This window comes from Spinacia oleracea, chromosome 5, assembly GCF_020520425.1.
Source record: "Spinacia oleracea cultivar Varoflay chromosome 5, BTI_SOV_V1, whole genome shotgun sequence".
In the NCBI taxonomy this organism is placed as follows: domain Eukaryota; kingdom Viridiplantae; phylum Streptophyta; class Magnoliopsida; order Caryophyllales; family Amaranthaceae; genus Spinacia; species Spinacia oleracea.
Genome location: NC_079491.1, coordinates 1,549,258 through 1,620,027, shown reverse-complemented (window position 1 = coordinate 1,620,027; position 70,770 = coordinate 1,549,258). Strand labels below are relative to the sequence as shown.

The 70,770-nt window shown below is 35.4% G+C and overlaps 7 protein-coding genes across 15 annotated transcripts; 1 reads left to right on the top strand and 6 right to left on the bottom strand.

The window, feature by feature from the left end:
* Nucleotides 1-1,237: 1,237 nt before the first annotated feature.
* LOC110794314 (U-box domain-containing protein 3) lies at nt 1,238-7,740 on the bottom strand. 5 transcript variants are annotated; one of them, XM_021999269.2, is made up of 6 exons: nt 7,654-7,740; nt 7,470-7,526; nt 5,383-5,663; nt 4,156-4,290; nt 2,312-4,066; nt 1,238-1,639 (listed from the first exon to the last, which is right to left on the bottom strand). In XM_021999269.2, exons 3-6 carry the CDS (start codon nt 5,656-5,658, stop codon nt 1,577-1,579), a joined length of 2,229 nt encoding a protein of 742 aa, XP_021854961.2. In that variant the 5' UTR covers nt 5,659-5,663; nt 7,470-7,526; nt 7,654-7,740; the 3' UTR covers nt 1,238-1,576. The 5 variants fall into 5 exon arrangements, with proteins under 5 accessions (XP_021854961.2, XP_021854960.2, XP_056684134.1 ...); XM_021999268.2 differs by having other exon boundaries at nt 7,470-7,715; XM_056828156.1 differs by lacking the exons at nt 7,470-7,526; nt 7,654-7,740 and adding an exon at nt 7,187-7,442.
* Nucleotides 7,741-16,005: 8,265 nt separating this feature from the next.
* On the top strand, nt 16,006-19,165 carry LOC110794315 (60S ribosomal protein L6). Its single transcript, XM_021999271.2, has 4 exons — nt 16,006-16,342; nt 16,461-16,567; nt 17,998-18,179; nt 18,812-19,165. The coding sequence occupies exons 1-4, from the start codon at nt 16,095-16,097 to the stop codon at nt 18,965-18,967; spliced, it is 693 nt and encodes a 230-aa protein (XP_021854963.1). The 5' UTR covers nt 16,006-16,094; the 3' UTR covers nt 18,968-19,165.
* A 496-nt stretch (nt 19,166-19,661) lies between these two features.
* LOC110794336 (putative E3 ubiquitin-protein ligase XBAT35) lies at nt 19,662-24,016 on the bottom strand. 3 transcript variants are annotated; one of them, XM_056828493.1, is made up of 9 exons: nt 23,660-24,016; nt 23,340-23,454; nt 22,924-23,004; nt 21,953-22,019; nt 21,742-21,834; nt 21,253-21,334; nt 20,699-20,801; nt 20,513-20,598; nt 19,662-20,280 (listed from the first exon to the last, which is right to left on the bottom strand). In XM_056828493.1, the coding sequence occupies exons 1-9, from the start codon at nt 23,759-23,761 to the stop codon at nt 19,813-19,815; spliced, it is 1,197 nt and encodes a 398-aa protein (XP_056684471.1). In that variant the 5' UTR covers nt 23,762-24,016; the 3' UTR covers nt 19,662-19,812. The 3 variants fall into 3 exon arrangements, with proteins under 3 accessions (XP_056684471.1, XP_056684472.1, XP_021854989.2); XM_056828494.1 differs by having other exon boundaries at nt 21,953-22,041; nt 23,660-24,012; XM_021999297.2 differs by having other exon boundaries at nt 21,737-21,834; nt 21,953-22,041; nt 23,660-24,009.
* A 6,502-nt stretch (nt 24,017-30,518) lies between these two features.
* On the bottom strand, nt 30,519-38,956 carry LOC110794313 (putative E3 ubiquitin-protein ligase XBAT35). Its single transcript, XM_021999267.2, has 9 exons — nt 38,504-38,956; nt 38,160-38,274; nt 36,977-37,057; nt 36,782-36,870; nt 36,597-36,697; nt 36,366-36,453; nt 35,012-35,114; nt 34,380-34,465; nt 30,519-31,354 (listed from the first exon to the last, which is right to left on the bottom strand). Exons 1-9 carry the CDS (start codon nt 38,603-38,605, stop codon nt 30,695-30,697), a joined length of 1,425 nt encoding a protein of 474 aa, XP_021854959.2. The 5' UTR covers nt 38,606-38,956; the 3' UTR covers nt 30,519-30,694.
* Nucleotides 38,957-40,188: 1,232 nt separating this feature from the next.
* Nucleotides 40,189-50,454, bottom strand: LOC110794312 (transcription initiation factor TFIID subunit 4b). 2 transcript variants are annotated; one of them, XM_021999265.2, is made up of 15 exons: nt 50,321-50,454; nt 49,013-49,067; nt 48,807-48,912; nt 47,805-48,352; nt 47,589-47,684; nt 46,612-47,502; nt 43,178-43,290; nt 42,994-43,081; nt 42,750-42,885; nt 42,604-42,659; nt 42,472-42,528; nt 42,243-42,383; nt 41,680-41,748; nt 41,320-41,587; nt 40,189-40,672 (listed from the first exon to the last, which is right to left on the bottom strand). In XM_021999265.2, the coding sequence occupies exons 2-15, from the start codon at nt 49,049-49,051 to the stop codon at nt 40,497-40,499; spliced, it is 2,784 nt and encodes a 927-aa protein (XP_021854957.2). In that variant the 5' UTR covers nt 49,052-49,067; nt 50,321-50,454; the 3' UTR covers nt 40,189-40,496. The 2 variants fall into 2 exon arrangements, with proteins under 2 accessions (XP_021854957.2, XP_021854958.2); XM_021999266.2 differs by having other exon boundaries at nt 41,680-41,745.
* An 818-nt stretch (nt 50,455-51,272) lies between these two features.
* Nucleotides 51,273-54,549, bottom strand: LOC110794311 (rho-N domain-containing protein 1, chloroplastic). Its single transcript, XM_021999264.2, has 2 exons — nt 54,343-54,549; nt 51,273-52,656 (listed from the first exon to the last, which is right to left on the bottom strand). Exons 1-2 carry the CDS (start codon nt 54,380-54,382, stop codon nt 51,479-51,481), a joined length of 1,218 nt encoding a protein of 405 aa, XP_021854956.1. The 5' UTR covers nt 54,383-54,549; the 3' UTR covers nt 51,273-51,478.
* Nucleotides 54,550-55,202: 653 nt separating this feature from the next.
* On the bottom strand, nt 55,203-62,257 carry LOC110794309 (mitochondrial inner membrane protease subunit 2). Of its 2 annotated transcripts, none has more exons than XM_021999259.2 (5): nt 62,001-62,257; nt 60,432-60,604; nt 57,334-57,517; nt 56,165-56,274; nt 55,203-55,736 (listed from the first exon to the last, which is right to left on the bottom strand). In XM_021999259.2, exons 1-5 carry the CDS (start codon nt 62,070-62,072, stop codon nt 55,655-55,657), a joined length of 621 nt encoding a protein of 206 aa, XP_021854951.1. In that variant the 5' UTR covers nt 62,073-62,257; the 3' UTR covers nt 55,203-55,654. The 2 variants fall into 2 exon arrangements, with proteins under 2 accessions (XP_021854951.1, XP_021854954.1); XM_021999262.2 differs by having other exon boundaries at nt 56,165-56,271.
* Nucleotides 62,258-70,770: the final 8,513 nt, after the last annotated feature.

Here is a 70,770-nt window from a genome sequence, read left to right as displayed (position 1 = left end):
CCGCAAAGTACCCGGTACTGGTTCTTCATCTTCCAGAGGTATCCGTGCTTCATAGACAACATATCATTGTGTAAATCTAGTCTGAAATGCCATTGAAGCTCCAACTTCTCACGCTGTAAAGCGCCAAGCAATCTTTAAGGGGCGGAGGGGAGTAGATATTCGACTGACAATAAATGACTAACTCCACATTATTCAATGACCAAACTCGAGTCTAGCCTAAAGATGGCTGTGGGCCGGGCCGGTCCAAGCACCAAAAAAGGTTGGCCCGTACTAAAAAAAATCCCTACCCGACCAGGCCCACAGCCATATTTAGTCTAGCCTACTGCAGAGCCTACATTATGCCACCCTTTTTCAATCTATGACAATCAAAGGGACCATACAAAGGACCATTCCATGACCAAAACTCAAGTGCAACCGGCCTCTGTAAAAGCTCGTGCATATCGAGAGACGGCATATCGTGCTCCCAAGAACACATGCTCGTGCAGGAGAATGCATTACTGTCTAGTACTAGACCTGATCAGCGGGCCAGGCACGGGCTAGGCCGGGCCAAAGCCTATTTAGCCCAGTTCAGCCCCATCCTTATTGATAAAAATAACGAAACTTCATACATATATCTTTATATTTCATTTTTTTTTACTGGCAATGCTACTTCATAATTAGCAGAATAACAGCTACTCTTTTCCCAGAATCTAATGGTCTCAACAACAAAAAGAACCTCAAAACAATTCCAACTTGACAGTGTCTACCAATGCACGTCACTTGTTAGGTGCCTCTCAAACTTGGAAGTCAGCTCAATAGGATTAGAAAGTAACAAAAGTAAAGAGGAAGTGCATAATGCATCAACAACACAATGTTTTGTAAAAAAAAACTCATTTCACTCTTCAAAACCTTCCACAGACCTTGTCCTAAATAGCAGGAGCCTTGCGAACTGGGTAAGACCTTTACCTTTTTACTCTTGACAACTAATTCATCACTAAGGCTCCGTTCTATTCGACTTATTTTGACTGAACTTATATTATCTGGACTTATCTGAATTCTGAACTTAACTTGTCTGAAATAAGTCAAAATAAGTCGAACAGAAGAGAACCGAACCTAAATTCACAGCTAATCAATCACCTAAGGAAACCATTTTGTGATATGGATGTATGCAAGATTTAGCTCGATTATTACTGGAAATCTGCTCTCCACAAGCCACAAGAATGCCTAAAGGGAGTAAAGGCCATTGTATTCTCGAGCATAGTTAATTGTTGCAACAAATTTTGAAGCAAAGATAATTATGATTTGCAAACATCAAGATCTTATATTACACATATATATACACACAAAATTTAAGTAATCCTTGATCAAGAACAAGCTCATCACAACAGCTAATGAAATATTCAGCAAACAATGATTACTGACGAACCTCACTACGTACCTGCCTAGTAACTAATACTTAGTATGTACTACTCAAACAAAAATTAAATGATGGCATGATTGGAAAGATTTACGGCAAAAGAATACCTGATCTAACGCAAATGACCTAGCTTTTGAAAAAAAAAAGGGATGAATAATAACAGCAACAAATTTTGTCTCACTACTTTTTCTTTCCTGAAGCGCCTTCACGCTGAGTACGGAAATGACTCAAAAGCTGTTGTGCCTGCAAATCCACGAAATGAAACCTTGTGTTATTCCTTAAAAAAGTCTATCTCAAATTCTCAATGATATCTAGAATTACTTGTAAGCACTTCAAATCTTCAAATAGAGATTACTTTAGAATATTGAAACAGATAATTTTTTGTTTATAGAAGTTGGATCCTGACTGTTAGAGCTCTTCATTTTGTTTCGCATACTTTTGTCCGAAACTTGACACCTCAACAAGGGTACATAATCCTTATTTAACTTTAATTTCATCCATACACCTCAAATATCTTGTACCGCATATTCACAGAAACAATGTAACAAGGAGTGTAAGGTTTTGTTCTGTTCACCTTATTTCTACTTATTTCAGGAAAATTAAGTTCAGTTAAGTTCAGATAAGATAAGTTCAGGAAAAATAAGGGTTGGTCAAGTAAAATTTTTAACTAAAATAAGTTTTGATAAGTTCACATAAGTTTAGTTCAAAAAAAATAAGTGAAAATCGGGTGAATAGAAAGCACCCTAAGAGAAGAAAACTATAAAATCTATGTTCGGAAATGAGCTTTTATATCATAACTTTCAAAAGAACTCGAGTAGCAAACAAGTCAAACCTAAAATGTGTGTATAATGATACCCGACCAAAGTAGCTAATATATGAGAAAGAAACAGCAGAAGAGGAAAGAGTATCACATACCTTCTCCTTAGCTCTAGGGGTTCCCGATTGAGATAGAGCAACAAGTGGTGGAACGGCACCTTCTTGAAGAACCAAGTTGCAAAACTTAGTATTATTAAGACACAATTGCAACAACACGGAAGCAGCGTTTTCCTTTCCTCTTTGTGATCCCGAGTCAACAATCTCAACAATCAATGGTATTCCACCTTCCTTAGCAATCGCCAAACGCCCTTCCGAAATTGTGGATAGATTCGCAAGAAGGGCAACCGATTTATCAACCATTCCTGTATTAGGTTCTAAAAGCTGAACAAGATACTTCACTGCACCAGCTTGAACAATTCGAGCTTTATTTTCATGGCAGATTGAGAGATTAAACAAGGCAGTTGCAGCATCTTTTTTCCCTCTAACAGTCCCCCGAGCAAGAAGATCAACCAACACTTTACTTGCTCCTGAACGCCCGATCTTTAACTTGTAATCTTCAAGAAGAGAGAGACTGAAAAGAGCTGCAGCTGAGTTTTCTTTAGCTGTATCAGTTCCTGTTTTAAGTACATGTATCAATGGTTCAATAACTCCTGATTCTGCAACTCTTGCTTTGATTTCTTCATTTAGTGAAAGGTTCAGAAGTGCAGTCACGGCATGTTCTTGTGTTATCATCACATCAGAGTGTAAAAGTGTAATCAAAGGTATAATGGCCCCACATTTCCCAATAATGATCCGATTCTCCATGTTGTGTTTAGCAAGAAGCCGTATCTCAGCTGCAGCCGCAGTTTGCAACGCGTTATTGGATGACCGTTTAAGATTTCCAACAATTTCATCAACATGGGACGACGTAGTTGTTTCATCATGTCCCAAATCCGAGAGTGAAAGTGAGTGAACTCTGGAATAGTTACTGCTCCCATTCTCTGATCTTGTTTTCGCACTCTGAGATCCTCTTCCTGATAAAGAGTTACTATTTATAGGAGAATACTCCGACATAATCTCACCTACTTTTTCAGATATCCTTGATATTTCAGTTGTTGATGAGGGCATGTAATCACAGCTCGAAACAGCAGAGTGGGTCCTACTGTGTGCATAAGTGTGTTCAGAAACTGCATCTGCAACCTCTAAGGAAGACCTGGACATAGACATAGAGTCACTGCTATGAACCGAGCACCGGAAACTATCAGTACGGATTATATCAGGAGCAGATAAGTCATCAACAACAACAGCATTTCTGGTGTCAGAGTTACTTGGAGGTGGTTTTAGGTTATTTTCCTGAAACCAGTTTGATATCAGTGCCTTGACAGTGTAATTTGTTATGATATTGGTGTGGGAAAGATGTTGACGGGTTTTGGGACAAATTTTTAGCCCGTTATCAAGCCATTTCTGGATAGAAGACCTCTCATAAGTTTGGCCCGAAGCTACAATAACCGGGTCTAACATGAAATCTAATGACAAAGGGCAACGGAAGTATGACGGGACAGCAACGCCGTTCATTGTTCCAAAACATCCGTTTTTTAGCATATAAGTACGAATAAGAGCCAAAAGATCCACGATTTGGTTTATTTGATCCACTTCTTCGTTGCTCTTGTTTGCATGAATTTTCACCCATTCCTTCTCAACAGCAATACTTTCTTTAAGTAATTCCTGATTTGATACTAGGTTTAGTGACTCCACAATTTCTGCCAAGTGTTCATCGCTAGAAAGCAGATTATCATCATTTTTACTTCTCATAGCTTGTTCGATGTGTCCTGAAATTCGCTCTGGTTGCCAGCTTTGAAGCTCCTGTACACAATGCTGAAATGTCTTGCAAATTAGACAGGAGACCAAAAGAGGTTGAAAGTAAATATGTTAATTGATAAGATAAGGAGTTTATCTTAAGCTACCATTATCTCTGTACATACTTGTACACCGGCAAAACCAGAAGAAGATGTTGATGTTCGCAATAACCTACACAATATGCCACAAATCTCGAGGGAAGAACTCCTGATTATTTTCATCAATTGTTCACTTTGTAAAACCTGAAAGTTAAAAGCATAAAATATACTCAGAAATGAAAAACTCTCAAGATGTACATAAATGCACCCCAGAGATATTAAACATAATGCTCAAACAGCTAGAACAACTTAAAGGCTGAGTGCACCCAGAATAGGCTACTTCGGGTGCGTTCTATTCACCTGATTTTCACTTATTTTTCGTGAACTTATCTTATCTGAACTTAACTGAATTTATTAAAACTTATTTTAGTTATACATTGTACTTGGTCAATCCTTATTTTTACTTATTTTTCCTGAACTTATCTGAAATTATTTTTCCTGAAACAAGTGAAAATAAGGTGAACAGAACAGAGCCTTAGTTCTTTACTAAAAGAAAACGTAAAGCAGGAAGAAAAGAAAAGGGGAACACACAGAATGAAGACTAACAGATTGATAATTAGAGTAGATCACGAACAACAGAATTGGCTGTTTTTGAATTAATACACAAGAACAAGCAACAAAACCTGAATTCGGGAGGAAAAGAGCTAAAACGGGAAGTAATTACAGCCTAAAACATTGCAATTCAGAACACCTTTAAACGCCTGTGACAAACTGAGGAGCCCCTTTAGCATAACCTAACTATGATGCATTGAAACTCTCGTGAAGGTCACATTTGATGGAAACCTGGAAATCGGAAACTTGAAGAAGCTCAAGGGATACCTCTTCTTTTACAGATCAGCGATTTAAAGTCCAAATTTAGCTTTTATTTATGATCACATCAAACAAACACAAACTAACTCTAATGTTTTAATTACTAAAAGGACTGTTCATTGAACACAAAACAACTTTATATTTGTAACAATGTAAAATTGATTGATTTGTGGTTAATGTTTTCATGATTCAACATTACCTAGTTAGCTAGTTTTATAATTTTATTTTTTGTAAAGGAAACATTTCCTAGTTTTCATCGAACATTACGTCTTCATGTTTCCCTATTTCTATATTTTCGCCCATTTCAGTTTCGTTACCACATAAACCTTAAACATTGCCTTAACTTTCTGATGTAATTCAACACTGAGCAGGAATGTGTAACTAACTGGAAGAGAGGTTGGGGGAAGAAGGGATTCATCAACTCACAGATAGAATCCTGCTCATTTTAGGTGACCATCGTTCCATATATTCTCGTGCTGAATTGATATACGCATCCAGGTCTTCACACTCCTTCCATAAATTTGTTTCCGAAGCTATTTTTTCATCATCAATCTCATCAAGGACAGGTTTCAAATGTTTCAGCATAATAGCCATACCCTCAAACTCATTTTGAGTAGGCATACCCTTTGATGTCTGACATGACATCAAATGAATGAACCGAGAAATGCTGTTGTTCAGACATCTCATATATGGAGTCTCCATTTCACCTGCATCAATGCAAAAAAAAAATGACACGGTTAGAGCACTATATCGATAATCAAAAGTACCTATGACTAAATCCTAATGAACATATATCTAATTCTCGTCCTTACAAGAAACCTGAATATATTAGATTTCTAGACATACTGATATGCAATCATTGTAAGCCAAAGACATCTTATCAGGGTAAATTATTTCATTTTTCCTAACATTAAAAATAATTTGACTCGCCCTAACCTAAAGTCAATCAGGAAAGCATTATATATGGTGAATAGAGATATAAGCTCAAAAAGTACATACAAAAGCAAGGCTCAATATCATATATAATGACCTTCTTATCAAAATATAGAAACATGCATTCAGATGGAAGTATGGAATTGTCATGCCCAAAAGAATGAGAAACCCAAAAAAGCAGGAAAAGAGGAAAAGAAGAAGAAAAAAAAAAAGCAACAAAAAATCTAACTCCAAATCTCTTTTAACTATTAAGTTCAGGTTTCAGTCTGCAAAGAAATCAAGTAACACTTGTATATGACAACTTTTCCTGTAGGCCCTGCTTATATTTCTTGAGCTAGTGTGTGGTACAAGTTGAAAAGATAAGAACGAGTGCTTTGGAAGAAGTATATGACCTTACACTAAAAAGTTACACAAGTATTATGTTCTACACCTTTATGTATAGAAAGCTTAAAATATTTCTGTATGAATTCACAAGCGGAAGTCCAAGAACAATTCTTATTTTCTTGTTCATGGAGATGTGAACCATGCCACTTGGAAAATTCATCCCAACCCAATATTTCCATATGCCCTTTAAACACTTCAAATAGACCAGAACTGATACAAATCCCAGAAGTAGCTCAATCCACTTCTGTAACTGCACATTGTTCCCGATTCAGAATAGTATAGACTAAGTATATTTTACAAATTGAAATACCCATCGAGAGGTGTAGAAATAATGAAGGTTCAACAACCAAGATCAACACAGTACAATGACATTAGGCAATTTAGGCCTTAGATAGATATTAACATAACATTTTTCCCATTAAAAGATTTAGAAAGAAGGCAATAAGACAAATTGTTGGTCAAATAATTCAGCATTTTCACTAAACATGATATTCTAGGAACCTATAACCAGCAACTCATCCATCAAGGATCAAACATTTATACAATATATGCCTATACAGAGTACAACTTAGACCAAATTCCACATTCTACTTTGTTTGTGTAACAATCAACACGGTTCGCTTACTTTCTAAAGACAAGCCCTTTCCCAGAAAATAAACAACTGCTCCAAACTACAGGTACAGTTTCATTCAAAACTCCTGTTGAGTAGCCTCTCGTTCTTCCTTCATTTTTCAATAGGAAGAAAATGAAGAAGAACCAGAACGGAGATCACCAAAAAGAGCTCTCTTAGGATAACAATTCAGATGATTTTAAGAGCATTTCCCTTCAGAAAAAAAAAACTCCTAAAATACCTCTATACAACACAAAAAAATCGCATAATTGTGAAAAAATTGACACCAAACAGATGCATCACCTCTTTTCATAGCACACAAACATCATCAAGCTTCAATCTTTTTTATTATCCCAGATGAAAAACACAAAGAACAACAAACCCCAATTGAATTCTAACCTAAATAATCCCCAGAAAACAAAATATTCAACATTCTTAAAAACCCAAATCATATCAATACAAAATACCCATTAATTCTAATAATTTTGCAATCCTAAAATCAAGGAAATCATTAATAAAAATCTGAGCAATACATAAAAACCCAGAAGAGAAAAAACGCAAGGTCAAATGGAAGAAATGGTTGTACCTGACGCAGGGGAAGCTTAGTAGGTGAAGGCATTAACAGACCCAGAAATGGTAAGTTCTGTTAGCATAAAATAGCAAAATTTGTTGAGACTGAAATTATTTGTATATGAAAAATAAAAAATAAATTAAATTCAGCAATTTCCCCTTAAAAGTTTTCCTATTTCTGGAAAACCCTCTCTATGTACCTTGTTTACAACGGTTTCATGGAAATTATAAATTCCCAAAATTGTTAGAGGGAGGAGTGTAATTTTGGTGTTTTTGATTAAGGGCCATTTTATTTTATTTTCTTGTTTTAGGGCAAAAAGTAGAGAGGGGCCCACTTTGTCTTGGACATAAGTGTGTAATTTTTTTATTATTTAATTTTGATTCAATTTTATTTTTGTTGTTCTTGGTCTCTTTGGATATTTTAGTCGACTAGGGAGTACTAATTTTGGCCATATTTATTTATCAATAGGCAACTATTAACGTCAATATTTAATTGTGTGATGTGTTCCGTTAATTTTAGTGTATATTTTCAAATTATAATTGTTTTGAATATAATTTATACAAATATAAGTAGAGATATTTCGTATAGATCAGTATCACAGTAATTAGTAATTCCTCTCGTAAAGAAAGTTTTGTATTTTTTCCTTTTTCTTTTACCTTTGTAAAAAAAAGTATAAGATTAGTAATGCTGAGTATGCACGACGTGTTTCCTTAAAACCTAGAAGGGCTAAGAGAGTCAACCATAATTTTTTTCGTTCACTAACCAACTACTATTAGATCATATTATTCTATGATCATATGGTACTAGGTGTAACTATTATTCGATTATTCTATCATTTTATGTATAAATAGGCCATGGTGTATTAATTATTCGAACATTCTATAATTAAGTTATTTTAGATGCATTATAATTTATTTTCAATATTTATTTATACATCATTTGGCCTATTATACAACTAACTCAAAGATAGTATGAAAATTATTGTAATTTCCCTAACAATAAAACATGAGATATATGTAGTTCAAACTTCAAAGTATGTTTATTTCAATGGATTAATCAAGCATGGTGTGCCTAATTCTAAAAAAAAAAAATTAAGTAAATCCAAAAAGTGGTACAAATATATTTTTTAGCAATGATTAGGCTTTATCAGCAACTGATCTAATCCACAAAATTGGCACATTACAGTTGTCTTCCTTCTATTTAGTCAAAACCATAACAATTTTGTTATCTTCTCCCCTCATTTTACAGATAATTCGGATTAAGACTAGGCTTCTTTTGACATAATCACTATGTCACCCTTTTGGCTAAAAAAATGTCATTAAGATACTACTATTCTGTTTTATTCGCCTTATTTACACCAATTTTTAGAATTAGTAATTGTAACCAATGGCTGATCTTAGTTAGCATTGGGTGGGGCCCGACCCCCCGGTCGGAAAATTTTATAGTGTAATTTTAGTTACGACCCCCCTAAAATTTGTGTGTAGTTGTATAATATATACTCCCTCCGTCTCTTTTTGTTTTTTACGTTTGGTATTTTGCACGCATTTTAACGACTAATTAATATGCATTGAGATTCTTCTTAGTTTTTATGTAAACGAGAAAAATTACGTTTATTTATAATGTTTTCACTCTTATCGAAATTCTGATATTGGGAAAATGAGAAAAGGTTAATGTCATAATGGAAAAGTGTGAGAGATTAAATGACTCAATGAATTTAATTGGTTAAAATAATAATTGGACACAAATTTTGATAGAATATTAAATCATTTATGTGATAATATAAAAGGAAATGTAAAAAACATTTTGAAATACCCAAAAAGGAAAACGTAAAAAACAAAAAGAGACGGAGGGAGTAGTATTTTGCTTAATATTTTTCTACCGGCCCCCTCGTAAAACTGTTCAAGATCCGCCACTGATTTTAGCAATTGCAAATTAAAAGTTTCTTTTATTAATTCTACACTCCTGTAATTAAGAATTTGTCGATCATTGGCATGTACTTTATAATAACTAGTTAGACAATATAAATGAGCAAGTTAAATGAGGTTGTACCTTTATTTTTATTTTTTGTGACATAGACCTTTATATTCTTGTGACAGGCTTGCAATAAATTTTGGCTTCGAAATGTATTTAGGATACCATTTCATATACTCCAATAATTAAAGTGGATATAAGGTTGGATCTCGAATTCCTAGAACCATGCATGCATTTAGCCATGTAGGACTCTAAGGTCCAAAATATTTTCACTTTTGCAAAAAAAAAAAAATGGTAAATTTAGCGATGGATCTTTAGTATGATTTGGGATCTGATTTATCGGGCTGAAAATTTAAAAGTGTGTTTTTAGTTTCAACCTCCTCTAAAATTTGAGTATAATTCATATTATATTACTTAATTTTCTACTGATTTTTTAATTTTCTATTGATTTTTCTAAATCGATCAAGAACGGTTAGTGTTAGTATATTACTACGTAGTTATGTTTAATGAAAATTGCACCAAACAAAGATATTAATCATTCTATTTGTAATCATTATTCATTATTGTTTTTTAAGTACAATGAAATGATTGAAATCCACTACTAACCAAACCCTTAGAAAAAAGTAAGTAGTAGCTACTATCGCTATTTTTAAACAATATAATTAGCTTACAATTTCAATTAATCAACAAGATTAGTTGAGTTCGTTGTGGCTTTGACCTCCTATATATTACAAATTAGTAGAGCAATAAGTTATTGGATAATATCATAGTAGTAAAGCGCACAAATTTGTCCATAACACATGTATGAAAAATATATATATATATATAAAAATATTGTTCCTAATCATATACTTGTACGAAGTAATAACAATCGATTTCACAAAATAAACAATGTACTTTATGTTGATTGGTGATCGAGAAGAGGGTTTATTGACTGCACAGGTGGTATATAAATACACCTTTCGGTTTATAGAATATCGATATATTATAAGCCAATTATTTAAGGAAATTTTATTCAGGCCACTTACCTTTACTTTGTACGTACTATTTTAAAATTTGTCATGTATGTTTATTTAAAATTCGAAACATGCATTGTTAAAAATAACCTTTTCTTCATGTCAAATAAAATAAAATAACATATCCTTGAATGTTTTTTTCGTAGGAATAGTAAGGATATACTACCTATGTCCCTTTTTGTTTGCCTTTACAGTCAAATTTCGTTTTATTAAGAATTGGGTATATGAGTTGATAAAATAATCCTATTAGGAAAAAAAAAAAAAAACAATTGGGAAAAAAATTCCAACTTAAGATACTAAGTATGTGTCAATCTAAAAGCTTCTAATAAAATAACATTACAAGAATTTGTATTTTTAACGACAATCTAATTACGATGGGTTAAAAATTCGCCGCAAAAGGCTTTTGCGACGGGGCTAATAATCAAACAAAGACGGAAACAACCGTCGCAAATGTCTTTTACGACGGGATAACGACGGGATTTTCCATTAACGACGACCCCCTTTTATGACGGGTTTGCGACAAAAATCCCGTCATTAATCAACGGTTATTGGCCTTTCGGAACGGAATTTTCCGTCGTTAATAGCACAATTTCTTGTAGGGTTAAATTGGGGAAAATAAAAGGGAACCGACGAAGTACTATAGAATTGATAAAAGTTACTACCCTACATTTTCATCTTTGTAAGAATGATGGGATGTTTCCCCCACTCCTAGACCTAGACCTAAGTCAAATTACTATCTTAAGTCCTAATTAGTACTAACTAGTATTGAAGCCCGTGCGATGCACGGTTTGTCAATTTTCGTACATATTTGTCTTATTATATCATCGTATACAAATAGTTGTTTTTATAAAGTATACGTACAATAGTAAGTTAAAATATGTCCCATTTCAAGTTGGAGTATAAATGTGTTCTTAATATTTAAAATGTTTATGAATAAGACATTTATAGGAAAATTGAGTTATGAAATGGTTAGTTCAATAATGGTAAAACTCGAGTTAGTTATTCATGTGTTCTCTACAAAATTATTACATATACTTTGTATAAGTATAGACTCACTTTGTCCTTATTTTTTTCGCCCCATATTTTGTTTAGTCAATTCCTTAGAGATTGCTTCATTTTTGTATGATGTATTAAATTTACCCTATAAACGCCATTTACTTTGCATTCAGTTTCCTTCAATATAACGTCAAAAAAAATATGGGAAAAGTAAAAGTAGGATAAATTTATGTTGAAATCTACTATCCTTTTCTTTGTTATCATCTTTTTAAATATTTATCTTATCACTATGGGTAATATATTATAGAGTATAAAACATGAAAATATAGAATATTAAACAATGCAAGTAGAATTCTGTTATAATATAAATTAATCCAAATATCAAAGGTTTAATAAAATAAAACTCTACTATATATTTCAGTAAAAATTTGCAAAAAAGAATAAAATAAATTAGAATAGTGTTTGACTATTTGGTACGGAGTATAACAATCTCAATGATCTTTTTGTGTACGTATTGATATTTTCCATCATTCCATGTTATTTTGTAGCAATTAAAACCATGGCCCTTAATCCTTATCGCATAATGAAAATGATATGTACAAAATATGGGAAAAATAAAAGTAGGATAAATTTACGTTGAAATCTACTATCCTTTTGTTCGTTATCATCTTTTTAAATATTTATCTTAATATGGGAAAAGTAAAAGTAGGATAAATTTACGTTGAAATCTACTATCCTTTTGTTCGTTATCATCTTTTTAAATATTTATCTTATCATTATGGGTAATATACACAGATAAATTTACGTTGAAATCTACTATCCTTTTCTTCGTTATCATCTTTTTTTTAGTATTGCGGCCTAATAAAAGGTCGTAGCTGATCATACAAAGTAATCTTAATATTCATCAAAATGACACTAAAGATTTACTTAATACTTAAATTAGGATGATGAGTTCGATTGGACAATTGAATATTTTCATATGTTAATCATATTATCATATCTTTCAAACTCTAAAGAATTGAGAATAGGTTAGTACTTAATTTGCATTTAGATGGTCTTCGATTTCTTGAGAGATTAGAGTTTGTCTAGTTGGATTTCGTTGCTGACTGTGTTTGTTGGTGGGGGTTGAATATTAAAAGAGAATAAAAAGGGAATGTAATCGTTATTATTAAGGTAATTGAAATTACAATCACCACTAATTTTTTTTAATAACATCTAACTTTCAAAATTCTTGATGCAGGGCGATCTTGCGAGGTTGGTGTAATTTTCACACCTATATTGTGGTTTGTTGTGCCGGATATAAGACAACCTACTGGCACAAAATCGTTTTAAAATCGAACAAATACAAATCGATTCCATAATAGACCTGAATTGAAATTGCCCGATCGAATTAAAACTGACTCGAACCTAAAATGAAAAATGATCAGATTTGACCCGAATTAAAAAGTGATATGAACATAAATAATGGCCCGACATTAACCATTCTCAACATGAACTGACCTGTCCATAATCGATCTGAACCCAAGCCAATGGCTCAATTTAACAACCCTACATATAATTAAGGTTACAATGTGTTATCAATCTGAAATCTCAATTTAACAGATAGTCAACTGTTGCCACTCCAGTTTTGATCCCCAAGCTAAGATAAAGGCGTGCAAAAAACATAAATACTCCACTTGAATCGTTAAGAAGTACTCCGTACAAATTTCCAACAACCAATTCGATCTCGATCCTCATCCCACCTGTTAGATTACAAAACTCCCGCAAGTAAACATTTAATAAACAAATTTGTTTGATAAGTGATGGAAACATATTGGAAATAAATATAAAAATTCTAAAGTTAAGCACTTATTCCGGAATTAATGTTGGTGAGTTACTCAATTACGAAAGGTTATGATGCTTTAAGCTATACACCATATTTTTATCCGATAAGAAACGCAAGCAAATTATAGTACTCCGTACATGCTAACAACAACGACATATTAGAGTAATATAAAAAATTCGAAGACTACCTATCACACCGGAATTATTCTATTTTGTTTCGTGAAGTTTATATGTATATACATATACAAAAGGGTAGAATAAGTTTGTGGAATCTATGTTTATCATATTAAGTAGTCAATTATGTCAAGACTCTAATATATTTATCTAATATTATTTATTTAATTAATTAATAATTTAATTATATGCGATAATGTGGAAATCCTACGTGAACGCTCCGAAATCTCTCCAAAAAACTCCCCTTTATATATATATATTAGATTATAAAATTAATAAAGATTAAGGGGGTCAAAGATGGCCCCATAATAAATATTGACTGCCGTTTACGCCATCCTGCCTCCAAAAGGGAAACTCCAATAAATGAAAGGGTGCACCTCCCATGTGGAGTTACATACTTGGTGTAAACAATCTGTCCCACTCTTTATTTTCATCTACAATTACAGATTTACAGTAGATCATGTGTACAGAATATAGTACTTCATAAAGTATAGTTTATCCAACTTATGGTAGTTTAACTTATTGAATTTAACTAAAATTATTTGAAATTGTGTTATGTGTGTTTAAAGTTGTGTTAAAAAATAGGTAATCTTCCCAAAACTTGTTATAAAATTAACTTAATGCATTTTCATTTTGAGATTAGAAATATCATTGTTTTTAAAAGACCAAATGTGCCAAATGCAAACTGAAAAAAATAGTTTGTCATTTAATCGAACCTTTCAGATTATAAGAGATCCAATCACGTCAGTTATGAGTATGGATGGCAATGGGTCGGATCTGGATCGGGTCCGGCAAGATCCAGACCCAGACCCGCTTTTTTAGAGGTGGATCCAGATCCGACCCAGATCCGACCCAGATCCGCTGGGTCCAAAAAAATCAGATCCAGACCCAGATCCACTAGGTCTAATAGGTCTAGGGTCGGATCTGGGTCCTAAATGGGTCTAAGCGTATTTCTTTTCCAAAAAAATTTGTCCCTCATTTTTCTTATCTTACGTAAATTTTTCGCCAATTTTTTGTATTTAAACTAATCTTGCTTTAATAAAACCACTAGAAACATAATATTCGTTACTTTTGTTTAGGAAAAAAATCATATTAGCCTTGTAATATAATAAATATTTAAAGTTTGTAATATTATTATTTATATGTCACGTCAAACAAATTTTAAATAGTTTAGTATCATAAGAACTGAATATAGTTTAGCATGTAAAGATTGAATTATATTTACATTTTAATAAACAAAAATTAAAGATTATATATATGGGTATGTGGGTCGAATCTGGACCGGATCTGGGTCTTTAATTCTTGGACCCAGACCCAAACCCGCACCATTGAACAAAGACCCAGATCCACCCCAGATACACAGGGTCTAATTTTTTGGACCCAGACCCTTAAAAATAGACCGAGTCCAATCGGATCTGGATCGGGTCTTGAACCCATCTCTAGTTATGAGAATGAAAGAGATAGAAATCCAAATTTAAAAGTTAACACTGAGGTACTATAGCAATTTCTGAATAAGTGGAATGTTATCTTCAATATAGGTTGTGCATCTAAGACATATATGATCAAAGTTAGGCACTTTGAAGGATAGAGTGCTAGCTACCCGAAGAATAGAATGACATGCATTCCAAATAAGCATCCTTTTTTTCTTCCTTATTGTTTCTAATGATATGAGACACCCTATAATGGGTCTAGCTTGGGATCTGGGATGATAATGTTCGTGATTAGGGTTTATTTCCGACCCAATGATGATACCACATGGAAGTATCTTCCTCATTTTCGATGTTCACAATAATCATTTTCCTATTAATATCCCGACCCTTTAGAATATATTTCCATAAAGGAGAAGAAGAAGGCGAGACAATAAAATTCGAGTATTTTAGGTGAGGAAGTTAAAATTCGAGCCCAAAGTTCATTAGGTTGAGTAAGATTTTTCCACCCCAACTTCTCCATAAAAGCTAGATTCCAATGCTTAAGGTTTCGAATCCCTAGGCCCTCCAAGCTTATTGGATCACACATCCTAATCCCAATTAGTCCCACGAATATATCTAGACCGATAAACCTTATTCCAATGAAAATGTTTACATTTACTCTCTAATTTATATTCTTGGGTAATTGTGGCCGATAGACACCATTTTGCATAACAAAAAGAGAGTAAGTATTTAAAACCAACTTAACCATATTTAATAGTTTAGCTTGCCAACCCCTAATTTTACTCGTAGTTTTGTCTAAGAGGCTAAAAAAAGTCATTTTTTTTAATCGAGTAGGAGCAATAATGTTACACTGATAACTGATTTAATACTTCGTATATGATTCCAGGGATAGCTTTACAATCCATCAATAAGGCCTTGTTCTTCTCACCTGATTTGGTCCGATTTTTTTAGTTTTTGGTCTGGTCTGATTTGGTTTGATTGAAATGTTTTTGGTAAGTGCCTCTTCTGACCTGGTATGATTTTTTAAGGAACGAGACCACACATGAGATTACAAAAATGCCCCATCATTAAACACACGGAATGTCCAAACTACCCATGAGTTTGTAATAAAGGACAAGCAATGTTCATCATTTAGAAAACCTCTTTTCATTTTCTAGGGTTTATCAGTTCGTCCCTCTCCTCTCATTTCTCTGTAAAGTCATCACCCACACAATCAAGCCGCCGCAACAATGGTGAAACCAAGGACCACAAGCAGAAACCCAGACCTGGTCAAAGGTATCGGAAAATTCAGCCGATCAAAAATGTACCACAAGAGAGGTTTATGGGCTATCAAGGCCAAAAACGGCGGCGTTTTCCCTACTCATGCACCCAAGGCTGCTGCACCGGCGACGGCGGAGAAGACGGCCAAGTTTTACCCTGCCGACGATGTTAAGAAGCCCTTGATCAACAAGCGCAAGCCCAAACCCGCTAAGCTCAGGTTCGAGTTTATCAAAATTGTTGATTTTTGTTGTTTTTTTAATTAATTTCATAAAAAATGTTGATTTGTATTGTAGTTTGTTGGTAATAATTTGGGGGTTTTTTGATTAATTGAATAGGGCGAGTATTACACCTGGGACAGTGTTGATTGTGTTAGCTGGGAGGTTTAAGGGGAAAAGAGTTGTGTTCTTGAAACAACTTTCATCCGGCTTACTTCTCATTACTGGTAAATTTTCTTATTTTAGTTTTGTATTTTTTGTTTGATTTCTTAAATCAGGATTTGGATTTGTTATTCTTATCTTGTTTGATTACTTAAATCAGGATTTGGGTTTGTTATTCTAATCTTACTGTTGATTTATTTCTGCGTTTTGTGTTTGATTTCTTAAATCAGGATTTGGATTTGGTATTTTATTTAGGTTGTATCTATATATGTATGCGGTGTCCTCAAACTGCTGTTTTATACCTCACCTTGATATTAGCTTGATTTGAATTCTGTTCATGGTTGGCCTATTGTTACTGGGGTTATGATTTATGGGATTTTTTTTTTTTCAATGGTATCCTATGCAATGTTTATGAATGATATCTTATGTTATTGGGTTGGAAGTGAAATGCGAAGTGATGATATCGTACTTCTTTTCCATGTTCAACTAATTGGGAACAAGTGTAGTTGGTTTTGCCAAAATTCTGATATCCATCATATCACTCTTGTTTCTTCGCGATAACATTGCTAATTTGCGCATGTCTCCTGCTTATACACCTTTGTATTAGCGATGAAGGAGTAATCAATGTTTATTGTGCATGTTCATGGATTATGTGTTGTTGTGGGGTGCAGTGGGTTTGATATTGTTGCATAATAGTTTGGGGTGGTTTTGTGGCCGATTTAAGGTGGTAGACGGTGGTAGCTAGGTTGGGCAGCAGTGCTAGGTCGGGCTGCAGTGGTAGGATGGAACTGTGATGGGCAGTGCAGCGGGTGACAGTGAGGTATTCATGGTGGGTGTGGTAGTGCGATGGTGATTTAGGGAAAGGGAATGGAAATACCATGTGGGGTTGGGGGAGAGTAGAGGACTTTGGGGGTTTAGAGAGGGTAAAGAGAATGATTAAAATTGCATTACAAACAACAACAAAGGGAATCACCCGTATTCAATCTCTTTCCCTTTCCTGAATACCTCAAACCAAACGCCCCCTTACTTCTTTTCCATGTTCAACTAATTGGGAACAAGTTTAGTTGTTTGCCAAAAATCTGATATCATCATATCACTCTTGTTTCTTTGCGATAACATTGCTAATGTGTCCTGCTCATACACCTTTGTATTAATTAGTGATGAATGAGTAATCAATGATTATTGAACATGTTCATGGACTGTGCGTTGTTGAGGGTTTCATTGGTTTTGATATTGTTGCATAATACTTCAATACAATAGCAAATTAGCAATATCTAAGCCTTTCCCAATGATGAGTCGGTTACATGAACCAAGATTTTATCTCCCATGTTGTCCTTGCATAGTACGTTACTTCATATGCCTTTGTTGAATGGAAAAGCTGAGGGCCGTATTATCAATTCATAGAAGTATAGTACTATCACGGCCTTGTGAAATTGCCGTTATTGACTATTTTTTATCAAACTCTATATCAAGTGTTCTCTGCTGTTTTCTGTAGGTCCCTTTAAGATCAATGGGGTCCCACTAAGGCGATGCAACCAAGCTTATGTCATTGCTACTTCTACTAAAGTTGATATTTCCGGAGTGGATGTTTCCAACATTGACGACAAATACTTTGCAAAGCAAGGTGAGCAGAAGAAAAAGAAGGGAGAAGGAGAATTTTTCGAGGCAGAGAAAGAGGTGAGTTCGAGTTTTTCCATTTTGTTGTATCTGTTAGGTTAATAGCAATAAAAACTTCAATGAGGTTTGTTTTCATGCCACATTATCATTTTACAAACCTTGATTGTGATAAACCTTCTACCAACAATAGATTAACTTACACAAAGGTTCATATGTGGGATCCGTTATCATTCATCTCATCTAAATTACAAAACAAAATAAAAAAAAGAAAATCAATATGTTTTGCATACATGGCAAAAACAAAACACTTACTGTACTCTTTAATAACCTTTGATTTTGTTACTTTTCCCAACAATAGTAACCTTAGATTGTGATGAACCTTCTACCAAAAATAGATAAACATGTACGGAGTAAAAAAGTTCATATGTGGGACCCATTATCATTCCTCTGATCTAAATTACAAAGCAAAACAAAAAAGAAAATTAATATGTTTTACGTACATAGTAAAAACAAACCACTCACTGTGCTCTTTAGTAACCTTTGATTTTGTTACTTTTCCCAACAATAGCGAGGTTTGTTTGCAAACCTCTAAAATTCAATATAAACCTCTTATTGCTATTGCCCTTAGAAGTTCAGTCCTTCGTGCACTGGTTTAGTAGTTGAATTGAATTGAATTGCATACTTAATTTCAGGAGAAGAATGTTCTTCCAGCAGAGAAGAAAGAGTCACAAAAGGCAGTTGATGCTCCATTAACCAAGAACATTGAAGCCGTACCTGAGTTGAAGGCCTATTTGGCAGCAAGGTTTTCATTGAAGTCGGGCATGAAACCTCACGAGCTTATCTTTTAATGGAGTAGCCTCTAAATTTTGTTAGTTAAGACAACTTTTTTTAAATGCTTAAATTTTGATTTCTATGATCATGTATTACGGTTTAGTCACCTTGTTTGTTATCTTGGATTGGTGTTGTTTATGCTTCAGTAGGAATCTGTGTTTGTTTTCATGATGAGAATCCTCTGTTCTTAAATTATGTTTTTGGTGGTTTCCTCACATTCTAGCTGCTGTATGGTATTCTTATTTTCAAATACTTGAGCAAAACCAATTTATCCCTGGTGATTGTAGCGTTTTTATAGGAGTTGTATCTAAAGATGGCTGTGCGCGAAAAAGCCACCCGGCCTGGCCCGGGCATGAAAAACATGTCAAATTTAGTAAAATTACGTTTTGGCGCGACAAGCCACGGGCCTAGCTTGGGCTTGGGCTATGCTTTGAACTTTTTGGCTTGGCCCAGAGTGGGTTTGACGTGGGCCTGGCCTGTTTTTAGGCACACGGCCTGTGGGCTCAGTCCGAAGCCTGGCCTGTCCAATGGCCATCTTTAGTTATAGCTCTCCATTTGAAAGTTGCAGAAACGTGGAACTCAATGTTAATATGGTGAAATTTTTTCGGCAGGCAAAAAATCACTAAGGACTCACCAGAATGTGACACGTGTCAATATTGCTAAATATGTACTTAAATTAAGCTGGTTTTTCACATTCAGAACAAGTATATCTAGGACCAAACATATCTTGGTAACTGTCTTATTGCATGAGTTAAGATAAAATGAATGATCACCAAAAGACGAACCCCAGAATTTCAGAAAAAAATAACAAATGATCCACTCAGTCTTATGTACAAAATACTTCAACCCTGTCTCATTTATTTTAAATACCATAGAGTTTTACAACCTGATCAATCTCACCTCTACAAACAGGGCAAACCCCATTATTATCCTTAATCTTCTTCAAACAAGACATACACGTAGACACGTGCCCACACGGGATGCACGCTCCTTCAACCGGAGCTTCCCAGCAAACTACACACACAGTAAAATCTGCAGATTCATCAGAAACTGGTGTATTAATGCTGGTAGTATTGATTGGGGGAGCTGAGGGAACAGGGGAAGAAACCGCTGCTGCTGCTGTAGGCGATCTATTAGGTGCAGAATTCAGTTTCGATCGTGGTGATTCGTGTACCCAGATGTTGTTGTTGTTGTTGTTGTTGGGTGTCATGGGAGGGGAGAAAATTCTGGGTGTTGTCCATGCAGGACTAGTTATATGGGATGATGTTGTATGAAGTGGTGAAGAGTTTATAGTTTCTGGAATCATCATCTGTGCTGAGGCTGGCATAACCTGCATATGTCATACAGAAAACCAAACTTAAAGATCAGAAATTGAAGCTTATGGTCAGAAAATGAAGCAGATAACACAAATCATGTCATACAAGAAAACCAAACTTATGATCAGCTTATGATCAGAAAATGAAGCAGATAACACAAATCATGTCATACAAGAAAACCAAACTTATGATCAGAAAATGAAGCAGATAACACAAAATCACAAATCATGTGAGTCCAAGTGATACCTGAGAGATCCCTTTACAAGCATTGTACAATCGTCGAAGTTGCTGCTTGTCATCATAGGTAATTGATGAGAATTTATATCGATTTTCTGAACACGAAAACAAACATCAGTATGTAGAAGTTGGAGATAAACTTTAAGTCTAAACAGAACAGTATAACAGGGTTTATGAAAGCAGTTATCAACTCACTGGTCTGCTTGTCGAAAATTGTCAGAGCAGGACTTGGTTGATCGAATCTTGGCGCCTTGATTTTAGACCGTCTAAGAGAAATAATTTTTCGAGGTTCAGCATCCTGCACAAGAAGTGTTATAACTTATAACGGATGCAAAAAAAGATTAAATAACGTAATTAAAGAACGCAGAGATTTAACGTGGTTCACTAACAATGTGTTAGCTACGTCCACAGGCAGAGGGGAGGAAAGTTTTATTGATCTTGAGGAATACAGATTACAGAATACGGCTAGGTTATCACCTAAAGAGTTTATATAGTACTCTCTAGACAGATGCGGAAAAGCCCAGAAAATAGGCCCAAAACAGATAACTCGTGTCCAAAATTACAGATACCCTAAAGTTCGGGGGCGTTGCAATAAGGGGCTTGACCGATTCAAGGCATTATTTAACCAGAAGATTGGATGCAAATATGTTAAAGCTACATTACAATAACTAGTAATCGATTTTGAGTTAGATATGCTAGAATGAAGAGATTGAGTTCTAAATCTCAGTTGTAGAAAAGAAAAATCATACTTGAGCAGTTGAGTAAATAACAAGTTCTAATTTTTGTGGTCTTGGAGGATTGTGAGGACTTCGAGGTACTACAACAACCCAACTGCACAAGAGCAAGAACACAAAATCTCAGTTGAACTAAAAATCATACCGAAAATCATACTTAACAAAAATAAAATAAAATACGAAGTACTCCCTCTCTCCCAAATTACTTGCACCATTTCGATTTTTTACACTGTTCACACAATACACTTTGATTATATTTTATTTTTAGTATATGAAAATAAATGTTAGCATGTACAATAATATATTGTTTGTTTCATCTTCATAGGAAGTATATATTTATTTTCAAAATATTAACATTTTATAAGTTTTTCTAATATGTAATTAAAGATATTAGTGGTCAAAGTTGTACATTGGAAAGAGTGTACAGTCAAACTAGGGTAAGTAATTTGGGACAGAGTGAGTAGTACATAAACAATCAGGCTTAAGTAAAAGTACAGACATTACTGCTGATGTTGATGATGATTGTGGAGCTGATACATCAGACAATCCTGGTCCAAATTTTTCGCGTATTGGACCAGCAAAGTAGCAAATACGGCTCTGAAAAAATGCAAGGAAAATGATCAAGATATATTAAAAATTCATGATTAAAAGTTCTAAGATAGTTAACTATGATTGTATTGTAACAGAAACAACAGGAAATAGAGGAAATTCTAACCTCAATCTGTCGAACAACATGATTATGGCCATTTTTCCTAGCAACATCAAGTGGAGTTTGATTCTCCCTGTTCTTGACAAAGGCATTGGCTGGGAATTCATAGTTACTCTCAGACTAATGATGATTAGTACTAGCTAATAGACTGTCAGAAACTGACCCGACTCAAAATCAACTGTGATGAACTTCATTAATCTAAACAGAATATCATAACTGATCTGAGACTCCTGATGATTAGTTAGACATGATCATCACAAGCCCGACCCGCAATTTGGTGGGGTTTGGGCAGAATTTTAGGCCTATTTTTCGGCCTGAACCGGCCCGTTTTTAAAATTTTTTGGGTGGGTTTTGGGCAACTCAAAATTGCAATTATAGTTATATATTTGGCCCGTAAAGGGCTCTAAAATTGTTGCTCGAATTAGCGGGTTTTGGGCAGGAAATTTTGCCCTGGAGTTTGGCCCGGCCCTGCACAGACATAATGGGCAGAATTTTTAAGACATGGCCCGACCCGCCCCTAAAAATGGTGAGAATTTTAATTAGGCACGTTTTCCAGGCCTGACCCGGCCCGATAGAAAACTTTTTGGGGTGGGTTTTGGGCAACTCAAAATTGCAATTATAGTTATAAATTTGGCTCGAAAAGGCCGTTATTTTTGGATCGAATTAGCGGGTTTTGGGCAGGAAATTTTACCCTGAAGTATGGCCCGGCCATGCCCAACATATTGGGCAGAATTTTTAAGACATGGCCCAACCCGAACCCGACCCGACCCACAATTTGACCAGGTCTATGATTAGTACTGGCTAACAAACTGTCAGAAACTGACTCGACTCAAAATCGACTTCTAATAAACTTCATTATTCTAAACAGAACATTATAACTGATCTTATGCTTCTGATGATTAGTACGGAGTACTAGCTAACAGACTGTCAGAAACTGACCCGATTGAAAATGAAGTACATTATATAAAAAGAAATACCTCCATGTAAAAGAAGTAAAGCGACTGTATTATCAAGTCCTTCCTTTGCAGCATAATGTAGAGGTGTTCCTCCTTGACGACCTATCATGAAATTCATTCCATACATTCAGCAATTTCCATGATTTCACTTCTTTGTAATTTGGTTTAAAACTTTTTTTTTTTATCATGTTGAAAAACCCATTAATTCTAATGTTATTTTTGGTGTGTTCATGACTAAGAACATTTTCTAATTCATTACTCCTTCCGTCTCATTTTACTTGCTCCGTTTAACCAATTTTGTGAGAGTTTTTTGGTCAGAATAAAGTAAGTAAAATGAGACAGAGGGGTACAAAATTAGACACCGATATTAATATTTGATTACAATTGTTTCATTTATTTAACGCATAAAATGAAATAATAAAAATAAAAATATGTACCTTTACAAAAAGCATTGACATTAGCACCCAATTCAATTAGAGTTCTAGCCATATCATAGAGTCCAGGATCCTTGGCTGCCACAATCAGGGGAGTTTTCCCTTCTTTATCTTTCCACTATAATCAAAATCATAATTTGTTTCTTTAACAAATAAAATTTATGTTACATGTACACATATAATTTATATAAATTTATATCTACAACACGAGTAACTTTGGCATTAGTACACTTGATATTTACAAATAATCGAACAAAAACAATATATATACGGCGTACAAATTAAAATGGTTAATTGACGTGTACATAAATTACGTTACGTACCTCTAGACCAGTGCCTTGTTTGGAGAGAAATTCAATACCACCAACATCACCATTAATAACATAATGATACAACAATTTTTCTTTTGATTGTTTTTGCCCCATTTCTCTGATAGAGTTATGAGAAAGCTCAAACAAATCAAAATTGATTCGAGTAAAATAATTTAAGAACAAAATAAGAAAAAAGGGAAATTCAAAAGAAAAACCCTTTGTTGTTAGTTAAGAAAAACCCTTTGTTGTAAGATGAGAAAAACATGCAGGTTGAGACAGAGTGATTGTATGAAGAAAGAAAAAGTCTAAGATTTTTTTTTTGAGAGATAAAGAGGTTAATTAGTTGTTGTATGTTGTTTTTTTTGTTCAAACCCTTTGACAATATAAAAGGTTGACAATTCAAGCTTCTTCCTTTTGTTAATAATTTTTGCCATGAAAAAATGGCTTTGAAATTTGACTACTTCATTTGCATGGAATTACATATCTCTTATAATAAATTTATACTCCGTAATTTTGTTGGTCTGAAAGCCAAAATGACGGCAACTGAAAAATAAGCCCTGAAATTGAAATTAAGCAAAAAAAAATAACAGCATCTTATACTTGTAAGTTGTAACTAGGGTGTTCATCAGTCCAAAACCGGACCGGACCGAAGACCGAAAATTTGATAATTCAAGACCCGAAGACCGGACCGATTATATTTGGACCGAACCGGAAAAATCGATCTAAAATCCGGACAGGACCGGTTTGGACCAGTTGTAGACCTATTTCTATATACTTTTTTATATTTTCTAAAAATTATGGTAAAAAAGATAAAATATATATTTAAAAACCAATTGTTTAAGGCCTTTTCCGAAAGCTAAAATAAAATATATCACAATATAGTAATATTTACAACATATTAAAGAAAGAATTAAATTTTTAAATAGTTATATTATATTTTATGAAGGAAAAATCGATCCGGTCCAAAATCGGGGTTCGGACCGGCCGGACCGGACTGGACCGAAGACCGAAAATTGATATTTTTGACCCGGCAATTGGTCCGGTCTGGGTCGGTCCGGTCCATTTTTTCGATCTGGACCAATTTTTACACACCCCCACTTGTAATGAACTTAACTATTTTCTAAAATGCATTTGATTTTCCAATCACTTGAAATAATATTATGCTTACTCTAAAGTCTTTTCCCTTCCCTCTTAGGTGTAAAAACTCGACGTCTAAACATGATGTCGTCCAAAGTTTCATACCAAACACATCGTTTTGAAAAACATTCCACTTATTAATTAAAAAAATAAAGAACATCCCACTAATACAAACAAACTGATAATGACTCAAAGATATTTGTATTTTTTTAAATTTTTCATAGAATTAATGTGTTCGAAGTTTGTATCCTAAGTCGAGGAACTTTCGTTTTTAAAAGGTCAAATTGTAAACCAAAAATTGTGTAGAATGATATTACGTAAAGTAAACCAGTTGTTTATGTGTGATTGTGTGAACTTGGTTGATGTATGCATATGAAGTTTGCAAGCATAACTTAAATAAAATATTCAAGGAACCTTCGTTTATGTGAAAACGCAAAATTCCACACGTTGAAATAACTTGGCAAAGACATATTTAGTCAATGTATTACGAAGTATGTGTAATTCATCCTTTCGTTTTTACTCGTAACGTTGGTTACTCTCATGCATGTTAATGCACAACTTTTTAATTAATTAATATCCTTAATTCACTACAAGAATTTGTATCTTTAACGACAACCTAATTACGACGGGTTAAAAATCCCGTCGCAAAAGCCTTTTGCGACGGGGCTAACAACCAAACAATGACAGGAATAACCGTCGCAAATGTCTTTTACGACGGGTTTACGACGGGATTTCTATTAACGACGGCCCCCTTTTATGACGGGTTCGCGACAGGAAATCCCGTCGTTAATCAACGATTATTGGCCTTTCGCGACGGGATTTCCCGTCGTTAATAGTACAATTTCTTGTAGTGATTCTTTTTAAAATTTCAAGTAAAAATTATATTAAAAATACACACTGAGCAGATCTATCAGAATTCCGCATAACTATGTTTATCTTACGTATATATCACCAACAATAACCAGAGTAGAATAAGTATAGTGTAAAAAGTCATAACATTTTAGGATAGAACAAATACGGAGTATATTATTAAGGGAAAATACCCTAATAAAGTCTCACATCAAAATTGACAACTATGGTGTCCTTAACTTTGCCCTTTTACAAGTTTACTATTTGCACGGACTCTAATGCAATATTTAACCACATAGAGCATCTCCAATGAGGTTGAAATTTATAAAAGTTTCAAACTAATAGCTAGACCATTGGAGTGAAGATAATAACTAGCTCCCAAATTTGCCAAATAAATAATTGACAAATGGAACAAGTAGGACCAATTTAAATAACAAGCTATTTGCTAGCCATTGGAGCATAAATTAGCTAGACAATAAAATAGCTTGAAATCTTATATGGCATAACAAGCTAATTGTCAAACTAGCTTACCATTATAAATGCTCTTATTATTCAATTTCGTATGTGAAAAAATTATTTAAAAAGTTGATATTCTGAAAAAAAAAAACATAACAAGACCAATATAACAAGATCTTATATGATTACTTTTTTTTTTTTTTTTTTGTTGTTGTACGTATAGAACAATGTGAATTTACGGTCAAAATTTTATATTAATTGAAAAGCGGTGCGAGTATTTCGAGACTGAGTGAGTATCAGACAACAATTCATATATTAATATGCTCCGTATTACAATTAGCATGCACTACGTTCTCCAAAATGAGTAGTGAGATATAAAAATTAAGAAACACGTGACATATTTAAATAAATATAGTCGACTGAATCAATAAACAGATAACTAAAAATCTCAAATATATTGATTATGGAGTAATCATCTCTACTTGTATTATAATTGCAAACAAAGAAAGAACACTTAATTAATATAAATCCTATACAAATTGGATTGAGAATATATAACTTGATCGATCTATACTACTAATTGAATACTTAAAAATTAAAAAAACATAATAATGTATTATTCATATTAATCAATCTTAATTTCTCCCTAACAACATATATATAACATAACTAGTGAATTTACGACTGACCATAAAGTTAATGCGTGGTTTAATTAGGGCTTAGTATAATTAGAATCAAAACATAGGAGCTCTGCACGGAATTCGATGAACTCCTTTCCTACTTCTCTTCCTCAAACTATTGTTTATCTGATCCATCTCTGTAACCAATTCTTCTTCAATTTTTTCTTCAATTTTTCCATCGTTAACATTTGATACATTCTGCTTCTTATTCTTCGTATAATTCTCTCTCACTAATTTCCTCTTCTTATGATGAATCTTATACTTAGAACTGCTTCTTTTTCCTTTTCCCTCAAGACTAACAACTTTCTCTCCAATTATATTCTCCTTCTTTCTCTTCTTCTTGTTCTTCGTCTTGTTCTTGCTATTTTTCTTGCGCTTCTTCGTCGAAAAAGACCGCAACCCTAGTTGAGTATTCTTGTTCGTCGAAAAAGACTGCAACCCTAGTTGAGTGTTCGTCGAAAAAGACTGCAACCCTAGTTGAGTGTTCTTGTTCGTCGAAAAAGAAGAATGCAACCCTAGTTTAGTGTTCTTGTTCGTCGAAAAAGAAGAATGCAACCCTAGTTGAGTATTCTTGTTCGTCGAAATAGAAGACTGCAACCCTAGTTGAGTATTCTTGTTCGTCGAAAAAGAAGAATGCAACCCTAGATGAGTATTCTTGTTCGTCGAAAAAGAAGACTGCAACCCTAGATGAGTATTCTTGTTCGTCGAAAAAGAAGACTGCAACCCTAGTTGAGTATTCTTATTCGTCGAAAAAGAAGACTGCAACCCTAGTTGAGTACTCTTGTTCGTCGGAAAAGAAGACTGCAACCCTAGTTGAGTATTCTTGTTCGTCGAAAAAGACTGCAACCCTAGTTGAGTATTCTTCTTCATCTTGTTCTTGCTATTGTTGTTGCGGTTCTTCGTCGAGAAAGACTGCAACCCTAGTTGATTATTCTGATATTGTTGCAGTCGTCGATCATTCGAACAACCAACTTGATTATTCTGATAATGTTGAAGTTGATCATTCGAACAAAGAAGCTTACACATAATCGAACAAAACACAAATCCTTTCTCATCCCCAATCTTCAAACAATCCATACAATAAGCACAACCCTTATTAGGGTTATTATAACTAGGTTTGTTTGTTGTTCTCCTTTTTGGATAGCAAATATAATTCTGGTTAATTGAATACCTACAAACCCCATTTATGTCAACTACATCATTAATCAAATCCAATTCTTTTACCTGAAAACCATACACTTTTGAACACTTCATTGCCCTTAAAACACGATGTTGTTTCGGTTTACAAGTTTCTTTGATTTCTAACTCGCTCAAACTTCTTCCTTTACAATCTACACAAAAATAGGGATGATCATCTTTTGATCCAGCACCCCATGTCGAATCGAAATTCGCATTGATCATGTCTTGTAACACTTGTGGAAGATCTTTGAGTTTCTTTTCACCATCTTCCATTATTGATTTTTCTGGGTTTGTTTCCATCATAAATTGTTTGTTTGTGTTTATGAATGATTTCTTTTTTTCCTAGTATGTGATTACTCTTTGGATTATTTTCTAGTATGTGATTACTCTTTGAATTAAGCCGAGTAATGTGAGTATTTATTTATAAAAAGATAAGTAAACCTTTTAACAAATAACAAGTAAACAAACGGTAACTAGTAGAGTTTAGGAAGGTTTAGGGCTTTAGAAGTATTTATGTTTCTATAAAACTATCCTTAATTTTCTCTCGTAAAAAAAAAAAAAAAAAAACTATCCTTTTCTCCTGTTAAAAAAAAAAAAACACTCTCCCTTCTCTTTGTTTTTTACGTTTTTATTTTTGAGTGTTTTAAAATGTTTTTTACATTTCCTTTTATATTAATAAATGCTTTAATATTCTATCAAAATTCTAATGAGACATTAATTTTTTTTCATTTTTCAAATATCAGATTTTTGATAAAAGTGTAAACATTATAAATAAAAGCAAATTTTCTTGTTTAAATAAAAAAACAGAGAAATCTTAATATACAGTAATTAGACGTTAATAAAGGCCAAACGTAAAGAACAAAAAGAAACGGAGGGAGTGTCATGATTTCTTTTGATAGTACGTGATTACAAAGAAATTTATATTTAAGCAAAGCAATTTGAGTATATTTATAAAAAGATAAGTATACATTTTCACAAGTAAACAAACGGTACCTGGTAGAGTTTAGGAAGGTTTAGGGCTTTAGAAGTTTAGAAGTATTATTGTTTCTATAAAACTATCTTTAATTTCCTTCGTAAAAAAAAAAAAACTATCCTTTTCTGCTGTCAAAAGAAACTATTCTTTTCTCAATTATTATTACTCTAGTACGTACAAACATTAAATATCGAACCACATTATTATTACTATATTTTGGGATGGAGGGAGTATTATTTATTTTTTTAATTTTTTTGAGAGGATAATATATAATGATTTTCTATTAGATTATCTTAGGAAATTAAAGTTTGTTTTAAGGGCAATTAAGCCGAGTAGTACGTACTCCCTTCGTCCCAAAATATCGGGCGTCCCAAAATTATAGTCATGTTTCTATTTTTGACTATTAAGGTTTCTAATTTCTCATATACTATATTAATTAAAAAATATATTGAAACACAACAAAACAAAAATAAGTATTATATTCCACTTCCCCTTTGTACTATTTCCTCAGTTCTCTTTTTTAAATGACACAATTATTTAGGCACGTTTGCCAATGCACGATTTCAAACATTAATATCTTTCATTATAGATAAGAAAAAATTATAAAAATTTGATATTATTTAAAAATTATTTATTGAGACGAATCTAATAAGACCCACACGACTATGTTTTTTCTTAAGCATAAATCACAAAAGAAAGTTAAAGGAGCATGTGTGAATGAGAACAGAGGAAATATATTTCAAAGGTAAACCTTTTCACAAGTAAACCTTTTCACAAGTAAACAAACGGTAACTGGTAGAGTTTAGGAAGGTTTAGGGCTTTAAAAGTATAAAGTATTAGTGTTTCTATAAAACTATCCTTAATTTTCTTTGGTAAAAAAATAAAAAACTATCCTTTATCTGCTGTCAAAAGAAATTTATTTAATTTTTTTGAGAGGATAATAGTGATTTTCCATTAGATTCTGTTAGGAATTGAAATTAAATTTTGTTTTAGGGTAATTAAGCCGAGTAGTACGTAGATAGGTGTAAAATTAAATCACGTGCCCACAAAGGGATGCACGCTCCTTTAACTGGAGCTTCGGAGCTTCCCAGCAGACTACACACACCGTAGAATCGGCAGATTGAGGTTGTTGGCCTGCAGATTAAAGATGGCTATGGACCGAGCTGGCCCGATACTCGACCCGGCATGGAAAAAGCCCTGCCCGGCACATGCACGAAAAAAGCTCGGCCCGACACGAGCATGAAGTCGTGGGCAGGGCCTGGGCCGATTTTTTTGGAAAAAGCACGCTAAATTTAGTAAAATTAGGCTTAGGCACGAGCCCCGACCCGGTCTGGTAGCTAATAGACCTAGTCCGGGCCCGGGTTTTTAACTTTTCATCCCAACCCGACCCAACACGATCTAGAGTGGGCCTGACTGGGCTCAGCCCGTTTAGATTTGTATTTGGATTTGTTATTCTAATCTCACTGTTGATTTATTATTGTATTATTTATTCTAATCTCACTGTTGATTTATTATTGTATTATTTATTCTAATCTCACTGTTGATTTATTATTGTATTTTGTCTTTGATTTCTTAAATCAGGATTTGGATATGGTAGTTTATTTAGTTTGTAAATCCTCAAATTGCTGTTGACAACTACGAAGTCCAGCTTCGATAAGGAAGCATGACTTAAAATATATTTACAGCATTCTTTTCCGAAACATTATGATTACTGACTATACAATAAGATTCAATTGTACAAAGTGGCAAAAAATTATTTAGTCAAGCCCCCTTTCAAACAGCATACAATCTGATAACCTGGTCAATCTTGGCCCGACAAACCGGGCAAACCCCTTTCTTGGATTTGATCTCTGATAAACAAGACATACATCCAGCCATATGACCACAAGGAATGCAAGCCCCCTCTACCGGGCCATCCCAACATATCACACAACAAGACTCGTCGTTTTTACCTGTTGCTTTGGTACCGGTGACAGACACGTCAACGGGCCCCACATCGACAGCTGGATAATGGATAGGCCCGTCAACCACGGTGTCCACGGGTAAGGGAGGAGCTGATGGAGCTGAAGAGACGGGTTCTGAGGCAACAATTGTAGTAGGACCGTCTGCGGGCCGCATGGATGGGCCTGGATCAGCAGCACTAGCCCATCCGTTTAATTCTTGTGCTGTGGGTTCATCGGCCCATCCGTTTAATTCTTGTGCTGCGGGTTCATTGGCCCATCCGTTTAGTTCTTGTGCTGCGGGTTCATCGGCCCATCCGTTGCAGCTTGCTTTACCGGGAGGCGGGCCACTAGATGGACCACACTCAGTGTGAGTAGCATTACTGTCAAGATCACCCCAACCATTTGTAGCAGAACTTGACTGAGAATCCGGGCCTGCTGAAAATTCTGGCTGGTTGCCTGTGTTAGCTTCTGGTTGTGAAGAAGGCATAACCTAGATCAATAATTTCAGAGGGGATCAAAGTCTGAACAAGTATAACATTGACATTTTCAGAAAATCCTGTGACTTGATTTGCAGAAAATCTGATAAACAAGTAAAAAGAAAAATATGCAGTTCACTTTATAACTGTTTTTATCTGAAAACTCCTTTCACCATTCTTACATGTCTCCCAACTCTATACTATACTAAGGCACTGTTTTTTTGGCTTAATTTCAGTTTCAGGGCTTATTTTTCAGTTCAACTTATTATTGTTATTATTTTTATTATTATTATTATTATTATTATTATTATTATTATTTATCATTTATTAATATTATTTAGTAATTATTATTAATAATTACTATTTATTACCCTCAAAAAAAATAATTACTATTTATCATTTGTCATTTATTATTTATTTCAATTCTGTAATATTCAGTTAAGTTAAGCTCTAGCTCAGCTCAGCTCAAAAGAAAAGAACAGGCTCAAAAGAAAAGAACAGGGCTAAAGCGGCTCCCGCCAACACAAAATCTTTCTCCTAAAATTCTGAAACTTCCTTCCTAAACATATTCTCCATATTTGTCTTTAATGTCAAAACATTTAGTTAATGCTGCAATATTACTTGTCAAGTTTCTTAACAATTGACTACGTAGAAATTGGAGATTAGTTAATCAGCTAGATTTTCCAATATTTTTTCATAGATATACTAAAGAACGAGCATGGCTGGGGTACTACTACTACTACTACCTACAAACAAAAAGTCAATGCCTAAAGTAATATCAGCACAGATAGTCATATAATATAATTAGCTCAAACCTCCTTGTTGCATTGGTTTGAAAACTAACTCCCATGCTAAAGGGAGGTTGCAAATATTTGCTACGGAAAAAAAATATTCATATTGTGAAGGAGAAGCTCAAAAGCTAATAAGGAAAAGACAACCAAGTACATTGCAGGCAAAGACCAGTGATCATGTGCCAAAAGAGAGACTAGAAATAACATTTTCCACCAAAAACAAATTTGACTAGACTCCTGATTCTAGCTACCTTCGAAGCCATTAGCAATTGGCTCTAGGTTTTAAGGCCAAGGAGCACTGCTAATTGCACAAAAAATTTGGTCTGGGGGATGCAGGAACAGTGTTACCTAATTCTCTAATCACCCCACGAACTGCGTACCGAAAAGGCGAATTATAATATGAAAATGGTCCAATTTTGGTCTACTTTAGCAAATTAAGTAGCGAATTGCGTACCCGTACCAAGTCTCATACTAGGGAATCAGGTAACATTGAACTACAGCTAGGATAACCTGTAAACTAAAAGGCATTCAGTTCTAGGCTTCTAGCTACAATGAGGATGGCATCATAAAAATGATTTATGTGAGGTTCAGGACTGTAACCACTAATGAGCTATTGCCAAAAGCTTTGACTGAGCAAAGTATTTACATACCAGAAGTTATAGACGTGAACTAAAGGAGGCTTTACTGCTTTAGTAATCTCATAACCCAACCTACAGTGGATATAGGCTTCAGCTTCAGTAGTTTCAGAATACTCTTCCGTTCCTAAATAAGTGTTTTGTTTCTATTTATAGCGTTCTCTAATAAGTATCCACTTTCCATATTTGGACATACACTTAAATCATGATTGTTTTTTCTTACACATTCTACACTTTTCCCACTTTGCGATCCCCACATCCACTTTTATTTGTACTTTATCAATAAACAATTATCTACTCTATCCTTTCCCCAAAAAAACACTCTCAATCATTGTTTTTCTTACACACTTCTCATTTTTATTAATCCCGTGCATTCTTCCAAATAGGACAATTATTTAGGAACGGAGGGAGTAATATTCATGCATAACTATGTATTACTGGGAGGCATGAAAAGTTGGGAGCCATAACTTACTAGTAGCTAGAGTTTGGTTTTCGGTACTACTACAAACTGTCCGTAAAGAGTCATGGCCTTCCAGAAACATCGAATTACCTACCATGTAGCCTTGTTCGGGACTGAGCACTATTGGTTATAGCATAAATTCTTCCCTGCTACAATCAGGATGTTGAATGTTTGAGATACACAGGTGAATTATTTCACTTCAATAGGTTGGAAGTTGGAACAACCCTTAGATCCAAGCTACAGGCTATATCATTTTACAGTTAAACATTGTAAGATCCACGAGACCATCAGAGGCCATGAGCTATAAATTCCAGATGACAGGACAGCTACCTAAGTTTTATAGGCGGTAAGTTTGGCATTCATATATAAGACTTACAACCAGTAAACTAGGACATGCAGGTGCATATTCTGTGCCATTTGGTCCCCAGATACCCCAATCCAAGGCGTCAGAAGTAGAAAGAAGTACTTATCTATAGACAACAGGCTTGTTATATGGTTTGGAAGTTTAAGGTTAGGGCTTAGGGGAGTTAAAGCTATCTTATTTTACAAGTTCTGCTAACTCGTTTTTCCCCCCAATTTTTGCAAATTATACCTAAAATGCATTTTGGTACCAGTACAGACCAAAATTTCATTTACACACCAAAATATAGAACATTTTTATTCTCACTCTCCTATCGCTGGTACTCAATTTACCAAGCCCAAATTTAATCACACTGGAACGCAAACAACCAAGGTCCAAGGATATATTTTTTCAATAACTTCACAACTCTAATTAATGATCTTCGGTCTTACTAGATATTTGTGAAAGAATGACTACTCCATCCGGCCAGAAACATTCCTATATCAATATCATTGAAGACAATGGAAACAGAGGGGATATGGATAAAATTAAGCTCCATCTATCGCCAAAAATTTCTCTCTTTTTATGTAGGAAAAAATGGTTGCACTTTCTTTCATGTTTGCTCTAATATAGCAGGAGGGAGAGGTTAGATGAAAATCTCAAAAGCTACTTAGCACACTAAAAAATTGAGCAAAGTAAATCACACAGAATTTTTTTCAGGAAGTCATAAAATTTCCAAACAAAATAAAGGTGATTGTCATCAAGGCAGAAAAAACTATGGGATATCAGTTCAACATGGCAGTGCGTAGATACCTTAAGAAACCCTTTACAAGCACTGAATAACTGAGCAAGTTTATGCTTGTCTCCCTCAATATCAGATAAAAATTTATAACGGGTCCCTGAAAAAGGTAGAAGAGCAAGTATTTAAGATAGACCCTAGCAAAAAAGTGGATGGAGGTGACAATTCAACATAAAAAACATACTCATCAGGTTGATAATTCACAAACAGTACAGCTAATCAGCTACCATATACTTCATCCGGTTAGTTCTACCATATTGACTTTGACATTTGCCAATGCACCATTTCGATCATTAATATCTTGAAAATATATTTTGAGACAAATCAAGTAAATATTTCAAGGATAACATTTGTTTTTATATATAAGTAATAAGAATATGTTCAAAGTAGGGTATGAGAAAGTGAAACAGTAAAAAAGGCAACATGGAAGAACTAAAAAAATGGGGGAAGTGAAAATAATCCAACAATGATAGTGGTAATCATTGATTATGTTTCACTGGTAAGCCTACAATCGTGATGATTTTAAACTAAAAGGTCTCCAAATATATATAACTGGAAGCAATACCTCTGTCCTAAGAGCATGTCATGCCAAAAACAAGAGTGCTGAACAAAAGATATTAAGAAATATTAAAATTTATAAACTTACCAGTGGACTCAATGGAAATTGTCAAGGTGGGGTCTGACTCGTGAAACTTTGGCCCCACAATGTTGGACTTCCAAAGAGGAATGACAGTACGAGGCTGCGGATCCTGTTTATTACAACCTTTTTTAGAAGATAAAATAGGTGATTTATAAAGTAACGAAATGAGTATTTTACAAAAACAATGTACATGTATGGCAAAAGTAAGGAAAACTCAGGTTTCCATCACTCAAAGCTGCAAAATCGCATTCTAAGAAATTTAAGAATATGATATACAAGATCTGACCAGGGTATTAATTTACACACATGCGTGCAGAAAACTGTTCCTAGGTGGCTAGGTCTGAGCAGTCTTTCCCTCAACCACCCACCCAGCAGGTCTCCAACCGGCACATGCAAACCAAGTCGTAGTACGTAAGAACTGGATCACGGTACTCCTACATTGAAACGCCCCTGTAGTCTATTTGAACTAGAAAAAAGGGAATCACATTTCCATGTGCATTTCAAGTACGTGAATATATGAGCATTGTATTGGGAAAGCATTAAGATCATTCTCCAAAAATAACTCCAGAGGAAAAAATTGGAACATGAATTTTAAGAACATAAGAGCAAGGTCAACTATGAGGTTTATCACTTTATTGTCCTCGAAAAGGCTTCCTAATAAAGACCAGATATGTCTTCCTGGAGTTCTTCTGTTCCTTTTTTCCTGTTTTGTTCCCTTTTATTCGAAAACGGGAAGAAGAAAAATTCTTGTCTGATAAACATTGAAGGGTCAAGGAGAAAAAGAAAGATACAGATTCTTCGATAGTGCCTACTGCCAAGACCAAGCAAAATACTCATTTACCTGATTTAAATTACCCAGAATCATTCTTGAATTATACACAATATCAGAATTTACCAATCTAAACATAACCGACTGAATTAAGTAATTAACTTGACAAATATTAATTATACATTCAGACTTTTGCATAACAAGCCAACTGACATCAAATCACAATGACCTAAAATGAAGTAACTGATGACGAGATGAATTATTAATCAGTTCGATATGACCAAAATCAAATTAATAAGAATTGAACCCAATCGTGACAACCCATTTACCAAGTATAATTGCCAGAGTAACAGAATGTTAGCCAAGCCTTTTGTTCTTTGTTAGTTTGTTTTCGAACCTCAGTCAAGCAGAACAAGAAAGGCTCTCATGGAATAAAGTAGAAAACTATTACTACGTATTTAAAAAAGTCCAAAATCAGAACCCTCAGATTCTCAAGGATGGCGAAAATCGAATATAATCTGCAGAAACATAGCCTATAGTTTCAAACAAATATCCAGGTAAGAGTGTAAGACTCAGTCATATGTTACATACCTGTGCACTAGAATACACAACCAGCTCCAATTTCAGAGGCCCCCTTGTATTAGGGAGACCGCAAGGAACAACGACTACCCAACACTTCCTGGAAAAGATGGGAAATAGGTCAGAGAAATACATAGTACAACTTGAAGAATACATTCATCTATCAATACCCTTTAACAAAATAGATAGAGAGGATATCTCTAGATGAAACATGCAAAGTGCAAACTGGCAAGGAGGCATTACTTTGAGCTCCTCCTTGCTAATCGTTGCGGCACCAAAGACCCGAGGAAGCCTGGGACCGCCAGAACCTCACGTACATCACTAGAGAAGTAGCATATGTGTGCCTAAATTATAACCATATTTAGCAAATTAGCAGTATATCTCTAAATATCGTGTCTATGTTTCATATAAATAAGGGAAAAAAGCACCTCAATTGTACGAACAACATTGCAGTACCCCTTTGTTCTCGCTAAATCTAACGGTGTTTGACAATCATCATTTCTCGCAAAAGGATTAGCTGCAATTTTATTCAACAGAGCCCATCATTTATGTGACGTCACTGACATTCCATACACTTGACTTACTCAAGTCTCCTAAACACAATCTAGAACCTTGATATTTACCTCCATGCAAGAGAAGCAACTTAACAGTGTGGTCCAGACCTCTCTTCGCAGCATGATGCAAAGGTGTACCCGCATGACTCCCTAATATGAAATTGGAAACATTTAAGAACAAGGAAAAGAAAAGCCTCACAGAAATAAATTCTTAAATCATAAGAAACATATAGATGCTTTCACAGTTTCTAATCTATTTTCCACAACTTTTAGTTCTTTTTGCTAATCTATTTTCTCTTTGAAATCTCATAGAAAATGCATTTCCTCGAATCTGATTCAAAGGATACTTATTTACATTCCATAAAAATCTGCTTCACTGCAAATTCACACTAACTCGATCACAAAAGCATAGTTTTGATATTTTTTTTTCTAGTACTCAATCCAAATGAACTGTCAACTTACTGCCACGCCAATCCCAAGCTTCCATTATAATAGTCTACGGAGTATTATTCCCATATGACCAGGGAAGGGGGTCCTACAATTTGGCTCATTACAAACTCCCAAAAATCTATGTACATGACTGGCTAACAAGCAACGTATTACGTAATGCAGCACACAGATAACAAGTAATACTTTTTGCAATTGGAATTTGACCTACAAAGTCCTATTAAAATCTGGAGTTAATAAATCAGTATATACAAGAACACCCAAGGAGCCCCATTATCACTCAACTTATGCTAACATAAGCATGACTTACTCGATCAAACTTGATCCTAAGACGCGTCAATATGTAGATGCCAAGCAGGGGCGGAGTTATGCTCAAAAAAGAGGGGTTTATTGACCCCACTTAGTCCTCTAAATATCTTTTAAACACTTAAACATGAATATACAAGGCCTTGTTGAATCAAGTTAAAATGCGAAATAACATATGAGTTCAAATGTAATCTACCAATTTTAGAGGGTCAATACATGTACCTATATACAATATATATGTTCAATATTTATAATATAGTGTCATATTTATATAATATACAATATGTTTACCATTTCTATTGACTTGAATTCACTTCAAACAAACTCTAGATTCGCCATTGATGCCAACTAGCTTAGTTGGTTAAAGTTTCCAGTAGTGTACCCAAGATTTGGGATAAATTACCACCCTTTGTGGTTCTCTATACACATAATAAACTCATTCTAGCAAAGCTAAAGCAACTCTTACGTGCAAAGAACTAATGGGGAAAAAAAAACTTACCAGGGCGATACGCATTAACATTTGCACCCAATTCAATCAAAGTCTTGGCCACAACATAAAGTCTAGGATCCATAGAAGCCACTATCAATGGAGTTTTCCCTTCTTTATCAATCCACTAGTTTCAACCCAGAAATTATAATCACACCATCAAAAGATAAACTATACTCAATCCAATAAAACTCAAAATCAAAATAACAACCATAAGATTAAAAGACAAATTATACTTGAATCAGAATAAAACCAATAAATTGTATCCATAAAATTGTAAGACAAACAAATACTCAATCCATTCATAATCAGAAATGCAACCCAGAATTATAATCACAACATTGAGTTATGATTACCTCAAGTCGAGCACCTTCAGTGCAAAGAGCTTTAATTGCATCAATATTACTCCCAATCACTTGCTGATAAACCAATTCATCTTTTGAGATTTTTTGACCCATATTGCTTTCAAATATTCAATTACTATCTATCTACTGTGTTTATTTTGTTGAAAAATATTGGAATCGAATTATATTTTACCCAGAAAATATCTTATTAACAAAAATCCCAGGTTTTAGCAATTCCCTCAATCTTAACGATGAAGGATTTGGGAAAGGCACTGGGAAATAGAGCATGGCTATGAGTGTGGACTCAGAAAATTATCTGCGTCAGGTCAATAGGAATCGTGGAATTTCTGGGTTGATCCATGGAAGATTTTGGTCTTTATATTTTGGTCTTTAGTTAATGGAGAAGAAATGAAGGATATATGGGCTATTTTTTTTTTTTTATGTGTGTGTATGTGTGTAAGTAATGGCCAATGTTTTAGGCACGGATCAAAATGGAAATGAGGTAAATAAATAGGGAATGTGGGATAAGAAAGTTTTTGTCAAAAATGATACGTGTTCAAAATGAACGCAATTAGAATTGATCTCAGGATCACCTGAAATCGGGATAAAAGCTCTAACCAACTGAGCTATCCATCACTCTTGAGTAACTCGTATTGATACTAATTAATTTGCTATTGGTACTGAATTAGTGTGTTATTTAAATACACTACTAGTTAGTACTATCAATAAGAATCACTTGGTGCTATTGAACATTTGAACCTTAAATACTCTGCGTTGATACTTGAAAGAGATTATATTAGGTGAATTGTGTTCAATTTGGTCACAAAGCCACTTGACATTTAGAAATCCTCAGGAAGGAGTATTGCAAGTCTATAATACAACCGGTTATAAGGTATAACTAGTTTTTTGGACTCGGGTGATCCTCGGGTTACTACATTAATAACTTCACATTTAGTTAGATTTTTTTTGCAATGATAACATGAAACCGTGATTGGCAAGTAATTGGAGAATTCTTAAATTAAATATTCCTTTTAATTCAGTAAAAATTGAAAATAGTTTCTATACAAGTAAAAAATTGGAGATATTCCTGGAAATATAATTTACGCATGCTAATCAGTCTACCGATGTCTCAAATTTGTATGGAGTAATTGATCCGGTAGGTAAGTGTTTGGAAAAGGTTGTCTTGACTCTTCAGCTAGCAACTATACTACTAGTCTACTACACTCATGGAGCAGGATTTTATCAATGCCAGATTCATTCAAAAACAATTTCATCAAATGTCTTAACAATTCAAAAACAATTTCATCAAATGCCTTCACAATCCAAAAACAATTTCATCAAATGTCTTCACAATTCAAAAACAATTTCATCAAATGTCTTAACAATTCAATAACAATTTCATCAAATGTCTTAACAATTCAATAACAATTTCATCAAATGTCTTAACAATTCAATAACAATTTCATCAAATGTCTTAACAATTCAATAACAATTTGAGGTAGCACATTGCTATACCTCAGAAAATGAATTATAATACTACAATTACATTATGAGGTAGCACATTGCTGTACCTCAGAAAATGAATAATAATACTGTTACTTTTCTTCAGAAATACTGTCAATAATATTATTCTACCAGTATGCTAAAAGAAACCAAAGCCAAGCAAACTTAATACGACTTCGAAGATCAACACGAGGTTAACAGAATCTTCAATTTAGATCAGATTATAAAAGTACAAGAAAAAGTTCAGAAACTTTATAAAACTACCAAACCCTAACAAAGGGCAAAGACACTTCAGATTACCCTTACTATTATACCCTAACAAAGGGCAAAGACACTTCAGATTTACAAGAAATTGAAGGGCATACCGAAAAATAAAGGTACGTATAACTAACTATCTATGATTATTAGTGTGATTAGCCAGTAAACCAGAAATGTATGAATAAAACTTCATGGTTGAAGCTCCAACAGAATATACCATGAAGCTTATAATGTCCTTCCCTTTTCACTCAGATGCAGGATCGGCATGCATTTTGTCGTAAAGTCGGTATATTATAGTGGATTTTGCCATCTGGGGTTCTTTTTCCAGCACAGCAATCACATCCTTGACGGAGATACGAGGAACTACTCTGGGAGGTGGCACGGTAACTTGGCTTCCACCGCCGCCTTGTCTCGCAACACCTACAATGAGAAACAAGGTTCACACGTTCAAACGAGTTTTTTTCTTCTCCCAAAACCCAACCCTTTTTTCTAAAGATGGTTGTGGGGCGGGCCAACCCGAGGCCCGGCCCGGCACAGGGGCGAAAAAAGCATGACCCGTCATGAGCACGAAGTCTCGGGGCGAGCCTGGGCCGCATTGTTTTGGAAAAAGCACGACAAGGCACGGCACGGCACGACTCGACCCGGCACGACAAAACACACTAAATTTAGTATTAGGTATAGGGCACGATGGCCTGGCCCGGCACAACAGTCTGTGGGCCTGGGCCTGTTTTGAACTTTTCGGTCCGGCCCGGCATGATGCAAAGTGGGCTTGGCGTGGGCCGGGCCTGTTTAGGCCCATGGCAATCTTTACTTTTTTCTACATATTTCTTTTTCTTCTGAGGCTGGGCATGGGGTAGTAAATGGGGATGGTAATGGATATGGCATTCAGGAGAACCAAGTGAAAGGTCAAAGAACTCCATGTCCACTATTAGGGCGTTTTCTATTAATAAAGTTGATCTACTATTTAGGTAACAAGTAGAACTCATTCCAATCAAGAAATCAAATATATATTTCAAACTCATTCCAATCAAGAAATCAAATATAAGTATATATTTAAAACTCATTACCAGAAGCAGGAGTTGACAGATCCCTTTTTCCAGTTCCTCGAGTTTCCCGAACATTCCCAACAGACGTTGTGGATTGCTTATTGGATACATCTTTACCCGTCTGAGAACTAGTTGTTGCAATGTCGGGCCCACCTTCACGCTTTTGGCGAGCTGTTTGTGCCATAAGCTGCCATTTTGATAGCATGTCATCCCCTCCAACAGCAGCTCTGGCAGCTACATTTGCTGCTGTAGTGCGCATTTTGTCATCCTCCTCTTTGTTCACTGGCATCTGTACACAAGAATATAACGCGAGACTTGCTATAATAACTTTTCAATGGTTGAATAATGTACTCCGTAAAATTTAATCAGTTATAATTATACCTTCAGTGATTTCGAACGTCCTTCATCTTTTTCCTTGTCAGCATCAACTACAGCACTGCCATCAGGCTGCTATGAACACATAAATGCATTAATCCCAATCATAAAATACAGGATTTTTTGTTATTTAACACCTTAAAAAAACCAGTTTTTGTAATTTAATACCTTAAAAAACAAAAAACAAAAATAGAAATAACACCTTAAAAAACAAAAAAAATTAGAAATCGACACCAATTGACGATTTCCCTTAGGAAAAAGGTTGGTTTTTAACTATGCTATAGTTACCAAGGAATGATTTGATGGTAGACAACTCCTTATTATTGTTTGGAACTATAGCATAGACTTAAAACCAACGTTTTCCCTAACGAAAATCGTTAAATGGTGTCGATTTCTATTTTTTTGTTTTTTAAGGTGTTTATATATAATAAAAATTAACTAAGGTGTTAAATTACAAAAACTGATTTATTAAAGGTGTTAAATGACAAAAAATCCTAAAATACATGATCACCTCATGGGGAAAACAAAAAAGAACGTATATTCAAAGCAAGCACAGTGAAATTACACACTTCATTTTGTTTACGAAGTTTCTCAACTTCTGCTTGTTTCTTATCCCATTCTTCTCTGGCTTTTCGGTTAATCGCCAATATTTGTTCACGAACATCGGAAGTGACAACAGTAGCGTGCCTTGACTTTTCAGAGTCAGCCCTCTGTTGAAATCATGAGTTCTTTTTAAACTCAGCAAGCAGATAAAAAAAATTGTTATTTCAATCAGTAGAAAGAAAAGAGAAACAATACCTGTTTTGAAACTCTGATCAGACTGCTTATCAACGCACGCATTCTTTCCTCTACACACTAAAGATGCAACGTTTAAAGGTATAACCGTATAAGCATGGGAGAAACAGAAGGATGAAGCAGTTGAAATCTTACTAATGAGAGGCACCGCTCCACATCATTGCTCAAGTTCGTTAATCCGCATTTCATCACTGTCGAACACAGTAAAGAAAAACATAATATAACTTTACCCCTTAAATAACCAACAGTTAGAAAACTAAAAAAGATAATCGAATATTAACTTATTTGTGCCAACTTCTTCTTGAGTGGAAACTTTTGCAGAAGTAGTCTGTCTTCTTCTTCTTGAACAGCCTTACGAGACGCCTCTGAAACTCTACTATCATCCTTGGGAACAGAAAATAACTGCTCCTCCTCTTCCTATAAAATCACACCATATAACAATTTGAATAAACAGTGGAGAGATTCCAGGCAAAATCCAACTTTGGGAGCAGAAAAACGAAGCAGAAATGGAGATAAACACCATACCCGAAGATTAACCCCACTGACGGCAGTAACATCATTAAGATGTTCAATGCTTTGATCAGAAAATCCCCCGGAAACTTTCTGCTTCTTACTGCAAGGTCATGAAGGCAAGAATGTTTTTAAACAATCATAATAGACTTAAGATGTAATCAGAGCTACGAAAATCACTCTCAAATCTTAAGTTCACCTTGGCAGAGGGGGTGAAGTAGTAGCATGTGCATCAAGTGGCTTCTTCTGACCACCAGATGGCTTTTTAGCTGATGCCTTGGAATTGCTCCCAATCCCGCTCATTTGGCTAGGCTGAGATACATAAAATTATATAAAGCAGAATCTCTACTAGTTAGATCGTCAATAACAAGGGACATATGACACAGTCACACAGTACATAACTACAAACAAGCATAAGCCAATAGAGAGGAGGGATGATTACTAATTGGGACAAGATCAGAGGTATGAAATGCATAATTGTTTAACAGAAACATAGACTTAAGGAAATGAAATAAAATAGCCCTCAAATTGGCATAGGAACCAAAAGCAGAGCTCATTGACTTGATTAACATCACTTTTTTCTAGCTTATTGTCAGCGAGAAAAGAATCACATATTCACATCAGTTCAGAACTGCGGTGCAAACACTTCAAACTATGCAAACTACAATCCAGAGAATGCTTCCCAAGTCCCCTGTGAATAACAGTGCAAGCCTCACAGTCAGGCCATACCCTTCATCCTTCCATATTATGATAAAAAAAAAAAAAACATTGTTGTCACCCAATAGAATTTTCCCTTTGACCTAAGAAGCACGATACAATAGCACAGCTAACAAATTGCTGCTCTATTTGAGAGACCTAAACTTAATATTAGGAGTTAACTCTTGAGTTACAAATTGAGCAATATTATCTCCATACCTCTGTAAATTCATTCCTTAGTAAAATTGATACAAGATACTTAAAACATTCACTGACAAAGATCCACTGTCACAACATCCTTGCTCTGCCCCCTCCCAATAATAAAATGGGACTTCACTTACTTAATATTTGTCTGTTACAATAGCAGTCTCAAACAACAAACACCACAACATCTCATCTTAGATAATGTTGTTATTACTTCATCCAAAATTGTTGCTGACATGAATTTTTTTTTAAGTAAATCCTTGGTGTCATCCAATCGTAATACAGAAACCCCTACGTTACTCCTCAGCAATCCCGAGTTTTGCTTTCACGTCTCAATACATATCATTGACTAGGTGAATATACTTGAGTGGTATTCCCTTCTTCGTCATTCTCTGCAATAGCACCTATCTTGGTATCTTGTCATACATCTTCTCAAAATCAAATATACCACGTGTAAATCCTTTTTCCCCCCTTATAATACTCCATTATTTGTCTCACGAGATTGATGAATTCTAAGGATGATCACGACATAAACCCGAACCCAAACTAATTCTCTCAAATGCTAGCATAATTCCTTAATCTATGGTGCATCACTTTCTTCAACATTTTCATGGTATGAATCTAAAGTTGTGTATCTCCTTTGTTCTTATAAATTAGTACATTGCCGTATCTTGTTCGTCCTCCAAATCGTGTTGAATAGATTTATTAACCAATCAACATCAACCTTCCATAGGCATCTCTAAACCTCAATAGGAATACCATCAAGCCCAACCTATTTCTTCATTTTCTTTATCTTCAATATCGTTTAAACCTTCATTCTTTGAATCCTCCGCATTACCTTCCGGATGATCCTCGATAGAGAAGTCTCTGATAACCCCCCGACTTAACTTCCATTAAACAACTCATTAAAACTTTAATTTCATCTGTCCTTAATGATATCATCCTAAACAAAAATTCTTATCCTCATTTTTTGAATCCTTATCCTCCCCAATAAAACCCAGTTGATCCTCAATAGAGATGTCTCCACTCTCCAATAACACCCACTTAACTTCCATTAAACAACTCATCAAAACTTAAATTCAATTTGTCCTTAATGATGCATGATGAAAAATTCTTTGGTAGGTCTGCAATCATCACTTGTCTCTTCCAACTTATCCTAGCTATTCATATAAATCCTTACCTTTACCGTCGGTAGTTTCTTTATCTCTAAATTTTCTCGAGGTCAAGAAGCATTCTCTTTTGTTCACCAAAACCTCCTTAAATTCCCCCAAAACCTCCTTTGATATCATTCATCTTTAAGTAGAGTTAGAGACCACCTTTAGCCCAACTAGCTTCTTTCACCATTCTATCGATCAACCTTAACATTAGCTTAAAACTTCACCATTTAATCCTCCGATGACATTCTAATCTATTACGTCTTAGACTTGATTTAACGCAAACATCGAAAACTAGAAGGTAATTACCCTTACCTGTTCTTCCTACAAAAGCCTCTTTGAGTTGCATTTGTCCCACTTTGAAATGTGACCATTGGGGTTCACACTTGTTAAACCGCGTGTTAACCAAAATAAAGTCATATGACTACACAAAACCCTAAATGGCCCCTCTCCCTTCTTTCCTTAGTCCATAACAAATCCGCGATGAACACTTTCAAAACCATGGAGACTTGTACCCACGTGTCCATTAGATCTACAATCTCAATGCTTCCTTCTTTTCAAAATAGTTGCACCATTTTGACTTTTACGTTTGCCAACGCATAACTTTGCCATCAATATTTATAATGATGTATTAGTAAAATTATAAAAAGTTGATATATTTAATATAACATCAAGATAAACATAATAACATTTTACATAATAATATTTTTTATTTATTTATTAGTAGAAAATTACGATCAAAATATGGTAAGGGAATTGTCAAAAGTCAAAATGGTGCAACTATTTAGAGATGAAGGTAGTATGTTTCTTCTCTTTTTGGGAGATACATTGTATTCCTCGTCTGAATCCTCCCATACTCCTCATACCTACTTAACACGAAAAGACACTAACATCATCTACAATCTCTCTACCACAAATGAAATCACCCTTCCAGTAGACCTCAACTACATCGTTTACTAGCCGATCCTCAATAAACATACCAACTCCGTGCTTATTCTTAAGTTAAATACCACCACTTATAACCCCGAGGCCTAATGACTCTAGCTTTTTCTCCTACCCACTTAGTCTCTTCACATCTCTACCCACTTCGCTAGCTTGATACCTAATGTTCCTAAGATGATATGTGTAACTCGGTCTCCATACTCTTTCTTAGTCTAACTTTCCTATAATCTAGGAGCCTCTGCTCATTTGGATTGCCTCTCTGATTTGGGGCGACCACATTGGGACAATGACCTAGCAACTCTAGAATAACCAATACACATGGGTTTGGGTCTAAGAAGTGGCACTGCGTCGATGAATAGGGAACACCCCTACATAAATATCATCTCGGCTCATGCTCATGGATGTGACAAAGTTTATGCTGGTTGTCAAAACGTACCGGAACCCTCTTGTTTTAACTTTTAAGAGGAATTGGGAGTTGGGACAGGCAATGAGTAGTTCTTAGGCGAGATAAACTCACATCAAGTAAGGGGAAATCAGTACCAATCATGATACATCTACCACAATTATTTACCAAATAAACTAATCAAGACCTAATTACTGAGGCATCTACCAACCACTAGAATCATGACAAAAGTACCTGGGAATCAATATCCATGTTGGATGAAACAGAACCTGGGGTTGCTACAGTTGCACTCCTCAACGAAGATGAATGGGCGATTCCAGAATTGTTTCTCTCCAACAACTCAGCATTCGAGGGAACTGGAAGTGATTCTCTTTGATCAACCAGTACAGGGCCTGAATATGCAGGCCCCTGGGATGAAGAGATTTTGGGCTTTGGTTGTTTTTCAAGAGCCTGATCAGAGGGCTCCTGCTTCACATAACTCATGTTCGGTGAAGCATTGATGTTTTGCTCTTTACTTACCTGCCAAGGCACAGGATTATGTGGCATTATAGGAGTGGCCATGTTGGCCATGGTTACACCAGGAAGTCTTTTGGGTTCATTAGATGAACTCTGCCTCTCAACTTTAGGAGTACTCATAACATTCATAGCCTGGCTTGTACCATCTCCAATAGAAGAACCAAATCCTTGATGAAGTTGACCTTGCCTTAATTGGGGGTCATTAGGTTGAGCTTTAACCATGGTTGAGGGTGTACTGACATTTGTGCCAGGGAAGGGGTGATAACTACTGGCCCCATACATGGGAAAGGAACCCTGTGGAAAGTGCAAATGCTGTTGCTGTTGCTTTGAAAGCCCCTGTATTGGATTTACAGAACGATCAGATGCTTGGTTTGGTTGTACTCCATGAGAATCCGTCAGATGCTCTATCTCCCTTGATTTGAGAGGCTTGCTGTCAACCATTTGGTGTCCCGAATCTTTAACCGGTTGCAAGACTGAAGCAGGAGTTCGTATCATGGTAGGAGTGCTATTGCTCTTTTGATGGAGTTGTCCAAAGGAATAAGGATCGGAGAATTGGGCTGCAGTACCAGTAGGAGGTCTCGGGTGTGGCTGCTGACCGGGGTTTTGACTCTGCATTTAAAATAAATTAGCTCCTCCACACCCTGAGTATTAACTACCTCTTTAGCAAGAGGAAGCAGAATCAAAAGTCAACATACCTTTGCTTGCATTTTTACCACAGCTAACCTCAGCATTTGGTCCCCCACACAACTTCTCATGAGCCTGACAAATGTTTCTTTGGGTATCTCATTTCTCTAGTAATCATCCATGAAAGCTTATTAATCCAAAAAAAGAAACAAATTTTCACAGCATTGCTGTACTTGCAATAGTACAGGAAAGAATCAAAATTTCATTGACAGAGAGTAGAAGCAAACCCGTAATTTTCCATAAAGAGTTTGGAGTTGCATGGCCTTATCCTTATCTAATTCTGGTAAGATGATAGGAAGCAAACTACCAAAAGGTATTTGCTTTGACCGATTAGCGGAGGTGCCAACCTGCTCTGCCACTGAACCCGGCTGATTGTTGAATCTCTGTGTGTTTGAGAACTGAGTTTGACTGCTTGAATTAAGATTTCTGCTTGGTTCATGAGCCTGAGCTTGACTTGTTCCAGATATTTGCGACTGTGTCGGCATTGATTGCTGGGAAAAATCTCCAGATTTAGGTTCTATGGGGTGTCCCTGAACATCAACTTGCATAGACCTATGTAACTGCGAATGAGGACCACCAGGTGCCTGAGAGACGTTGACTTCTTGCTGAATCTCCATACTAGATCCATGTTCCTTCATCTCCACTTCAGATGATTGCTGTTCTTGACTTCGTAAACCTTGCTGCTGAGATTGGTTGCCGCTGCTTTCATCTTGGCTAGAAGGCTGCCATTGCGAGTACATCTGACTTGAAGTTTGATTGTTCTCTTGAGAAAACGCTGCAGTCGTTTCACCAGATGGAAATAAATGTGAGAATTGATGAAGACAAAAAGAAGAAACATCAAACACTCAGAAATAATTTTAAGAAAATAAATGCAAATTGGTGTTTCAAGAGAAAAAATGAAAACAGTATAACGGAAAATATGAAAAGATCTTGTAATTATATAATCTCTGAAGCAAGGAAAACCACGAAGAACAAGGGACATCTAGGATAGAAAGCATATGTAGTTTATAGTTTCTAACGTCCATAAATACTTATTTTCCTTTTACAGCCCTTATAATGGAAAACTGTGGAGAAATGGAGATCACTTCCCATTACTTTCTACAATAAACTACTACCAAACAAGTCAAAAATTAAAAATGTCTGGCTACATACTTTCTTGCAAATTTCCATACATTCTAATTTAAAAAATTCTGAAACATTATATTATAACCAAAGAGGGAAATACTTACAAATATCTGCATGAAGAGGCTGAGAAGTGGATGAATCACCTTCTATGTCTCTGTTTAGAGCAGCAGTAAAAGCCTCAACATCTGCCCCAGAATGCATCGATTCGTCCTAACATTCATTTATCCCCCCCAATAACAACATCGGAAATTGTTAGTATTTAACAACACAAAGTGTAATAATAATTATTGGCAAGAGAAAGAAGAAATACCTCATCCTCTTCAAGGAACTTCATGATAGAAGGATCCATTGCACAAGCAGCACAACTAATGATTCCAATCGAAAATATAAAGATTCAATAACTCCACAATCAGGTTGAATAAACGAGCTACAAATAATCAATAAGAGTTTTGCTATCTACATTGAGATTCCGTTTCAACTCCCATAGACATCCAAGAAACGTATAATGAAATTAACAGTTAAGAGGTTGTTTCATTCAAATTATTCTACAGAAAACCAAACAGAGAAGAGTGTTCTTATAGGTTGATTACTTTCATGGCTGCAGAATCAACCAACCAATCCGACCCCCGTTTTTCACCCGAATAAACATGGTCTAGACTCTATAGTCTCTATACATCTGCTGTACTATTTGATCTGTAACATTGCAACTCTATACATCTACTGTACTATTTGATCTGTAACATTGCAAATAAACCATTCTGAGATTCCCAAGCTTTTTAACCTCATTCGGTTAAAACTAAATACCTCAGCCAAGAAAATTAGTCTAAAACGGACCAAAATTTGACAATAACCACCATATTTAATCTAATCTAATTCTTCCATTGCACAAGCAGCATAACTAATGATTCCAATAAAAAATTTAAAAATTCAATAACTCCACAATCAGGTTGAATAAACGAGCTACAAATAATGAATAAGAGTTTTGCTATCTATATTGAAATTCCGTTTCAACTCCCATAGACATCCAAGAAAAGTATATTGAAATTAACAGTTAAGAGGTTGCTTAATTCAAATAATTCTACGGAAACCGAACAGAACGATAAGTGTTCTTATAGGTTGATTACTTTCACGGCTACAGAATCAACCAACCAATCCAACCCCCGATTTTTCACCCGAATAAACATGGTCTATACTCTATAGTCTCTATACATTTACTGTTCTATTTGATCTGTAACATTACAAATAAACCATTCTTCTGAGAATCTCAAGCTTTTAGACCGCTTTATGTTAAAACTAAATACCTAATTCAACCTCGGCCAAGAAGATTAGTCTAAACGGACCAAAATATGACAATAATCACCATATTTAATCTAATCTAATTCTACTGTAGCCTGCCACCACATTATCATCAAAATATATGATTATTGTTCTTCTTTTTGCGAGTTTTTTCCATGATAATTGGGCGTAAAACATGAAATTGATAACATATGATTGAACACTAATCGATAAAATTAATTTTAGGGCAACAAAAAGATTAAAAAATCGAGAGCACAACATAAATTGGTCATCAAAAATCGAAATTATTGAAAATTAATAGAGAATAAACTTGAATTAATACCTCGAAAACGCAAATTCTGAGAATAATTTGAGCTTGCAATTCAAGAAATCTGGCAAGGAGAGAGAGAGTGCCACGAACGAAGAGGGAGCTTCAACTTCTTTTTTCCTTTTTGTTCAATTTGCTCTGTATTTATAATTTGATACTCCGTATTTATACGGAATAATTTGCTACTGTACTTGTATTAAATGATGTAAATTACATATTTACCCCTTCTAACTCCAATTTTTTTTCCTTTCAAGGACCGTCAAATCGGGTCATCGATTGTTTACGGTTGGGATATAATCAGATAATATTATGCGGGATTATTATGTTACTGTCACTTAAATGTTCACTAGACGGATTACTGGCAAAACATTGTTGTATTTGGAAATTTTTGTTAGAGAGATCAAATAATAGCATGGTTTAAAATTTGTTGTCCAGAAAAACCCTTGTCATATCCGAAGTAAAACATATGATTATTTTTCATTGGGCTATGCGTTCGTATAAAAGAATTTGTTACTTCGTATTATACTTCATGAACGCGATTAAGACCTTTAAAATGTCATAAGTGAACTTTAATATCACAACTCGAATGTTGTGAGATTTTGAAATACAATCCTTTACAACTAGACTACACTAGAGGTGATCAAAATTCGGGTCGGACTAGGCATTAACACAAACAAAACATGCCCAAATCTATGAGTTTGGTCACTTGGTGCTGGCTTTTCGGGATGAAACGGGCTTTTCGGGTCGGACTCAGACTTTTGTCTAAAAATGCGTATTTCAGGCTGCCCAAACCCGCACTTTTTCGAGCCGGATTATAGTTGATCAGATCCAGACTATACAATGCTTTGTGCCTTCGGATAAGTTCAGACACACTCATTTTCCAAGTGAAGTTTAGGTAAGTTCAGATAAGACAATAACTTCATAAAGAGAGCAAGAAAGTACGGTCATAAGGAGTATACAAAAACCATCCACAAATCCTGATTTTCCTTCCAAAATCCAACATAAAAAGCAAGTATACCACCAATAAACAGACTGGTTTCCAGATTCAAAATTTTTGACAGGAGGAAGGGGAATAAACTTATCAGCACCTATTCCTAAACAAACAAAACAACTCATTTCACCTAACTGAAAACACTGAAATTCAACTCCAAAAAGGAGAAATCTCAACAAAGATTACATGGAGTCATCACTGAGCAACCCAACAAGCTCAGACTTCTTCAACTTTGAGAACCCTTTCATACCTCGAGCTTTTGCAATCGCCCTCAACTCCGTTAGCTTCATAGAACTCAAGTCTTTGGGTTCAGTATACTCCTTTTCTGCATCTTTCTCATCATCTTCATCTTGTTCAGCATCTAAAACATCAGCATCTAAAACAACAGCCTCTGACAACTTACTAACTGTAGGTTCAGGTTCATCCACCAAATCAGCACCAGTTTCCAACTCTACCTCTTCTTCTTGTTCTAGCTCAAGACCCGACACCAGACCCATATCCGGTTCCAGATCCATATCCGGCTCCAGATCATAGTCGGATTCAGTCTCGGGCTCAGGTTCAGGTTCAGTGAGTGTCTCATTTGTCTTTACATCAAGATCAGAATGAGAGACAATCGGCTCGTATTTAACCCTAGGAACAGGAGACCTACGCCGGAATTCTGATGGTGGACGGGTAAATGAAGGCTTGTTATTGGTTTCTTGAGTCTCTTCCCTAACAATACTATTGGAATTGAAAAAGCTTTTACTACTCTTATTATCCACATTGGATTGTTGTCCACTCTGTTTTGGATGATCAAAACTGAACTCATTACCACCACCATTGACTTTTCTTTTACCTTGCTCAACTGAATGCTTCCTCAAAAGCTTAAGCAGAGAATCAACTGTTTCACTCTCTTTATTATTTTGCCCTTTCAAAGCTTCAAACTTTTTCTCTTCTTTGACAACGGTTCTTTGACGAAGTTGAGCCTGAACCTTCCTAAACAGTTCTACAATTTCCCGTTCTCTTGGTCCTGGAGTAGCAGTAGCATGGGATTTCGGGCTATTTGAAAGAGAAAGTAATGGCCCGTTTTGAGTTGATAAGAACTCGGATTCATCAAGGTTGTCAGAGCTTTCCTTCTCTTGGTTCAACCGGTTTCTATTTCGGGAGTATCCGGACCTGTTATGCCTAGGGAAGTCTGGATTTCTTCTATGACCCTCTGTACTTGCCTTGCAGACAAAAGACATGTGTTTCAAAGAACATTTTGATGATATTATTTTCACCTGAGCAGTTTTACATTCACTTCGCAGACAAGTTGATACACTAACTGCCCTTCTGGAAACTCCCAAGCACGGGAGAGAGGTGCTCTCAGACGGTCCATAGCCTACAAAATGAAGAACAGAAAGATAATGACATATGACACTTCTGCACAACAATTTAAACCAGAACAAAGTCCTAAAGCAAAGAAATAACAGCAATATGACAAAAATTGATAGTCAAGAACCAGATTATACGCTCTAAACCGGTTTGGGCCCGTTTGTTATCATTTTTTGTTTTCAGTTTTCTGTTTTTCACAAAACTAAAAACCAAAATATGAAAACCACAAAAAGTAGTTTCCAGTTGTCAGTTTTCACCAACATGATTACTATATGTATGACTAGAATTTAGTTCATGATTCAATCTAAATCAATTGACTTACAAAACAAAAAAAAAAAAAACAAGATCATGTCCATCCTTGGTTCTACCCACACATCTTTAGCAATTTTCCCTTTGGCTTTTTTCCCTATCCAACAATCATCATTTACACAATGCCAGCTTTCAGCTGCGTACACCTGCATCTTCTTTCATCTCAGTGGAATTATAATCCTCACTTCTGCTTCCCCGGTTTTTCCTCCTTATGTCCCAAATAAATCCAACAACCTGTTCCCAACCCCCTGCCCTGGCCAAGAGAGGAAAAAGGAGCGAACAGAACTTTGATGCATAACTGATAACTCGTCTTAATTCTTCACCAATTTCCTCTTAACTTGGTTAACACCAAAATCAAAGATCTCTATGAATAAGCAATTTATTCCTACTCTTTCTCATCAATCCATAACAATGACAAGGTAAATGAAGCAGATAACGTCTGTCCTTCGCCCACAACATTCAGCACCAATGTAACAGTAATAAGAGAGGGGGTCATGAAGTTAGTGATAAATTAAGGTGACAGCTCAGCGGAATCTAATCAATCTATGGAGGTGTTATGCTGCAAAGAGAAAGCTTAAACTTAACCTGCATGGCTTAATAATAGATAGGGTTGAGACTTAATGCATATTCTAAATTAACCTTGAAAAGTCTCCTCTAATATTTTATCAAAATCCTGCACATACCACCCATCTTCGAACTGCTGCTATGGACCTCCAATAGTCCACTTCTACCATCACGAAAAGCTCAATTTGTGCAATTGATTCATATCCTCCATCAACATGATTATCTAAGCTAACATAGAATCACCGCGAAGTGCGTAGTATCCTAAAGGTTGTTCCATTCACCATCTATATGAAGCTCATGCCTATAAAAATACTAATTGAGCCACCCTAAAATGCACCTGGTTTTTTCTGGGTTGCTATGAATCTATGATAATCCCAGAAAAGTACCAAAGAGCCTAATTTAAACAATGTCATTCCAACAAACACTTGGCGGGCAATACCTGAAACTCCCAAACACACCAAAATTCACTACAGATAACCCCTTTCCTACGAAAAACAACACCTTCCCACAAAAGAAATTACCAGATAAATGAAAACCCACATCCCCATTAACGAAATTCTTGACCTATTGACAAATTATCCCAGAAGAAAAACGGACAATTTTTTATTTTTTATTTTTTATTTTTTATTTTTATAGAAGAAGGAAGAAAAACCGCCACTAAACAACAATCAAAATTCAAAATTGAAGCTCAATTATCAAACATGGACATTTTAGAGAGAATTACAAGTGGAGAATGTGAAATTGCTTACAGTATTAACAAATGAAGTTGAAAACAGGCACACAGAGAAGAAATGTGTCCTTGTTAGGTTAAAGAAAGTACCTTGAACGTTGTTGGAGATGATATTTAGGGTTCGAGACATGACCTTCAAATGAGTTTTTCAATGGCGGTTTATTCGCATTTGTATACTCCGTAATACGCAGAGGAGGAGGTCTGCTTCACTGAAAGTAATCCGACTTGTTTTGCTATTTGGGGTTTTTTCTTGTGGACTCAAATATCCACTTGAGAATTGAGATTTCCCACTTCGTTTATTGTTGAAGTTGCTTTTACTTCAACTATCTAAATTATTCCCCACTGACGGGCACGGCACGACACGACACGTCACGATAGCTTTCCCCACTAACGACACGGCACGACACGATATAGTGGCTTTGTGACGAAGATTTAATTGAAATGAAATCAACAAAAGTATATAGTTTGATTTAGTGATTACTTCTATATAGGATAAGTTATGTTTTTAATTTTATCATTGCTCCGTTATTAATGTTTTCACAAAATGTAGAACCTCGACACTCAACTACTGTGTGAAAAAATCCGCATATAACTTATACTCCATAAACTCCTAATTTTATACTTGTAACTCCTAAAATAATCAACTTACCGCTTACTGACATTATAAATGAGAGTCGTTAAATTTCGCTAATCCATCGATAGGAGAATTCACGAGTTCAGGAGGGTTTTGGATAATCATGTGAACTTGTGAAGTATAAATGCCTAAGAAGTGGAGAATTGCAGTATTAAAACATAGGAAGTTTTACATCTTAGTTCTCACAAAATAAAAGAAGTTGCTTACCTAGGTCCACATAGGTAAGTGAAACTCCCCACGTGAAATTTACTATATAGTGGAACTTACCTAGAACGCTAATCGGCAATAAGCCAATAAGATACCCTTAAATGCTCAGTGCACATAAGAATCTTCAACTATATAGTACAAATATTGATATAGTTTGAAAAAACATATGCCAGCTCAGAAAATTGAATGGTTAGTCCCTGTGTTTAAATTTTCAAAACATTATTATAAAGATTACAGCTTAGATCCAAAATCTGATACTGGCATTCTCAAATTTTTCAAGAAGAAAACAGCAGGTGTACCATAACCAACTGTGCCAAACTCATCAGCAACTCTGCATCATCTCTTCATTATTTTAGTTTCTTCTCTCCTTTACTAAAATTTTGACAAATGAATAAATTTTCGCCACAAAGAAATGATCGTTACGAAGGGAACATATAAACCAATTCAGTAAAGGCTCTAATTTTACGGGTCACGTGAATGATCAGGCGGGTGGGTTGGCGGGTGGATTATGCATAACCCAGTCCAACAACGAGCTCTGACGCATCATTAGCTGATTTCAATTCAAGTTTTGTGATTCTTAGCCATCTCATCAACATCGAGCTCAACTTCTAACACTGGTGAGTCCTTCTTGATGCTGAAATTACTGCAGAGAAAAGATTTTAACAGTAAGATCACTAAGTTAGTTGTCAAGGTAGTTGTAGTTGCGTAATTTTACAATAAGGCTCTGTTTGGTGTGGTGTAAAACGTTTTCAGTGAAAAAAGGGAAAACACAACTCCAAACTAGTTTCCTTTGTTTGGTTACTTGAAAGAAAATTAATAGAGAAAAGAAAATGGGTGAAGATTGAGGGGAAAAGGGGAGAGGGAGGTAAGGAGGGAAGATGGAAAAGTGATTACCCTCCCTTTCAAATGGAAAAGGTTTTTCCACCTTTGAGCAAGTTATGGAAAATTGATTTATTGCCAAACCAAACAATGTAGAATGATTCAAAAGGGGGAAACGAAACGTTTTACACCCTACCAAATGGAGCCTAAACAAAACACAATGAAGCAAATTGATGTGCTTAGACTACTTACCTGTTCTGCACAGGACCATGATCAACAGCATTGCGCAAACAATATATAACTCTACCAATAATGTCTGACATATTAACTGGACCAAAAGCTCGACTGTCCTTGGCTTCCTGCTTCAGGGGGTTGGGATGGGGTGGGAGAAAGTGGATCATATAACGTCAGAAATCTGCTTAGCATCTGAAGATATGGTAAATGGATCAAACGTGCAGTAAAAGTAAACATATACGCACGAAAATGGCCGACCCAGCACCGGCATGAAAAAAGTAAGCACGGTCCTGCACGAGCATGAAGTCGTGGGCCATGGCGCGTTTTTTTCGAAAAGGCACGACAAGGCACGGAATGACAAAGCACGCCAAATTTTAGTAAAATTAGGCTTTGGCACGACCGCCCGACCAGGTCCGGCACGGTGACCCACGGGCTTCGGTCCTGTTTTAAAAAATTTGACCCGCCCGGCCCGATGTAGAGTGGGGCTTGGCGTGGGGCGTCCCGTTCAGGCAACGGCCTGTGGGCTCAGCACGAAGCCCGACCCTAGACGGTAATATTAAGGATGATAATAAAAAAAATAGAGAAGCCTTCCAATAATGAAGTGCAGGCACCACCAGAATCTCTAGTCTCTCCGGTTCAAGCCCCTCCTGACTTCCACAAGGCCAAGAGAAAGCTTCCACATCATTATTCGTTTCCTACATACTCTAATTATTGGACAATATCCTATACTAACTGTCAGAAATTAATTGCACACTTGTCTTTGAATAAACTTTACCTTGCCTTTCGTAATTAGAGACTGTATTCACTACCCCCCACCCCCTCTCTTCTTACTCTCTCTCTCTCTCTTTCTCTGACCCCTATTCTTACCCTCCGTGCCAAAAAAAAAAGTCTGAATTATAATATGGGAAGAAGGGAGTCCATTGAAAGGAGAAACTCAGGACGAACAAGCACAGGCAGTAAACAAATTGTGCAATGATTACTGGAATAATCTGTCAAATTTTGTGTTTCAAATGGCGTTACAAACTTACAATTGTGTATTTAACCAAATGATAGTTGGCTATCTGTGTGAATTTTGAAACAGTTAGATAGTACGCGTAAAAAGTTCGAACTCAGTTCTGCTAAAAGCTAATGCAAGTATTTGAGCAAAGCAACAAATTTTGTTATGAAGAAATGGCAAATGACAGTACCTTTGGCTTCAAAGCTTCATTGTCAGCAAGAACCCAGCATTCGTTCTTGTCTAGAATAAAAGGCTCCTCTTTTTCATCCTTCGAGACCATTTCATATCCTTCCGTGGCAGCAAGTCTTCTGACTAGATAGTCATTTGGGCTTTCAGGGTCTTTCAAGACCACTATATCTCCAATGAAAACACGACTGCCATGGTAATATACACACATTTAAGAATTTGAAATAGAAAGCAACATTTGCAAAGAAATGTAGAGTTATCTGTTCTCCTTTTCCTTGCCAGACAAAACGGAAATATAACAAGAAAATTATGCAGCAACACAGTACATTACATATCTTTCCATGATAAGAACTAAAAAAGGGGGAAAGAAGATAGTGCATCCACTTCTACCTACCATGACAAATATATGCGAAGTATAATCAAACTAGGGCAAAAGGAATTTAAACATTTTAAGAACTAACAAAAAATTGAAAGGACACATCTGCTTACAGGCTGACAGAATTCATGCAAAGATACAGTCACACACAAACATCTTTGCTTAAATTAGGCTTTTGCAAGAGATACATAAAAAAAAATACTTCCAGGCTGACAAAATCTATGCAAAGATACAGTCACACACAAACATCTTTGCTTAAATTAGGCTTTTGCAAGAGATACATAAAAATACTTCTTGCTGCCACACCTGTGATGGCAAGACACATTTAAGGATACATGAAAGAATCCGTACCCAATACTTGACCTTGCGATCAAACAATTCATGTCCTCATAAACCATAAGACGGAAGAGGGGGCAGAGAAGAGAGCATTGGATAGGTCGATTTACTTACACAGATCAAACTTCTTTCAGACAGCTCAGATTTTGGAATACATGGTTTTGGGCTAGATAAGGTTATGAGGGTAATATCTGCTTATTAGACAAGTAATTGGCTCTACACCTTATACTTCTTAATATAATCAACCTCATTTATTTAAAATTATTCTTGATACTATAACACAGAATACAGAATTCCTTATCCCCACACGTGTTCAAATTTATAACAGTGTCCTCTTGAGTTTTTAGCCATGTTGAGTTGGACAATCAAATGTATACCCATAGGAGTCATATCTGACAGCCGTACTCGTGTGACCGTGTCCAATTGACATAAATGTAGGATAATGCAATAACTTCACGTGAAGAGAATAGTAAACTAGTAACTCTCAAGCGAAGAGAGGCACAAACCATTTGTGATTCATCATCCAGTTTCTTGAGAATGGATCACTCAATCAACTAAGTCAGGTAACAAAACAGTTGCTAGAGTAGACAGAACTAAACTACACTTTGAAATAAAAAGCATTTCCCAGAGGGAGCAACGAATTGACCGCACAAAAAATTTCAGCAAAACTAGGTGCGGATTGCGGAGAAACAGTAGAAACCATCTTCGAACATGTCTAAGCTAAAGACTGAAAAGGTTTTCTTGACCTAAACCAGCGCCATAAGAGCTGAAGCAGAAAAGTCCAAATCCCAGATTTATCTCAACCAACATCATTATGGCTTCTTATTCAAGATAATCAGTTACCAAACCATTCCATCCCAAATTCCTGACTGGCGATAGGATAGGCTGATAATCGGGGAAGAACCTAATTACGAAAGAGAGACTGTTACGGTCTCTTACAAGATCCCGGGCTACACATCGAAAGAGTTTGTGTTTTGCCTCCCCCCCCCCCCCCCCCCCCCGCTTTTTGTTCGTTCAATCGCCTCACTAAAGGACATATACATGTGAGTTTGTGTGGCGTGTGTGTGTGTATGCGCTCTCGTTTATGGAGGAAGGGGGTTAAGTCATACAGAATAATAGAAGTATCAAATTAATACCAAGAGAAGTCAACCTTAGCTTATTCAAGAGAAGTTCTGGGGACAAAATAAACCATACCTTCAGGATTCAGATATCTCACAACCGGATAACCATTACAAAAGAGCCATGGACAAAAACACTAGTAACCTCACACATAAAACTATCTATAGCCTAAGACTACGTTATCAATGAGTTCTATTCATGATAGATATCTTGGCTTTAGCTATAAGTCTATGACCTGAAAACTGAGCGCTTAAAGAGACTCAAGTCACAACAACTGACAAGGCTTTGTCTACAAACATACGCCCACTACTTCCTTTCCATGTAAACCATAAAAAACATAGACCTATAAATTCCAAATTTCTGCAACACAGTCCTTCAGCCCCCTTCACATTACCAGATTAAACCCAGCCAATTAGAAATAACGACAAGCTCCAATACCACAAAGAAAACATCATAAAAAATAAGGATATATAGTTGCAACGAACCAAGGTTAATGACCAGTGCAGCGTTTTTATCTTTCCACTTCAGCTAAATTGGCAGATTACCTTAATGCACAGGAGTACAGGACATAACATCTTAGGTGAATATTTACATACAAAATATACTAGAACTTTAATTATTTAACACTCCCACCATCTCATATCTAATTTCCCACTTTCCGTATGGGGATGTCCCTAAAAATAGCTTCCCATTTCTTTTTTTAAGTTAAACTTACTTTCTGTCTCCATCGCATCAACCCAATATTCACATACAAACGATTTTTAACTCCACTCTTGACATTTCTTACTACTTTTCTCTCTAATATATATACCATCGATTTTTCATTCCACTCTTGACATTTCTTCTTACTGTCCATGGCTCACTTTTTTTTTTTTTTTTTGAGGGAGTCCATGGCTCACTTAGAAGTATAAAGTTGAAAAGGATGGAGAAATTTGTAAAAATCACCATTTCATAGGATGCGACTAACTTCACCCAGTTTCACCTCCAGCTAACATTAAAATTACAATATGTATACACTGACAACCAATAATTAACGGTGCCTTCTAAAAAAATGTAAAGCAAAGAACACCATCATCCCCCATCCCCCCCCCCCCCCCCCCCCCCCCCCCCCCCGCTCCCCACTAGCCTCCATGAAAGATGAGAAACATGAGACATCCAACGTTCACGTAGGAACTCAACAATGCCAATCCGATAGAATGAAGAACAAAGGTGTGAAATTGATGAACACTAGATAGAATGAAGAACAATAAAAATAGGCAATCCTGAATTACCTTGGGCCTGGAACTGGTATTTTTCTAACTAAGAGAGTTCCACCTTCGGACCCAATCGTAGGAGCCATCTCTTGTCCTTTATTCCAATGTAAAAAGGTTACTTTGCCCTGAAATAGGTTTTTCCAGACAGTGTCTCCAATTTGACCTTCAGTTATCCGTCCCCCTTTATAGTGCTTCAAAACACATTAAACATCCCAATCAGAAAAGATGCGCCCTAGGAGACTGATAACATCGACACATAAATGGTAAATGAAAAAGATTGTATAACATGAAAATTGCAGTTTTTACAAAAGGCAAAGAATCTCCACGACAATGAAAACCCAACAGGAATCCTTCTGACTCCTGTTCACTAGAGTTGGCACATTAAAAGGTCAAGATGTATACAAGTTAATCCCTGAACAAACTGTAGGTCAGTAGCATACAGTAGGAGGCTGTTTTCATGTAAACAAAACCTTGCTAAAAAGGAATGTGCCAAATAAGTAGAAGCATGATACAACCACAAACCATCAGCCTAGATTTCATATTATTCATAAAGATATAGAAACTTCTTCTTGAAAAGATGATGCAGCCCAACTTAAAATGTTGTAATTAGAATTACCTAATTCCCTAATCCTCTGCCAACCCAGAAAGGTGAATTGTAACATGAAACTGATGCATTTTAGGTAGCGAAATGTGAACCCGTGCCCAATCTCAAAATTAGTGAATTAGGTAAATACAACTTGTTATGGACAAAAGATAGTTTTTATATCCCCTTGTAAATCGTCATCTTATTTTCTGAGACACAACATGGAAACAATTGTGCCAACTAATGATCCACTGTCCTAATTATCAAAACATCATTGCAAATTTGCACCCCAAAAGATAAACAGTAAAATGGTACAAAATCCCAGTTCCCCTTCCCCAAGAACACGCGCACACACATACACACGCAGGTTGAACTGATGTAATTACGAAAAAGTGTAATGCACATACAATGATACAAACCAAATTGTCCAAAAGCAGATTAAATGTACACAATCAGAATGATCCTGCAGACTGTTCATTAAGCCAAAGCAACTCCTACTCTCCTAGTACTGAATTTCGCAATTTATTTCATTGGGAAACATCAAGACAACTTCACTTTCATTCTTTACCCCCTTAATTACTTGTCATAATGAAATCATTGTCATACTTCATTATTCAGGAAGAATTGCTGCCTGGACAATTTTACATGCCGATTCAACTAATACAAAGAGAGTAATGCCAAAAGATCGCACCGTTAACCTCAAAACAAAGAAATGATAAACCCTAAACCTTAAACCCTAAAAAAATCAACCCAAAACCCGTCGATAAATTAGCAAGAATTTCGAAATAACCCAAAGAAAAGCACACCCAATTAAAGAAACTAATCATTTCAGATTCAAACCCAAAGTTCAATTCACCAACAAGAACTAATTAGCAAAACCCACCGAAAATGAATTCACCCCCATTAACTAATTACTCACATATTACACAATCAAATCACAAAAAACACGAAAAATTCATAATGCAAGACTGAAATTGGATGAAAGTAATGGAAAGAAGAGGCACCTTCCAGCTGACAGCCATGGAGTATTCAAGTTTGTGGGCGATGTAGCGGCACCAAGTGTATACAGAAACCATTGCTAGATGATTTTTTTTGAGTGTCTGAGATTAAACTACTTCACGAGGAACTTCTTCAACTACTTTTAATTATGGTGAAATAGAGAAGAAGCTTACATTTCCTTTTTCTTTTTCCTTTTTTTTTTCTTATTTGGTTTGCCTGAACTTTTACCCTCCAATTCCAAACTTCGAGGGTGATGGAGGCCTAAGATGATCAGAAATGTCTAATTTATGGTCCAATTTATTTTGTTCATTTTTAATTTATTTCATATAAAATAAATTAAGATAGGATCAGAAAAAATTAATTTTTTTTTTCTAAACATTTTCACACACAAATAAATTTATTTCACATTAAATACATTTTTGCAGATAAAATAAATTTTACATTTGAAAAGTTCAAAACAGTTCAGTTAAGTTCAAATAATATAAATTCAGAAAAAATAAGTCGAATAGAACAGAGCCTTAGCACCCGTATAACACACGGTTTTATTAATTTTTTTGAAGAATTAGTTTATTTAAATGCTACATTAATTTATAAGGTGGTAATGAATTAGTTAATAATTTTGATTTTTAATGCCAACCACAAAAAAATACTGAGTATTTGTATTTAGATGTAATAAATAAAGGGGGATCACTTCTTAAAATTTACTCTATATTAAATATTTTAAAATCGTACTCCGTAATTGTTACTAAAAATATAATTCAAGCTAATTTAATTATTAAGTTGTACTTAGAGCAACTCCAATGGTGGGTTAATTTGTTGATTAGCTAGCTTGACATGCCACGTCATCTTTTATAAGCTACACCATTTCTAGCTACTTTTTGCTCCAATGATTAGCTAATTTGTAAATTTATTTTTTAAAATTTTTATTTATTAAACTCTTACTTTACAAAAAATGACTTACTGGTTTATTATACTATCAATACAAATAGCTAAACTAAACGTTTGCATGCATTATATTATATTACATTACAATATAATATACTCCGTATAAGTATATATACAATATAGTTAAGTAGTAGATTTGATTTATTTTATTTTTAAAATGTACTAATACGAGAATAAACGTCCCACTCACGCATTTGAAGGAGATGTTTACAGGATTTTGTGTAAAATGGCCAAGCGAATTAGCTTAAATGAGCAATTAACTTAACTAAGCGAATTTGTAATTTTCCTCCAACGGTCAAGTGAGTCGCTAATTGATATTTTAATAAATTGCAAGTTAGTCAAATTAAACCATTGGAGTTACGTTGTTATTATATAGTTATAGTTTTGTAGAGTTTTAGTATAAAACAGTTATTATAATCAATCTGTCAATTATTAGCTTATTAGAATAATAACACATAGAATGTTATAGTATTTAATTCTTAACGGTCTAATAAACTTATGTATACGTATTATTTTATTAGTCATGCACTCTTTTATTGACTATGACTCGACCCGACTATGAGCCTAACCTGTTACAACCTCGATAATCTCGTTTTACAACCCGACTATACCCCGACCCTATATGAACCAGACCTGATATAATCACGTGCCTACCACCCGACCCCACTCGTTAAAGTTTCAACATGGTCCGATCTTACCCAATAACCAAATGAACCTGTTTCAACCCAACCTGATGAAGCCTACTTAAAACCGGTCTGTTTTCCTAATTGACACCACTACATAATAGAATGAGGTGCTTGAATAGAGCAATCTAGAGAGTTTCATAATATGTTGCGTCAACGAAAATATTCTTATTCTCAATTTATAAAAGAATGTAATCGTGAGCATGGAAATTCATGCAAATGCATGTATAATCAACTTTGTTTTGTATTTACTTTTGGAAAAATTGATGGGAATAAGTCAACCTTTGCTCCATTTATTAATATTAAGTCTAACTTTTAATTATATCGGATTAAGTTAATCTTTTATACCCATTTATTTTTATCAAGTTTTTTAACCGGTAACCGGATAATTTATTTGGCAACCTGTAAAGTTTGACTCTTCCTTCTAAAATATGCCTACGTGGATTATTATTTTTGACAACTCCCCACACCTCATAATTTATACGGAGAATTTCTCTACCATTAAAAAAAAAAGAAAAAAAGCAATAACTTTTATATATAAAAAAAGAGATCGTCGTTTTCCTGCTCCTCTCCCTCTCTGCCATTAACACCATATCTAAGCTTCAACCTTCGTACTTCCTTCTCCATTCATGAAATCAGCCAACAAAAGTGATAGTCACGCATCTGTAAAAGCAAGCAAGCGCAATTAATTCTTCCTTCGTAAATTGCTAACCCTGATTTTTTTGAATAAGGAAATTCGGTTAAATATAGTGATCAAAATCTTATGTTTGCTTAAATTTTGTTTTTGGTGGGTTGAATTATTGCGTAGATTTCACAATTGATTTGGGTTAATTCAATTGAGTCGGGGACTCGTGGCTCAATTAAAAACTGAAAATTGAATTTAATTGATTTGGGTTAATTCAATTGAATCGGGGCTCAAGAAATTCATTTGTAATGTGGGGGTGGAGTAAAATGTTTTCAACTCAACAATAGATCAATTTAATTAATTTTTCAGTTAGTCACTAAAGTTGTTGAATTATTTATTGAGTTGCATTAGTTGTTTAATTATACTCCGTACTTAGTTATTGGATAAGGCGTAAAGTGCTTAGTTGAACTTTTTAGCGTAATTAGTTGACCTTACCTAATTATATTACTGAACTGGAATTACTGAATTGCAGGTGATCATGAAACCTGGTGTAGTATATATACATTTAAAAGAAATTGGACTGGAAATACAATGAAAAGGGGGAAGTTTAATGGAGAAAGGGAAGCAGAAGGCGTTGAAGATGAAATAGTTAAAAGAAGAGGAAGTAATTGAAGGAAATAATGCCCTTGGTCCAAGTATGCATTCTATGTTAAGTCTAATAAATGCGGTTCAGTATTAATTAACAAGTTAATAATTCAGTGAGATCAAGTGAGCTGAATGCCTAGCTAGAGGCCGCTTCAGTTCAAGTGGAATTAAAGATATTAATCCACAGCTTACTCTTGACTGAACCCGTAGGGTCACACAAATAGTACGTAAACGGATCAAGTATTTAATGGCATTAAATACTCCATCTATGAATATTCGGAACCGACGGATCTTGGTTTCAGTGGGAGCTAAGATCGTCACAGGCAAGAAATGAATACTCCGGAAACGATGATATTGCCGGAAACGGAAATATGGATCGTATCGGAAATATGAATATTATCCAAGTCGTAGATGTTGCCGGAAACGGAAACATGGTACGTATCGGAAAATATTATTGGAAATGGAAATATTACCAGAATCGGAAATATTGCCGGAAACGGAAATATTGTCAGAATCGGAAATATTACCGGAATCGGAAAATAATTCCGGAAACGGAAATATTAAATATTTGTTCGAAACGGAAATTAATTCCGGAATCGGAAATATTAAATATTGTTCGTATCGGAAATAAATTCCGGAACTGGAAATTTAATCGGAAGCGTATCGTACGAATTAGCATCGGACGAGGCCTGCCGGACGAAGGCCCAGCACGAAGCCGGGCCATCGCCCAGCAAGCACGCGCGCCACAAGCCCAGCCAAGGCAGCGCCCAGGCCTACCACAAGGCAGGCCCAGCGCGCGCCAAGGCCACGGATGCGTGGGCCGCGCTGCGTGGGCTGCTGCTCGCACGCGCATGGGCAGCCCTTGTGGCTGCCGTGTGTGTGTGAGTTTGTGCTCATGCGTGATTCCTAAATCTACAAGAGTTAGTGTATGATTAAATTCCTATTCCTAATTGGATAAATTAATTAAATAGAATTCATGTAGGATTCTAATTTCAATTAATTCGTATCCTACTAGGATTACGATTCCTTTTCCATAACTCTATAAATAAAGGCCTAGGGGTCATTATTTATACACAAGTTTTAAGTATTCAAAACTAAGATTTTTAAGCAGAAAAATCAGCCAATATTCTTGCCTACCTAACCGAAAATATTAGAACCTTAAGGGCGATTCTAGTTGGTCAATCTTAAGGCGGATCCGGACGTGCTGTGGACTATCTACGGAGGGACGACACTTGGAGTCCTAAAGACTTGTTCTTGTTCGGTTCGGGCGCAGCTAGGGAAGGCACGCAACAAAGAGTATGCATCTAAACTATGCTAAATGATTATGTGTAAATAATATGTTTCCTGGCTTTATGGTTTTTCCGCATGATTTATGAACTGTCATATGAATCATAACCTAACAGTGGTATCACGAGCCCCTTATTATTTTCATAATCTAAATTGCATGAACATGGTTAAATATTACAAATTTGCAAGAATTAAAAGGGGTGATTAATTTTCGTAATTGTTAATTAATTGCAAATTGCGTTTATTTAATTATACGTACGCAGTTTTTCGGCAGTTTCTTCGTTACTCATCCAAATCGAGTGATTTTTGTGTCAATTCCGCATGTAAAAGGCATTCTAAAATTTTGACAAAAAACAGTATTTTTCGGCCGAACCCAGAATTCTCAAATTCGAAGCCTAACTATGACTTTTCGAAGGTTTTAGTTTTTCGAATGCAAAATTTCGTAAATTTAAGATGTTAAATTAAATATTTGCGATTCTTGTTGATAAATCTTGAATTTTTGATTGACCTAATGCATATGTTTAACAAGTTTGAATGCCTAGTCTTGTTAATTATGCAATCTAATTTGTAATTATGATTAATTTGTTGAAAATTAGAATAATTTAGAATTAATTTGATTTTCATAATTAATTGTAATTTAATTAGAAACCTATGATTAAAAACCACCATAAAAATTGTAAATTTACGATAAATTTTAAATTTTTATGACCTAGACTTGAATCCATAACAATCGGAAATCAATTGGATAATAAATTTTCGATTTTTTCGCCCTAAAATTATGAAATTAATAATATTTATTAATTTGTCATTAATTTTAAATATAAATTTTAAATTTTTATGCGATTCGTTCATATAACTTGCACGCACGAAGCAATGGACGCTTCGTGTTACCCTTAAGGGGTGTTGTATAATGCGGGCATGCGACGACGAGCAAGGGAGCTCGTCGCCCGTGCGGCACGAATGCAATGAGCAAGGGCGTAGTGCACGAGCACAAGGCAGCAGCCCTGCCTTGTGTCGTGTGCCACGAGCAATGAACGAATGGGCATGGGCGAAGGGCGAGCCAAGGCAGTCGCGTGTGGGCAGCAAGCGAGCTGCGCCACAGCGCGCGCTGCCTCGCACAAGAGCGCGCAGCCTCGCGCGCAGCGAGCGCAAGCTCGCGTGCCACGAGCGCTGCGCCCAGCATTACTCGCGCGCACAGCGCGCGATGTCGCCCGCCCAGCGAGCGATGTCGCGACCCAGCGAGCGATGGCTCGCGCCAGCGAGCGATGGCTCGCGCGCGCAGCGAGCGATGGCTCGCGCGCGCAGCGAGCGATGTCGCGCGCCCAGCGAGCGATGTCGCGCGCCCAGCGAGCGATGGCTCGCGCGCCCAGCGAGCGATGTCGCGCGCGCGCACTGCGAGTGATAGCTCGCGTGCGATGAGCGCTGGCGCGCGCAGCGAGCACAATGTGTGCGGAGGCTTGCGATAGGGAAGCAGCAGCTATGCGACGAGCGCATGGGCTGCGCGCACATGGCCAGCAATGGCTGTGTGCGTACGGTCCATGGGCGTGCAACGCGTAGGGTGTTTGCGTTACGATTAGATCGTTTTGAATGTTTAATTTGAAAATTTCAGTTCACGTAATTTTAATTGATTTTAAAATTAATAATTTGAATTATTTTCTTGGATTTTAATTTTGAATATTATAATTATAATAAATGTTATTTATTCTAATTATTTTACTAAAATTAAAATCATGAATTAATTTAAATACGACTGAAATTAAATTAAATTTTTGGATTCAATTATAAATTGATATGAGCTTTAAATTTTAATTAAATTTGTATGTTTCCGGTTGGACTAGAAATACATTTTTATGTTTAAAATTGGTAAAGCATATGAATTTATTGGTTTAAGTGGGAGCGCTTTTTAGTCATAAACTCTTGATTAGGTCTACAAATCCTTAAGGTTAAAACAACTTGATTAGAATTAATAAGGACTGAATAATTGGTAGATTATTGGTGCCCTTGATTAATTGCTGCAAATGTTTACGTGATGCATAATGTGTTTTACTAACCAGCTATGTGGGCCATTCATGATAATGAATGGGTGAATGGTATATATTGTATATGTACTGTTTTGCAGGTTATGAAGTGACTAGTATGGCCCAAATAGGATAGAAAATATGGTCTGCGTACCATTAATTTGAATGTAATTGGTCTAAAGTACCAAAGTTATTTTTCAATTCAAATATGGTCTGCGAACCATCAAATAGTTGTAATTAGTTATAGCTTATCCTATTTGAAGAAAATGGTGCCTCCCACGGAGATTTTCAAGACGGACTTTGAAGTCAAAGCTTCAAGATGAAGTCGGGCCATACTAGATCACAAATATCTTATGCATGTTTTAAGTTATTTATTGCTTTAAATATGTCTTAAAATGCATGAGATCAAAAGCTTGATTATGTTGCATGATTAAGGATTTTAGTTCACTTAAAATCTAACCAACATAGTAAGAGCCTTAAGTTCCAAACTTAAAAATTGAGTTAAAAGGTGCCATGCCAAAATATACACTTGCTTGGATATCCTTTACATCAATCTAGTAATAGTTTTCGCTCAGCGAGGTGTTACTTATTGGTCCTAAAGGGGCAAGGTACACAAATAATTGTGAGTACATGTTAGTTTTGGTGAAACTCAACGATATAAGTAAGGAGTCCTTTTATGTCGTGGCAACATCGATAGGTTTACCTAATAAGTTCTTAGACGTACCTATCAACCAAGAGTAGTTTTTAGACTATTAGCAAAAGGCTTTTGCTTACCTAAAATGTTTTAGAATTGAGTCGACAAACTGTGCTTAATTCTTCAATGGTTTTAGGATCTTGGAATCATTTTATTCACACCTGCCGGAACAATAAAATCGAATAAAATGCTAATAACTTGTTTGAATTGCATGGTTGCTTTAATTTCAAGTTATTATTCATGATAAATGTTTAGACTTTGCATGCTTCAATGTATGTTTTAATTATTGTTTATAATTAAATATCTTGCACTGCAATAAATCCTTTTAGAAAGGTAACAGTAAATTTCCTCGATTGGTAGTGAATCCAAGAACGATTCACGGAAAAGAGAGAAAGTGAGCAATTTAAAATGTACGTTTCTTATATCGACTTTTATGGTTGTTTTCGAATATCAAATTCGAATGGCAAACCAATTGGTGCTTGTGAATTCAAAATACACTATAGTTTTGAGATCATAAAGCATTGAGCTTAAACGCTCAGCTTTACCAATGGTTAACAACCTAATATCTTTGTCCATTTAATTCTCGAATGAGTCTAGTCCCTAGACATTCGAATAGATCGATGCTTAGAGAACTTTAGAAGCTTCTGGTAAGATCATCTAGTTGAAACTTAATATTCAACATAAATTAAATGTTAAGAACCTTGTTGGGGTGACATTGGACATGTCTAACAAGTATAAAAGTCAACACTAAAGAATTCAATTCTTAAGACTATAAGAAAGGGTACAAGAAATAGGAAACAAGGAACAAATGAAAGAATTTACGATTCCGTTTCTACCTATAAATTTATGGTTAAAGAGAAGTGACCTAGCAATCAAACTTCCTTGGTATCATATACCGCTTGAGGTTCTTACTTCGGTAAAAACTCAAACAATGGAAGCTAAGGATACACTAATGACCTACAAGTGAGAAATGAAGCATGGCAATGCTACATTAGTTGTAGGGTCATCTAGTTTGTTTTAAGTCCTTTCAAAGGCTGGAACTAAATGGCTATTTTGTTCCATAATCAGCATACCTAAATTTCTGCTTCAAACACAGAAAGACTCACATTCAAAAAAAAAAACAAAAGCAATGTTTGTTTGTTTATTTGAATGAAATGGTCAATTACAGGTTGAGTCAATATGCTTGATTAAAACAAACAACTCTTTAAAGAACTTTACTAGGTTCAAATCAACTTCTTGATTTGAGTTCCACTAATCTTTGGCATTGTTGCTTAGACCATATCAACAAGTTAACATTCAAAAGCTCTATTTTGATGGACTTTTGAAAGTTGGTTGATTTCTAGATCAACTTAAGACAAGCTAGTCTTACTTGTTGAAAGTAACAAAGAATATGAACTATTGTTAGAACGCCTAGACGATAGAGTTCAAAGCTAAAGAAAGGTTTTATGACTTTATTATTTCATATGGATTTGAGTGAATATAGGTTTATTTACTCAAATGTGATATAAGTTGAATCTGTTTGGCTGGTTCAAAGATTCAAAAGTATAAAATCCACTTGGCAAGAAATCATAAAGATCTAGGTTAGATCATGTTGATGATTACTTGAGACCAAATATGATCATCAATGATTGTGTGTTGTAATTTCACAATCTAGGTCCATAAGATATGGCATATCTTAGTTGGAATAATCGAAGTCAATTAGTACTTGATTCGATCAATGACGGATCATAAAGACTTTTCCTATAATTTCTAAAACAAAATGCTCAACTACCACCAAACTAAACCAATTTCGTCAAAGCTATTGAAAAGTAATTTCAGAATATCTTTTCATAATATATCTAAAGAGTTCCTAAACTCAGTGGGAGCTTAGTGTTTGTT

Coding starts and splice junctions, on each gene's coding strand:
- LOC110794314 (XM_056828156.1), bottom strand. Junction 4,067..4,155: donor AAGTATGTACAGAGATAATG/GTAGCTTAAGAT, acceptor AAGACATTTCAG/CATTGTGTACAGGAGCTTCA. Junction 1,640..2,311: donor CCCCTAGAGCTAAGGAGAAG/GTATGTGATACT, acceptor GTGGATTTGCAG/GCACAACAGCTTTTGAGTCA.
- LOC110794315 (XM_021999271.2), top strand. CDS start 16,095: ATGGTGAAACCAAGGACCACAAGCAGAAACCCAGACCTGGTCAAAGGT. Junction 16,343..16,460: donor CCCAAACCCGCTAAGCTCAG/GTTCGAGTTTAT, acceptor TTAATTGAATAG/GGCGAGTATTACACCTGGGA. Junction 16,568..17,997: donor CGGCTTACTTCTCATTACTG/GTAAATTTTCTT, acceptor TGTTTTCTGTAG/GTCCCTTTAAGATCAATGGG.
- LOC110794336 (XM_021999297.2), bottom strand. CDS start 23,761: ATGGGGCAAAAACAATCAAAAGAAAAATTGTTGTATCATTATGTTATT. Junction 22,042..22,923: donor TTTACTTCTTTTACATGGAG/GTATTTCTTTTT, acceptor ATGAATTCCCAG/CCAATGCCTTTGTCAAGAAC. Junction 21,835..21,952: donor ATGTTGTTCGACAGATTGAG/GTTAGAATTTCC, acceptor GCATTTTTTCAG/AGCCGTATTTGCTACTTTGC.
- LOC110794313 (XM_021999267.2), bottom strand. CDS start 38,605: ATGGGTCAAAAAATCTCAAAAGATGAATTGGTTTATCAGCAAGTGATT. Junction 37,058..38,159: donor TGTTAATGCGTATCGCCCTG/GTAAGTTTTTTT, acceptor ATTTCATATTAG/GGAGTCATGCGGGTACACCT. Junction 31,355..34,379: donor CTTGTAAAGGGTTTCTTAAG/GTATCTACGCAC, acceptor TTATTGATCTAG/GTTATGCCTTCTTCACAACC.
- LOC110794312 (XM_021999265.2), bottom strand. CDS start 49,051: ATGGATCCTTCTATCATGAAGTTCCTTGAAGAGGATGAG. Junction 48,913..49,012: donor AGTTCCTTGAAGAGGATGAG/GTATTTCTTCTT, acceptor AATGAATGTTAG/GACGAATCGATGCATTCTGG. Junction 47,685..47,804: donor CTCTTTATGGAAAATTACGG/GTTTGCTTCTAC, acceptor GATGATTACTAG/AGAAATGAGATACCCAAAGA.
- LOC110794311 (XM_021999264.2), bottom strand. CDS start 54,382: ATGTCTCGAACCCTAAATATCATCTCCAACAACGTTCAAG. Junction 52,657..54,342: donor CATCTCCAACAACGTTCAAG/GTACTTTCTTTA, acceptor TTCATTTTGTAG/GCTATGGACCGTCTGAGAGC.
- LOC110794309 (XM_021999259.2), bottom strand. CDS start 62,072: ATGGTTTCTGTATACACTTGGTGCCGCTACATCGCCCACAAACTTGAA. Junction 60,605..62,000: donor CCATGGCTGTCAGCTGGAAG/GTGCCTCTTCTT, acceptor TGTGTTTTGAAG/CACTATAAAGGGGGACGGAT. Junction 56,275..57,333: donor ATGAAGCTTTGAAGCCAAAG/GTACTGTCATTT, acceptor AACCCCCTGAAG/CAGGAAGCCAAGGACAGTCG.